Consider the following 72,089-nt stretch of genomic DNA (forward strand, 5'->3'; position numbering starts at 1 on the left):
TTTTTATATTAGGTCCGTACCCGTCCCATGGCCGACCTGGTTCATGAAGGTTTCTGAATTTAAAAATGATTACATAAAGGATAACGTTGCATTGATTCACTTCCATCTTATTAAATCAATTCTAAAAATTAGCCATTTTATTTATTTTTTTAAGATCGTAAATTTTAAAATAATAAATGATATGATTAACTCCTGCCTGCTACTTTCAAATATAAATATCCTATTATTTGTGTAGTAAATTGGAATGATTAAAAGTATATTTAATTTTAATATTTAACGGTTTCAGTTAAAAGTTGCTAACGCTAGCAACAGAAATACGATTATAAAATGGTGGTTTCAAAAATGCAGGTGTCCTCTCATCATAGCTAAGATAGCAATAGTTTGATCTCATCTTCTTAAAGGTGGATTATTATATAGTTCCTAAAATCTCTAGTATGGGACTATTTACCGACCATGCTTACCCTATAATAACAATAGACATAAAATTGCAAAAAAAACTTTTTCTAAGATCATTTGCGTCATTAAGATTCAGTAATCCGAATTGTAGAAGTTTTCTGGATATTTCTCTTTTCTTGTATCTAAAATTGAGTGCTTCACATATCATATCTACAGTTTCTGAAATGTCATATATTAAAAAAAAAATCATGTCTCATTGAGATATATATAACTAAAGGTTACTAATTTAAAAAAAGTTCGTTTTTTAACCCATCAAGGATGGACATTTGCTTATATGAAATGGCAGCTCCTTAAACAGGATATTAAGATATAACTGGTTATTTTAAAAAAATCCTCAAATTTTATTAATTTAAGGGTATTAAAAAAATCAAGTAATAATTTTTAAATCTTTCCTGAATTATTCTTAAATATTAATTTAGAAAATCAAATTAGAAATTTGCTAATTTGACATAATATTGGTCTATGTTACATTAAAACAACTGCCATTTTTTTTAAAGACCTATGATTTTTTTTTGTCATTTCGTGATAAAATATAAATGGATGGTAATGAATACTAATTGACCCTATTATTTTGATGCCTATATATCCTATTCTTAATAGTTTAATAATTAATAATACAAAACAAAATGAGCAATAGTAACGATATTTTTTGTTCCTAGTTTTTGTAAAGTAACGCTTTCAAACATTCCAAGTATAATTAAAATCGATATAAAATGATCGGGACGCTTGTCCCAGTAATTTAGGTTATCAAAAAAAAGTTTACCAAAATTTAAGATTTTTCTTTAAATGACTACTTATATATTTTCTTTACTTATTCGTTCTTTTTTAAAAAAACTCTCTTTGGACTTCTTAGCTTTCTTTTAATATTTTCTCTACAAAAAATTGGGAGATAAAATAACAAAAAATAAACAAAAATAATAATAAAAAAACATGCCAATGAAAATATATAATCGATAAAAAAAAATCCTTTAAAAATCGATACAAACATAATAAAGAAAAATATGTCACTGAAAATATAAAATAGATTTGATGATCGTTTCCATCAGCTCTGAATCAGGCCCCTCCCACCTTCCGGCCTCTGGATCTTCACGCCATTCGCGTCACGAATGTGGAATTTCCACCTCCACAGGCTCGCTTCCCTGGGTGCCGTTCCACTTTCGCTCTATTTCAAGGACACCAGCGCCGGATGTGTCCCTGCTCCCCACACCCAAAACACAGGCGGTATTCAACCCCGGATCTTCGCCTCCTTCTTAATTCAGTATTCGTTTGAGGTCGAGGCTCTCGATGCAAACGCATGCGGGGGCATTTGTCTGGGCACTATAAAGCTGTATTTCGATATCCTCGAATATACAGCTCCTGCTCGTGGGCGTCATTCTTTCGGGCTCTATCCGTCTGCGAAGCTGATCCCTGTGTCAAACTCCCTCTCTTCCGTGGGCGAACTTTACTCTATTTACTTTGCGCATATTTTCCACAATCACCCCGGACTCCCATTTTTTTAACCCTCAAATGTTTTCGCCCACAAGGTCTGTCCTACAATTCGGATTCGTTCTCTGTCTCTGTCAACTCCCTACTTTGCACTGCTGGTCTTAACGCATCCAACCAAATTCGAGTTCGTCCTAAAAATTTCTCTGCTGGAGATGGTTCCTCCCCTTTCTGGCTGTTATTGTAATACACCACTCCCACACTCAGCTGAAACGGACTGGTCAGAAAATTGGGATGATCTGATGGAGTATTTATTATCAATACAGAGAGGGAGGAGAGCGATTTTTTTTTAAGGGGGAAGCTGTTATAATCGATTTTTAAAGGATCTCTTATTTATCTATTATATATTTTCAGAGACATATTTTTCTTTATTATATTTGTATTGATAGGATTTATTATTTTTTTTATGGCATGTTTTTTATTATTATTATTTTTGTTTATTTTTTTTTATATGTAGATATATATAATAGAAGATTTTGAAAAAACGAAGAAGTAAAGAAAAAATTAAAAAACGCCAAGAAATCCAAAGAGAGTATATATTTAATATCCCCCCAGTCCAAAACGTAATAGTATTTTTTGTCTCTTTCTCTTCTGGATTTATTTCTATAAGATCATTTTCATTTATTTCTTAAAAAACCATTAATGTTACATATTTTTTATTAAAATAAACTTAACTTTTTTTTATATATTTTGTTTTCTAATTTTCAATTAAAAAAATATATATTATCCCGTCTTTTTAGAAAGTCGAGACGCTATGATTGGATGGAACAGCGCTTATTCCAGGATAAAAAGGCCCCAATTCCGGATGGATGTTATACCTTTTATACTACACACTTAAAGTTTGAAAATGATAAATTACAAATTTCAAAGGATATTTTTTTTCTTATATGCTTTCAAATCGTTCTAAATTAGTTTTCACAAAAATTGTCAAAAAAAAATAATAAGGTTACCTTGGACTGAACTATTTTTAGCTTGAGACATAACGTGAGAACTGATTAATATTTCTTCATCTTCCTCATTCCACGATGTACTTTTCAATTCTTTACATTTTTCACCGGAGTTGGAATGATCTTCTTCGATCATTTTCTCACTATCATCGCTAAATTTCCCGAGTCTTTTCAAACTCTTAGTCCTACTTTTGCTAGGTAAAATAAGGCCGAGTCTTTTAACAAAAAAAAATTGCGCAAAATATAACAGAAGAAATGTCATAGACTGGAAATGAAATAATTTATTATATAATATAATTTTTTTTAAAAAAATCTGTAAATATATTTTTTTCGTATGAATTATTTTTTCCTATAAACGAATCATTCAAACCGACTACGAATAGTAAATTATTCGATTTATAAAAACGAATACGGATATTTGACTACTCGATTTGTAGTCTTTTTTTTAAATAGGACTACCACGAAACAAGAAAAGTCATGTCGGATAAAACTTTTAAGTCAAATAATTTTTTTTCTTAGTGTGTCCAAAGCTATATTTTTTTCATCTGTATAAAGTTAAAAAAATAATAAATCTTTATGTAAATAGCTAAATTTTCAAAATGGAATTCCTGTTGTAATATAATTAAGAAAATATAATAATATAATTTGAAAAAATATTTAAAATAAGATTATAAATAATTTCATTTCCACCAAAATCCTACCTTCTGTCTCCACACGGAGTGTGAGTGACAATGTCTCCTAGTGCCAAATAGAAGTTTAAAAAGTTCCTTGTGGTATCGTCTCCTCGACGGGGTGTAAAAATCGTCAAGGGGTTTATATCATGGAGGACATCTGATTGTAAAAAAAACCCCACTCTAAAATCCCCAATGATTACAACCGAGCATGGGCGAGGTAGAGCCCAAAGTATCACATGTCTCCTCACCCACCTACGACAAAAAGAAGGATGGCAAACCTGGTAGGACCACGATCAGTGAAAATGAAACATATGGCCACAAATAACCTGAAAATATGTGGAGAAACTCTATAGGGTAAGAGTAGCGACTTGGAGTAGGGGATATGATGACAGGGATAGCGGGAGATGTGGTTAGTGCACTGTATAGAAGACATATATATGTGCTGCATACAAGAGATCAGATGGAAATGTATTGGTGCAATAATGATTGGTAATACAACTGAAAAGTATAAATTTTTCTGGCAAGGATGTAATGATTGCAAAGATGACATTGACCTATTTGTTGCGTACAAATGGATGGAAAAAGTAATGTAAGTAAGAAGACTAGAAAGCAGGATAATAATTATCAAAATGATCATAGGTAGAAGGCTATGCAATACTATCTCGGCATATGCTCCTCAGGTTTGCAGAAGTGAAGAAGAAAAGGCGTTTGACAGGAGGGCGAGTGAGACTACTAGACGTGTTTTGAGAAAATCAGGCGTAGACGAATGGCTGGTTATGGCAATGATGATAATGAATGTGGGAGCATAAACTGCGGTATGGAAGGATGATGGAGATGGAGATAGTGAAAGCTTTGAATTGAAGGTAGGACTTCACCAGAGATCCATGACGAGTTCATTATTATTTATCTTGGTAATGGATGTGGTGGTTAGAGATACGTGAAAAACTTCGAGATATTATATGCAGATGACCTTGTATTAATGGCTAACAGCAAATTGAGGGATTAAATTGTTAGAGGAAGATGGCATAATATAAATTTACCATTATTTCGGGAAATACGCCTAGAAAATCGCTTTGTAAAAACGTTGTCTGGAAATGGCCTTATAAATAAAAATCGTGAAAAAAAAATAATCGCTCTTTACAAAAAAACAAATAAATAATATTGACGAATATAAATAAATTAAGATATTTTTTTATTGAAAATATGCAATTTATAATTAGGATGTTGTTATGGCGCCCGCCTAGGTAAATTCTCTACCGCTAAACGTTGAAGTAGAAATTAAGTTTTAACCTATATTTTCAAAAATAAGTATTAGTTAAAAATAGGTGATCTGTCTTTACACTATATATGTTAGAGCTTAGACTTCCTCTCCTTAAAAATCAAGGTTCAGTTGCTAGTCTTTATAAGAATTCGTATATATAATTGAATTGAAGATTGTTATCAAAAAATGAATCAGATGGGATAGTGCCTGAGAAATTTTCAATTGGGGCAGGGCAAGGCTAAAAGATTAACAGGCCAGAGGGGCTAATATTAGATATGCCCTCCGGCTTAAAATATGTGATATAAAAAAATATTCTTATAAAGCCTAATTTTGTTTAAAATAATATTTTTTTAATTTCGTTTATAACTTTGATGATTCTATAATCATTCATTCATAAAAACGATATATTTTTTTTCTACCTTGTGTGTTAATTGATTTAATAAGAAAATCGTGAAATCTAAATTTTCATCATTATTGGTTATTTGACATTATAATCTACATTATTATTAGGTTTTTTTTAAATCATAATCTCGAATTTTAATTTGATCTTAAAACATGTTTAAATCATCATTGACAGGAATAGTATATATTAAGTAATGTATTTATGACCTATCGATGATTTCTGATATTTGACAGAAATTATATTCCATAAGTAAAGTAAAATTTAAACCCCCCCCCCCTAATACTATGAATAAAAGAGTGAATTTCTAATGGGTTAGTTATACCAATTATAAATTTTGACTGCATTCATAAAAAAAAAATTTTTTTAATTGCTTTGTCGAGAATTCAAAATTTTACGATTTTTTTTGCAAGTTTTATATATATATAAAAAAAAGTCTACTTTTTACACCGCAAAATGATTTGTCTTCCAGTTTTGGTATCGTCAATTAAATTCTTCCTTATGTATTCCACTATGTCATCTTCGTAACCAATTTCGTTGTCGTTACTTACATCCCTCGCCCCAGCGTCAACCTTTTTATTATTAAATTCGTTGTAAAGGGTTTCCAGTTCGAAATCCTGTTCGTCCGTCCAGGTTTGGCGGTTTTTGGGATGTGTTAAGTCAGTACCCGTTCCGAGTTTGGTTAAATCGTCGTCGCTTTTGATTTGAGCGTAGAAAATTGTTAGGTTTAAACTTTAAAAATATATTTGACCTCAATTATACCTAGGCAGGAGTATAGTTTGAGTGATAACAATAAATCGGGTAATTTGACTCAATCTACAGGCACATGCCGAAGAAAATAGGCTAAGTATTAATGTGCCAGTTGATTTATTTATATTTTCTTCGAAGTTGAGCGATATGATAGTTCTCGGTTATAAATGAAGTTTCGTCAATTTTTTAAGCAAGGCTATAAAAAGTAGGTGCTAATGTTGAGCTGTTATTTAGCCAAGCTAAACTTATATTTAGTGATCGTCACTCAAAACGGGGATATAAATATTTTTTCTTTCTCATTTTATACAAGTGGCTATTCATAATAAATAGTTATATTTTGTCTAATGAATGAATTCGAAATTTAAAAAATTTTTTTTAACTACTTTTATTCTATTAAGTAGGGTAGAGTAGCGAAAGCTTACTTTTAAATATAAATAAAATGGCTATAATAGCACGCTATTTTTTGAAGGTAATGTTTAACAATACTGACAATTTTAACTAATTATTTTTTTAATATTTAGAACAAAAAAAGGTTAAATAATAAGAAATAGCAGGAAATTCAACAAATGGGAGGGGGGGGGAGGAAAAATGACATCACACAAATATTTTTCCTAAAAAAATTTTGTATCACCATCTTACAAGTACAAAATAACAAAAATACTAAAAATTGTGAAAAATAATCATTCCAAAAACAATCATAAAAAAAATTGTAATTACCAGTCGTGCACCCCATAACAATTGAATATTTCGATGGAATCTTTAACGTTCTTCCAAAACAATAAATCCACAAAGGCAAGTTTATTTTTCTTAGTAACCCGGACGAACAATTTGATGATATGCTTGGCGAAATCGATGAGATCCTTATAAATATTATTCAATTATTTTTGTTATGAAAGATACTTCTTTTTTCACCCTACATTCTAGGTATAGTTAAGTAATGACTAGTGTTGTTAAATTGCTTGGTTGGGTCGAATTAGCATGATTTTTGGTTAGGTTTTTGGTCGAAAAAATGAACCAAAACCAAAGCAACCAAATTGATGGACCAAATCCATAGACCCGAGCACCAACCCAAATCAACTTATAATAATTTATTGTTAATGTTTTGCTCAATTTTATGCATAGAGGACGAATATTTCAATAATATTTTCTAAAAATTGTATACTTATATTCAAAATTAAAAATTAGAGGACGAGTAATTCAATTTCATATTAATTAAATAATTGATATGGAATTCGAAATAATTACCTTCTAAGACCGGGAAAAATTTATTATAGGAATTTATCGATTTTTAGATATTTATAATTCATATATCATCGAAAAATGAGGATAATTTATATTGATTTAATTCTTGCCCTAAAGTTGTAAAAATTGGCTAAGGCAACAGATTAGATATGCTGGCTCAGGAGATGACTGGCCCGACTTTAATTTTAAGCTGAAATGCATTTATTTGTTGTTTAACTCTAATTTCGATAATGGATATTACAAATTAATGTATAGCCTAAATGCCTTCCCATCAAAATATTTTTACATTTATCCAAAATATCCCTCTAGCGAGTAGTTCTAGCTGATCTTTGCTCACATATATCGATGGAAAGATCCTTCAGTGCACTACGAAGTAACCACATTACGAAATAAATTTGACAAATATACTTTAGACGATATTTTAATCATAAAACTTAATATAAATTTGTTTAACAGCGTTATCTTTTTTGATATTCATTTTATTAATATTTGTGAATAATTTTATATTTGTCAATAGAATAAATAAAATAATTTTAATGAAATTGTTACGACTTTTGATAGTTTTGAGGGAATTTTTACGGGTCATTAAATTAAAAGTAAATAGACAAACCATGATATTTTTTAAAATTCTATATTTTGATAAATTTGCTTAGTCTATTTTTATAACACTTATTTTTTATGGATAAAAATAACCCCGGTCCGGTCTCCCGTATTAGATTGAAACAATCTAAGTTTTATATGATCAGATTAGCTTCTGCTTACAATTATTCCACACATAGCCCTTATAAAAACAAATTTCCAAACTTTTTAAATCGTCTAAAATTAATTAAAAACAGATAGGATGTACACACCATAAACTAGGTTTTGAAGATGATTTTTGAATACTTTTTATCAGAGTTGGCAAGTCGGTCAATTGACTGTTCAATTTAAGTCAATTGACGGGAGGAGTATTTGACCTGGTTAAATACGGTCAAATACTCCAAAATAATTTAAGTGATAAAATTAATTTCAAAAGTATAAACTTCATGTTTAATAGTTAATTAAGGCAGTAATTTCTATAAGAAACCATCAATTCCCACCTAAAGTTAGTGGAATAAACTATGCCCATTAAGGGACTAATAATTCCTAGTTATACTTTAAAGAAATATGTCGATTTGGGATATTTTTACGAAAACAGAAATCGATTGAAGATTTCGACATCAGGAAAGATGGAGAGGATTTGATAACTTTATCTAGATATTTTTTTGGAAAAATGTTTACCCCCACCCTCTCATGATTTAAACCACCAGAAGACATAGATTAATGATTAATTTGAAAACTCAAATAATCATGCTTCACTTAAAAATAAAAATATATAGTAAAAAATGCTGAGCTATATATTATATTTTCTAAGAAATTCAATTTTGAGAAAATTAAAATTTTTACTTCGCAACTTTTGAGAATTCAGTAAAAATTACTTTTTAAGTAGTAATTCTGAGTAATTAAGGGGAAAAAATTAATATATTTTTAAGCACTAACCTGTATGTATTACAACAACTAAGCAATATATATTGGCTTACGCTTCATAATTAATGCTTGTCCTTGTGGCTAACTTCGTGCTTAAGGCTACTTTTTAATATTAAATTCAGATTCATATCAAAATTTTTCAAAATATAACTAATATTTTATATCTAAATATAGACAGAAAAGATAAAAAAAAAATATCTATAAGGATCGCAAAATCATATGATTCAAAAATATTCTGGAATTGGGGAAATCCCTTTTAATTTAGATGTAATTGATTTTGAATCGCCATTCAAAATCCGATAAAGATGAGTAATGTTATAGTTTTTATTTTTATAATTGTTTTTGGTTAGTGATTGGCAAATGATAAATTTATAAATATTAAGTACTCATCAATTAATCTTTTTAAAATGTTTAAGAGTGAGAAAGTACAGATTAAAACGGCCTATTTTTAGTCACACTTTAGAGTTAACATTTTAAAGCGAAAATAATCAGTAATACGTAGAGTTGTTAACATTTTTCTAAAAAGAAATCTTTTAAATATTAATTTAATAAATATTTATTTCAAATTGCATAATATATTTGTTTATTAAGATTAATTTTTATATTAATAAACCATTTATCAATAAAAATATTTTAGTAAGATTTTCTGAAATTTTATTTAATTCTTCTTAATTTATAATTATTTAGCAATATAAATTATATATATTCAATTTTTCACCATAACAAATATAGTATAGTCTTATAAAATCGAGATATCTTATCTAATAAAATTCTGTATTTTTATATTAATATGCCAAGGTTCAAAATAGACCGGGGATAGTGTTGTCACATTTCATTTTCCTTCAATTTTAACTATTCTAAAGAAAAAAACTACTTAGTTATTCCACACCTAATCCCCATAAAAATAGATCTTATGCACATCATAAACTTTAATATACAATTTATTTATTAAATATTATGACAATATATTTTAAATATGATAATATAACAAATATATATTTAAATAAATATAATTATTTAAATAATTCGTCTTGTAAATTAAATATCTCGCCATCCCAAGACGATAGAGCTAAGCATTGTTTTAGCGTCTTTGACGACATCCGATTTCTTTTTTTCGTAGCGGTATCTCTAGCTCATGAGAAAACCCGCTCGCTAGGGACAGAGGTAGTTTGTTGAGCCAGAAAATCCTTCGCCATTTGAGAAAGGCATGGAAATCGTGTCTGGTTTCTTCTCCACCAATCTAAAATACTAGAATTTTCTGGACAAAGTGGTTCCCCTAAATATTCATCTATTTCGCTCACAAAAGCACTCCCACGTACATTTTTCTTTCTAGATGTCATAAAATAATTATTAGATACATTATATAATTTATATACTTTTTTAACTCCTGCAAAATGGATACAGATGTAAGATTATTAGGATTACTCTCATCATCGACATATTGATAACTTGTCCCAGAGGTTGAATAAGTTTTAAATACATTTTTAAAATCTTCAAAATAATCCTTTTGGAAATCAGTATTATTTGGAATTAAAGATTTTTTTTATTCATGGGTCTAAAAAAGACCAGGCATAATTGGCGAAATGATATATTTTCGCCAAATAGTCATCACATTTAATCAACATGGTCTAGCCCAGATTCCATAACCTACTGCGCTGTAAATATTCATTACAGTAGTGAATGGACACTAACAAATTTATTACTAACCATAGGTTTCTTTCCCACATCCCCATACAGGACACCAAATTTCCGATTTGCTGTTCAATTGTTTTAATGACTTTGAAATAACGGCTAAAATAATATCAATTACAAATGACAATGCCAAAAATATTGTTAGTGGTGTTTATATGATGAAAGAGGAGTTCAAACTTCTTTACAAAAAAAACTTGTACAACCATCGTTGTTTAGCCCATGTTATAAATTTAATTGTACAAGAAGGACTAGGGTTTTTATCTATATTTATTTAATACAGAATATCGAAGCAATTGTTGAACTAGGACAAACATCTTTGGGGAAAAATAAGTTTTTCATTAATAAGGAATTACGCCAATTATTAACCGATCTGGAAATATTTTTGTCTCCTTTTTACAAAATAACTTGTGAAATTAGTTCACAATCCCCAACTATTGGGATGGCGATCTAATTTTTAAATTTTATTCACGAAAATTTAATAAACGCTACAAAAAATAATAATGGAATAATATATAACGCAGCATCTAAAATGTTGATTAAATGTGATGACTATTTAGCGAAAATGTATCATTTCGCCAATTATGCCGGGTCTTTTTTAGACCCAAGAATAAAAAAAATCCTTAATTCCAAATAATATTGATTTCCAAAAGGATTATTTTGAAGATTTTAAAAATGTATTTAAAACTTATTCAACCTCTGGGACAAGTTATCAATATGTCGATGATGAGAGTAATCCTAATAATCTTACATCTGTATCCATTTTGCAGGAATTAAAAAAGTATATAAATTATATGATGTATCTAATAATTATTTTATGACATCTAGAAAGAAAAATGTACGTGGGAGTGCTTTTGTGAGCGAAATAGATGAATATTTAGGGGAACCACTTTGTCCAGAAAATGCTAATATTTTAGATTGGTGGAGAAGAAACCAGACACGATTTCCATGCCTTTCTCAAATGGCGAAGGATTTTCTGGCTCAACAAACTACCTCTGTCCCTAGCGAGCGGGTTTTCTCATGAGCTAGAGATACCGCTACGAAAAAAAGAAATCGGATGTCGTCAAAGACGCTAAAACAATGCTTAGCTCTATCGTCTTGGGATGGCGAGATATTTAATTTACAAGACGAATTATTTAAATAATTATATTTATTTAAATATATATTTGTTATATTATCATATTTAAAATATATTGTCATAATATTTAATAAATAAATTGTATATTAAAGTTTATGATGTGCATAAGATCTATTTTTATGGGGATTAGGTGTGGAATAACTAAGTAGTTTTTTTCTTTAGAATAGTTAAAATTGAAGGAAAATGAAATGTGATAACACTATCCCCGGTCTATTTTGAACCTTGGCATATTAATATAAAAATACAGAATTTTATTAGATAAGATATCTCGATTTTATAAGACTATACTATATTTGTTATGGTGAAAAATTGAATATATATAATTTATATTGCTAAATAATTATAAATTAAGAAGAATTAAATAAAATTTCAGAAAATCTTACTAAAATATTTTTATTGATAAATGGTTTATTAATATAAAAATTAATCTTAATAAACAAATATATTATGCAATTTGAAATAAATATTTATTAAATTAATATTTAAAAGATTTCTTTTTAGAAAAATGTTAACAACTCTACGTATTACTGATTATTTTCGCTTTAAAATGTTAACTCTAAAGTGTGACTAAAAATAGGCCGTTTTAATCTGTACTTTCTCACTCTTAAACATTTTAAAAAGATTAATTGATGAGTACTTAATATTTATAAATTTATCATTTGCCAATCACTAACCAAAAACAATTATAAAAATAAAAACTATAACATTACTCATCTTTATCGGATTTTGAATGGCGATTCAAAATCAATTACATCTAAATTAAAAGGGATTTCCCCAATTCCAGAATATTTTTGAATCATATGATTTTGCGATCCTTATAGATATTTTTTTTTTATCTTTTCTGTCTATATTTAGATATAAAATATTAGTTATATTTTGAAAAATTTTGATATGAATCTGAATTTAATATTAAAAAGTAGCCTTAAGCACGAAGTTAGCCACAAGGACAAGCATTAATTATGAAGCGTAAGCCAATATATATTGCTTAGTTGTTGTAATACATACAGGTTAGTGCTTAAAAATATATTAATTTTTTCCCCTTAATTACTCAGAATTACTACTTAAAAAGTAATTTTTACTGAATTCTCAAAAGTTGCGAAGTAAAAATTTTAATTTTCTCAAAATTGAATTTCTTAGAAAATATAATATATAGCTCAGCATTTTTTACTATATATTTTTATTTTTAAGTGAAGCATGATTATTTGAGTTTTCAAATTAATCATTAATCTATGTCTTCTGGTGGTTTAAATCATGAGAGGGTGGGGGTAAACATTTTTCCAAAAAAATATCTAGATAAAGTTATCAAATCCTCTCCATCTTTCCTGATGTCGAAATCTTCAATCGATTTCTGTTTTCGTAAAAATATCCCAAATCGACATATTTCTTTAAAGTATAACTAGGAATTATTAGTCCCTTAATGGGCATAGTTTATTCCACTAACTTTAGGTGGGAATTGATGGTTTCTTATAGAAATTACTGCCTTAATTAACTATTAAACATGAAGTTTATACTTTTGAAATTAATTTTATCACTTAAATTATTTTGGAGTATTTGACCGTATTTAACCAGGTCAAATACTCCTCCCGTCAATTGACTTAAATTGAACAGTCAATTGACCGACTTGCCAACTCTGATAAAAAGTATTCAAAAATCATCTTCAAAACCTAGTTTATGGTGTGTACATCCTATCTGTTTTTAATTAATTTTAGACGATTTAAAAAGTTTGGAAATTTGTTTTTATAAGGGCTATGTGTGGAATAATTGTAAGCAGAAGCTAATCTGATCATATAAAACTTAGATTGTTTCAATCTAATACGGGAGACCGGACCGGGGTTATTTTTATCCATAAAAAATAAGTGTTATAAAAATAGACTAAGCAAATTTATCAAAATATAGAATTTTAAAAAATATCATGGTTTGTCTATTTACTTTTAATTTAATGACCCGTAAAAATTCCCTCAAAACTATCAAAAGTCGTAACAATTTCATTAAAAGTATTTTATTTATTCTATTGACAAATATAAAATTATTCACAAATATTAATAAAATGAATATCAAAAAAGATAACGCTGTTAAACAAATTTATATTAAGTTTTATGATTAAAATATCGTCTAAAGTATATTTGTCAAATTTATTTCGTAATGTGGTTACTTCGTAGTGCACTGAAGGATCTTTCCATCGATATATGTGAGCAAAGATCAGCTAGAACTACTCGCTAGAGGGATATTTTGGATAAATGTAAAAATATTTTGATGGGAAGGCATTTAGGCTATACATTAATTTGTAATATCCATTATCGAATTAGAGTTAAACAACAAATAAATGCATTTCAGCTTAAAATTAAAGTCGGGCCAGTCATCTCCTGAGCCAGCATATCTAATCTGTTGCCTTAGCCAATTTTTACAACTTTAGGGCAAGAATTAAATCAATATAAATTATCCTCATTTTTCGATGATATATGAATTATAAATATCTAAAAATCGATAAATTCCTATAATAAATTTTTCCCGGTCTTAGAAGGTAATTATTTCGAATTCCATATCAATTATTTAATTAATATGAAATTGAATTACTCGTCCTCTAATTTTTAATTTAAAAGACTATTATTGAAATATTCGTCCTCTATGCATAAAATTGAGAAAAACATTAACAATAAATTATTATAAGTTGATTTGGGTTGGTGCTCGGGTCTATGGATTTGGTCCACCAATTTGGTTGCTTTGGTTTTGGTTCATTTTTTAACCAAAAACCAGAGTCGTGGTCGTGTAAAACTAGCTAATTAACCACACTAGATGACTAAATGTCGGCTTTAATTTAAATTAGTTTTTTTTCAAATTTGAGCTGATATCTTTTCAATAAATACTCCGAGACCAAAGTGATAATTTTAGGCTAAAAACTTAGTTTAGTCATTGTCGTAAATGGCTAAATAGATATAGTAATTACCTAATTATAATCCTAAGCTATTTTTTTAAAAATTTTTTTACTGTCTTAAGTAATTTGTTCGGCAGTTACCATCAAAAATAGACTAGAACCTGCGAACTAAGTATAATAATATTTAACTAGTTTTTACGATCTGTGATCAGTCAGGGAGCCAACGAGTCATGATTCAAATTCGGTTCGTAAAAATTTACTATTGGCTCGGTTTAAATTTTTATAAGGAATTATGTAAATAGAAGTACTTTTTTTTAAAAAAAAATCTTATATTCCATAAATAAAAAATGATATTGAGGCCGTAAACAATTAAAATATTTAGAAAAATTCTATTCTGCCAAATTATGTCTATGGGAGGGAGGCTAAATAAATTTTGTAGCTAAGGATCAATTCTTCATATATATATATATGAATATTTTTCTTTAAAATATAGAGGTTTAGAGTCGATGAATGAATGTTCAGAGTTTGCATCTAAACAAGATACTTTTTTTAATTTAAACCGATATATTTGTATCTATTTGGGTTACATCTCTATTATTGATTTGCCTTGGCTTTCTAAACTCGTCTTAACAATCACTATATTGACTCGAATAATAGCCAAAAAATAACATGTTTTATCAACCTGAAATCTATTCGTTCCCTTCGTGATGCTAGAATTAACGGCGGTTGTATCGAATTTCAATATTTGGGCGAATATTCTGAAAACCGCGATTTGGAAAAACATGCCAGGAATTTTCATATCGACGGCCACTTTATACAACATCTTAACGACGCAGTGATTAGTAAAATCGGTGTTTTCCTCAAAATTTTTTAAGATGAGAACATAACACTTCATGATGTTAGGATTGACGAAGCTAAATAAGAGTTCATTATTTATATATAATAATTATTATCAGGGCAGTCAATATATAAGGCTACTACGTTCTAAAAGAATTGTTTATATTTTAAAGTAAACACTAAACTTAAGATAATGTAATAAAGATAAAAAAATATGCCTTAATATTATTGTATTTAACAATATTGGGTTATGTCTGAAACTTAGCACTCTTTATTCTGAAATTCCTTCCAACCAAGGCAAAGAATAATTGAGTCAATAAATTTTCTTTTAAATATAATAATTTCATTGGTCTACCAGTGTAGATCTCAGAAATGGGCTAATAACCAAGCATTTCCGTCTTTTTCAAGATAAAAAATCAACCTCTCCCCCTTCTTTAGCGTTATACCTGGGACTGGATGGGTCTAAGTAAGGATTCTTTTAACATTCGCTAATGAGAGTCTCATTAGAAAAATTTTTTTATAAATTTAGATATCGCCATTTTTATTTTAAAGTAAGTGAATATATTCTTTTAAAAAATTAAACTTGTATAAGAATCGATTAAAATCAAATTGTTCCTCAACGTCTACATATAAATCCTCGTCCTCTTCATCCCCTTCCCCGGAGTAATTTTCATTTTCTTTATTTATTAAGTATTTTTTTAAAAAAAATATATATAAATGTAAATCAAATTTATAAGTGATTATTCCTCCTTTGTTCTCTTTCCAACTCTACTGAAGTAATAGTTTCATGTAACAAGTGATTATTTAAAATATTCGATATGAAACTCTCTAAAGTGGGCATGTCATTCTCCTGACCCCGGTTACATTGGTTGCTATACCTCCTTTATCAAAATTTGATTAATTGAAAAAATTATATCCATTAAAAATAGTGTAATATTCGGAGGTCCTCTGGGTGTAGGTTGACATAAAATAGGTTAGGGTTAGGGGCCGCCAACTCTTTTTTTAAAAAAGTTACCGCCCGCCCATGATGTCTCAAAAAATTATTTGATTGGTTGGCTCCTTATTTATTTCGTTTAATGTAAATATTTAGGAATAATTAATTTTTGATACATTTTATGCAGATCCTGTTCATCTTGCAAAAAATCAAACCCACCCTACCTAGTGAACATTAACGAGTTCAAACCTCTCTACAAACCGAAAAAATTTCAAAAAATGAGTCAGTCGCATTGGGTCAAGTTTTTAAAAAAAAATATCTAGTAATGAAAATTTTTTCGATTAACTGCCAATTATTAAATTTCTCGCCCGACAAAGACCCACACTAAGACACAAATGAGTGCTCGTTATCTTCTTATTATAGCATGTCAATATATCGATAAATAATAACCCGAATTATCTAATTGATCCTGTTCGTTATCGATAATGTCATTATCCTCTATTACCACGATTTCGGGTTGTTTCGAAGCTGGATAGTTATTGGGTTCTTAATATATATTTTTTTGTTTTAAATGGTATCAATCTTTAAAAGAAAAAAAATGTGACACTTAAAGTTAGGCAAACCGGAAAAAAGAATATTGTAGGTTCCTGTTCATCCCGTTCTGGCAAAAAAATAATGACGTATTCCATTTCAGATTTTAGAAAGGTTTCGTGAAAAAAATTTTTTTTTTGTTTTTTGTTAAATTACAAATTTTAATCACATTTTATTTTTTAATCTTTGATAAAATAAATCAAAATTATAGATCTAATAAATATATTATTTGAAAGATCGCCTATTTATATTGGTTGAGGTCAATGCTGTTAATATTAATTTGAGTTTCGAAAAAAAAATATATATCAATTTGGTAACACAAATAATAAAATTCAATTGAAATATGCAACTTTAATTGTAATAACTGAACAGTTTAGAAAAATTGAAATAATCTGGAATTAATCGAGCCAATTACGCCCATATAAAATTTTGAAAACAATATTAAGATAAATTTAAGAAATAAAAGTAAATTAGCTATGAAAATAGGATTTAAAAAAAACAAACTTTTAATATCTGACAGATAAATTTCTTTCAATATGCTGATTTCCTCGTGGATAGTCATATTGTTATTTCCGAATAAGGCATCCTCTGGCCATACATTCCTTTAAATAAAATTTTTATAAATTATATTTTCATTATTTTTATATTATAACTATAATTCCATTTTTTTCGGAAATAAAATTCATTTTTTTTAAAAATGGATTCATATTTGATAAGTAACATTTTCTTGAGGAACAAAATTTAGCTATAAAAATTAGTAGATCATAATTAAGAATATCATACAGTTACTATCATATATCCTAAATTAAAAATTACCAGACGGTATATAGATCAGAAACTTACATTAGAGTCTTTAATTTTCACGCCCGACCCGGAGTTTTCTACTATTTCTACACTGGGTAGGTAATTTATATTTTTCTTTTACTTTATATTTAAAATTTAGTTTACTTAAATAATTTAATATGATCCATCATGTGATTTTGCGGGTGATAAAATTTGTTTATTTCTCATTCCATTAGGGCCTAAGTTAGTTGAAAAAAAAATTAATATCATTCTATGGGTCAGGCGGGCCTAAAATATGAATAAATAAATATTCTAATATTTTTTTACCTAGAAATTCGAAATATATCTACGACCTCTTCCAAATTTGATTTGAGCAAATGTTCGTATACTTGGTACAGAGCATTAATCCTAAACAGTAATTTAACTATAATCATTCCAAAAGATAACGAAAAAAATTAATTGTAATAGTTTTTTTTAAAAATAAATCTGTCTAACGCCTCATTTATAAAGAAACGCATATATTGTTCAAGCGGAGTGGTGTTTAACGCTGCGTTATTTTTACAAAATCAAGCCAATAAACAGGTATAATTTCTAATTATGGAGAGAAACGATGAAAACGAATGCAATGATAAAATTTGGGGAAAAAAATATATGTTGCAAGATGTATATTTCAAAAATTATTATCGAATGTGAAGATCAGCTGTGATTTTGATAGCGTTAAATACCGCAACGTTTAAATAAAACGCGTGGCTTAAAGCTGACATTTTAAAAAATATATATTCAGTTTTGTAAAGGAATGGATAGATAATATATTAAAATGCAAGTACGTCACAAATTTTTCCTTACTACAAAAGATAAATAGTATCGAGTATCGTTCTTTTATATATTATCGTTTTGCTAAGATTGCAAGTTTTTAAAAAAAACCTTAATTAATTTTTCGATCACGAAAATAATCTATATATGAATATAATCCCGGTAATCAAGAAATTAACGTTTTCGTATAATCTTAATGTTAATCTTATTTTTTTCTATCATCTTTCCTTATCATCTGAATGTTACATAAATCGAGAGACTTATATACCTCTAATGTTAAATTTTCAAACTATCCGCCCGGCCGACTCGGCCGTTCAAAAGGCAAAGAAATTTTTTTACATCAACCAGATTCGATCCCCAGGCTTAACGTTCCAATGGTAAACGTTTTTTTCCTATTCAGCCCCCTTCTATCTTAAATTTGTCGTCAATTTCCTATTATCCCAGCTTTTGTAATTATTATTAATAAAAGAAATGGTCAAACCTTCGATCATGTAGATTTATATCTACCAAAACCTGTTTTTTCTCATGGCCAACTTTATATGTCGCTCTAGAGATAATTTTTTTTCGCTGGTATATTTTGGGGTGGTAATTTGAGATAAATAATTATTTTAATTTTTCAATTGACTAAATATAATTTAAATTTATTTATAGAATCTAAATTTTACTAATTACTTAAGATTAGTGATTTAGGTTAATTTCCTGGCATAGTTCGGCATGGCTATTTGAGTTTTGTGCAGATGTCTTTATCCATGCACGGAGATTGAGGATTTATAATGCCACAGGGTTCATGTATACAGCATATAACAATATTGAATAATTATGGATTTGTAAGTTTATTAGGTATAAGCACAACCATATTTATCTATTTCCTCAGACGTTTCAACTTTATTGTTCTTACTCAATATAAATAACAAATGGGCATGGTAGGCTTCTTTTTTGAAATTCAATAGTAAACACATTGGCCAAACATCTTCCAAATATTTTATTATTAAGGATATCCGATAGTAATGCATTTACTCGACCAATTAAATCTGGCCTATCAGCTGGTGATTGACCGGCATAAAGATTATATTACTTATATCAGGCTTGCCATATTTTAAAACAATAGTCATAGCATCATGATATCGTTCTTGCATATTCCTATGAGAGCCTTGAAATGAAGAAGGTAGAATAATCGGGTGGCCTATTGGAGATTCTATTAAAGTGGAACATGCAGATACTAAATAATCCATTAATCCTGAATATTCTTCTACAGGAAGCTTAGTCTGTTTATATTTTATATAATTTAGGTTATTAGTCTCAACTTGTAAATATGAATCAACTATATATTATTGCGTTAGGCGCCCTGCATTAAGAAGAGGATTAAAAAATTTTTGACGTTTGGCTAAACGGGCAATCTTAAATTAGTAACATAGATTATTTAGACCTAGACGAATGTTCGAAACTTTCAGCAATCATATTAGGTGACCAACCAGGTTCACCATGGAGAAATAGTATGGGATATATCATGGGGTCTAAATTTTGACTAGCAAATATCGGAGCTTTCAGGTAGTGGCCTTTATTGCTTCAAAGTGCATGAGCAAATGTATCACCGTACTTCTCACTTATATCCACTCTAATACTCCACCTACTTATGCACAGTTATATGTGTTAGATACTACACAGTCTATAGCCAATAGTATTCAACATCTGGCAAATATTAAATGCAATAGAGATATTATGAAACATTTAGATCAGTTATAATTACGGCAAATTTATCTCTGTGCTCTTAGTTTTAAAACCTATTGCGAGGTCCAACAATCTGCATTAGAATTTGCAACCACTTCCAATATAAAAATACTATCATCATTAATATGAATTTTTAAGGGAGACGTTCTAGCAATCGGCGCCGTTATAATTTACCATCTATTTATGATGTAGCCATGATTTTCAACAATGCAGATGGCGAGCTTCTTTTTAAAAGAGATATCATGGTCTATCCAATATCTAATTATTCTCAACGTATTGAGTCCAAATTTAGATCCCATGGTATATCCCATACTATTATTCCACATGGTGAACCTAGTTGGTCTCCTAATATGATAGCTGAAGGTTTTGAATATTCATCTAGATCTAAAATTTCAATGTTACAATTTAAAATTGCACGATTAGCAATACGCCAAAATATTTTTAATCCTCTTCTTAATGTTGAGCGTCTAACGCAACAATATATAGTTGATTCCTATTTACAGGTTGAGGCTAATAACATTAACTTTATGCGATTTGATCAATCTGAGCTTCGTGTAGAAGAATGTTCTAGCATGATGGATCTCTTTAGTTTCAACATGGTCCAATTCAAACGAATCCCCGACAGGGGCCCATTTGTGTCTTACATGCGTCATTTCAGGCCATCTCTCAGGAATACGCAAGAATGATATCATGATGCCATGACTATTGTTCTAAAATATGGCAAACCCTGTTTTAATTGATAGACTTTTATCTACTATAATACTTGAACCGATAGCAACCAATATTGGCTTTACGATGGTTCTAAAGACCTACTCATTGTTCATGGGTATCAATTTGTAAAGATTTTAAAATAAAACTAAATGCCTTTCTGATCCGATATCCCAAAAAATAACATATTTGGAAAGTGTATAGCTTATGTATACCATGTGATTTCAAAAAAGAGGTCTACCGCATGCCACATTTGTAACTTATATTGAGCAATGACAACTAATTTTTTACACCTGAGGAAACATAGCTATGTATGATCAGGATTATCCAGGCATATTGGTACAGATACCAAAATTATTTACTACTAGATATAAGTTTTATGATAGATGGTCCCGGTGGCATCAGGCAAAACATCATCTTTACTATACATGGCTAATGGCATTATCTTCGAGGACAATTTCACTAAGAATTTTCGTTAAACCACTTCGTCTAACACTACCGATTATTTCTTATAGGTGAAAGAAGCTATCCATAGTACGGTTTTAATATCTAATAAATCGGTACCTAATAGATTTAGATACATCTTGTAATTCGTATCTACTACTGAGACCTAATACTCACATATGAGTGCGTCGAATCATTCTGTACTTCAATTGAGTCAGTTAAGAATACATATAAGATATGTATACAAAGGTAAAGATAGTATTACATTTAGCTTTAAATGTAAATACTGCTTATACTAACCATGCCAAACTACCAGAAAATTAACCTAAATGCACGCTAATCCTAAGTAATTATGTAAAATTAAATTATATTTAGCCAAATTGAAAATACTAAAAATAAACATTTATGCTCAAATCGTAAAACCCCAAAATATGCCATGCAAAAATTAGTTTGTTTTATCTCAACAACATTATGGGAGCTCTGGAAATGACATAATCTACCTATTTTTCAACATCCTCCCTTCATTTTTTGATTAAAAAATTCATAAATTTGACGCTAAATTTAATAAAGTGAATAAATATATCACTGAAATTTGGCGTTTATTTTATATAAGAAAATAAAAGTAAGTATTTTTTAAAAAAAAATCCATATAAGAGTAAAAGAATTTATATTTCCCGTCATTCTTGACGGGCTATCAGCAGTAATTTATCTAAAAAAATAATAATGTTAAATGATATACTAATTACAAAGCTAGAGTGTTTGTAAAATTCATCATTTGGTAGCCATTATTTAAAAAAGAATATAAAACTGTCTTTTTAAATTATTGTAAAAGGTTTATGAAAATCGTTATCCTTTTTTTTTATATAATTTTAAAAATAAAAAGTTCAAGATATTAAAAATTATAATCTTGAATGTATAAAAATTAAGACTGGAAAATTATATATATATATTATTTTTAAAAAGTATAAGGTTTAAAAAAAGCCTTAAAAACATATAGTTATCAGGGCAGTTGTAAATATATTATATAAATACACCTATTACTCTAAAATACAGAAATTATTAGGATTCAGAATTAATACAAATTAGATAGTACGATAAAAAAAAAATTGAAAATCAAAAGCTCGAAATGTGCAAATTTTCGAAATAAAAATGTGCAATCCACAATTTTTGATTTGCCCTCTTCTAACCTTATATACTCTCGAACGTTATGGCAAGGCCTTTAGCCCTACTATTATTAGATAATAATACTAAAAAAATTAACTTTTGTTCCTCTATCGTTATAGGAGATATGGGATCAAAGACTTTGCTATGTTTATCTAAATTGATAGATTCTTCTATGTCCGAATAGGATTTTATAATCTCCGATAAACCAATTTCTATTTGTTCGTTCCAATTCTTAGAAATTTCTTCTAGATTAATATCTTCTATTTTTTTAAAAAAAATCAAATTATTATAAGTCACTATAAACCCAAAATTCGGTTTCCAATTCATATTAAATATGTATATTAATAAAAATTTTATCTCGTTTTTTATGTTTAATTACTTTCCTTTAAGGCGCTATCCTTGGATTCGCGAATTTTAGTCGTTTTCTTAGAAATTTTTCTGCTTTTTTTCCGTTTTTTCACCGTTAAATTTTTGTATTCCTGACAATAACCTTTCAGCATTTTGATGAACACGTGTGTAGTCTCGATTAAATCTTTCAAGTAATCCCTTTTTTTATAAAATAGAATATAATAATATATAAGGCCAAGGAATATTATTAGAAAATTTTTCGTTTCAATTTATAAATTTTGAAACGAACTTACAATGAATAATAAATAGGATTGAACGATTTGAACAATTGGATTAAAACATCTCTGTATTCTGGAACGTAGAACACGTTAGCTAGAATAAGGAGAAAATAAATGTAAATATGATGATATTTTATAATTAGAATAAAAATTCAGAGTTACTAAACCCTCAAAAGATGGTCTCTACATTATATTGACCCCCTCTTTAAAATGGTATGTGTCCCAACCCACACACCCCCAATGTGATTGATCATAATAATCAAGGCTTATTTTTTTGTAGGAGCCACCATTAATTTGATTCGAACATGTTTTCGATTAAATAATTAAATCTTTATGCTATTCTTTTTTTTTGAGTTTTCAAATGCACAAAAAACAAGGGACAGCACCGATATTAATATTGTTTATAAAATTAGCGCTGATATTTGTAATTTTAAGAAAAGACGGATCTGCTAACATTTACCCAATATCAGATACCGGTTTTTAAAACTGATTCGATACCGGTTTTTAACATTCATTTTAATATTTTAATTATTTTTTTAAAAATGATATTATAACTTTGCAAAATTTTACCTTTGATAATCTTGACACCTTCCCTGACCTCTTCGATTTCAGAATAACTTAAACGATTCAAATTAAATATTATTTGCTTGTATGCCATCAGAGCTTGGTGAGTTCTGTTTATAAAAAAAAACATTACAATAAAAGACACGTGTTGAATCTTTATTATCTAAGATTTTTTTGCGAGAGGTGAAGGCCTTTGGGTAATTTTTACTTAATTAGGCACCCTTTCTGAAGGCCACTGGCCAGTTTTTGGTTAAAATTTTCTCTGAGTTTATACTCCTCCTAAATCGTAATTTTTAGTATTTTCTTATATATTTATAACATCATATACACATTTTTAGTTTTTTGATAGGGGTAAATTCTTTATTTTTTTAAATAATATTTACCAAATCAGACACATTTGATAAAAGGGGTGGCGATTTTTACTTACCCCCCCCCCCACTCCTTATTTATACGTTGTAAGATAAATTACTAATTTATTTTACGTCTATATTTTATGTTTAAAATACATTTCTACCCCATATAATTAACAGAAATCTCGTAACAAGCGTTCCCTAAAAGATCTTGCAAGATTTTATCTCTTGACAATAGGAAAAACAATATTGGCAAATCATTTTTTTATTTTAAAATATTCATTTATTTTGGCATATATTATTTGCAGAATGACAATGAGAATTGAAAGACACGTTAGATGCCTTGCATATGCATCTATTAGTCGTACACTTCTCTTTGCAGTGACAGATTACACATATATTATTTCTGACCTTGATTCATGGGCTACTTCATCGATGCCAGCTAAAATAAATAAAAATATTTTAAACATTTTATCATAAAAACATTTTTTTAAAAAATGAATATATAATAATCGCCCCTGATGTATTTTCTTTTATATATAAGTAAGTTATAATTTATGAATTTAGAAAGGATGATAACTTAATGGACGGAAATTGTGTTTCAACATTGGGCCGATGGGATAACCGAAAGGAAAATATTCATGAAATTTTATATATTTGTCTAAATACCGTCATTATCCAATTCATTCGAATATACCAGGTGTTATGCGCGCTTTCTATGAATTAAGATTTATTATTTTGCAGATTATTGAATATAGAAAGTGGATAAATTGACAAAATCGGTGATGGATAATCTCTAAGTGGACTAGTCGCTGTAAAATATTATATGATAACTTATGCATCTTTAAACCAGACTTCAGTGATCGGTAATTTTCTCGGATAGAATTGGTATTGTTTTAAAAATCATCTCCAAAATATTATATTTCTATGCGATCATAAATTTACTTAAACCACAAAAATCGGAAGATCCAGGAGAGGATACTGGTATATTCTTTTATTATTATTATACGATCAATTCGTTATAATATATTACAGCTAATTTGGATGATGATATGAGCCTTTGCCAAAATCTGGTAGATTATACAGATTCGAAAGATCCTGGCAATATATTTTTCTTTAATTATAATATAATATTTTGTAGATGATTTTGAAAACAGTAACAAATCTATCTGAGAAGATTATCTATCACCGGATCCTGAGATATATTTTTAAGATGCATATTTTACAGTTATTACTAGTTTACTTAATCAATATTGCCCCTCTCCTGATCTTGGTATACATTCTTTGTTTGATAAGATGCATTAATTAATATATAACATTTTACAGCAAAATTTGAAAATAATTCCAATTCATTTCAAGAATGTGTATATACCTTATTTAGCAAAATAATTTGTCTAATTTATTAGATAATTTGGGTGATCAAGAGATAAAACCCTTAATTAATGAGGATCAACTAAAGGGGGCTCATAGTCATTTTGCCAAATTATCCGCTTTCTATATTCAATAATTTGCAAAATAATAAATCTTAATTTATAGAAAGTGCGCGTCAAATGAATTGGATAATGACGGTATTTAGAAAAATATAATAAAATTTCATGAATATTTTCCTTTAGGTTATCCAATTGGCCTAATGTTGAAAAACAATTTCCATCCATTAAGTTATTATCCTTTCTAAATTGATAAATTATAACTTACTTATATAAAAAAAGGTAAATGCATCAGGGGCGATTATTATAAATTCATTTTTTTATAAATGTTTTTTAATGATAAAATGTTTATAATATTTTAAATTTTTAGGTGACATCAATGGGGATAGGTTCTAAATCGCTAAAAATTGGGAACATGGCTTATATCTCCTAGAAAATTTTTAAAGTAAATTTGAAATTAATTTGGGAATTTGGATGATATTTCTTCCATTTTAGCGATTTTTTTTCAAATTTTCAATTTAAATACAAGTATTTAATCTCCTAGTATCTATTAATATTAATTTCAAATTTACTTTAAAAATTTTCTAGGAGATATAAGCCATGTTCCCAATTTTTAGCGATTTTTGTTTTAGCGATTTAGAACGGGAACCCATCTATGATGTCACAAATTAATCAACGTCAGACAAAATATATGGAGTTTGTCACTGCAAACAAAATTGTAGGACGAATAGATGAAATGCAAGGTATCTAATGTGTCTTGCAATTCACATTGTCATTATACAAATATTATGTCAAAATAAATGATTATATTATATTTATATTGAAAATAAAAAAATGAGTTGTAAATATTGTTTTCCCTATTGTGAAGATATAAAATCTTGCAAGATCTTATAGGGAAGGTTTGCTACCAGATTTCCGTTAATAATATAGCGTAATAATGTATTTTAACATAATATTAAGAAGCATATAAATATAGGGGGGGGGGGGAAGAATAAATTCCCACCAATTTTACCAATGTAGATTACCCTACCCTAAAAATATTTCAAATAATTTATAGCAAATGAACATTTGCCTATTTTTAAATTTATATGAAAAAGTTATATAAATTATGAAGTTTTCAATAGTTCTAGACAAAATTGTCTAAAATTTACAGTGTGGGTAACTCTATACATGTAGAAATACATCGGTTAAATAAGATTTTTTTTAGATTTAAAAATCGTTCTCAGTAAACCATTTAAAATGAGATCCCCGAATCACAATTAATTCTATAGAACAATTTTCGAAAGCACTATCTTAGATATAATTGAAAAAGCATCTGCATTCGAATATAATTCCAATTATATATTTTAATCAAAAGATTTATTCTGATGGTTACAAAATATTTGAAATGTCAATACCTCGCACCCCTCCCCACCCCCAATAAATCTGTCAACGTTTAGATCTCACTGTGTATGGTGACAATGATCTTAGATATTGGTATTGGCAGCCAATACTAATTTTAAAAAAAATAAGTATAAAGTAACATCCAGTCCACATCCACCTAATTAGATCAAGCGGGTCAGAACATTTTTTCTAAATAGTTATCCGCCAAGTTTCACAGAAGGAATAACATCAAATTGGTTTTGGGTCCATTGACTGACACATGTCAAAAACCTCCGAGCTAAGTTTACCACTTAAAAAACACTTATATAAACATTGTCGGTGACTATCATAATTCGTTCAACATAGTAAACAAATTTAGAAATAATCCTAAAAATATATAAAAATAGCATTCGCCGATCTCTTTTTAAGGATGAAATAAAAATTAGCTACCCCAGTTAAAATGGATGCTTAAATTATTATAAACCACATTGGTGAATGAAAAATTAAAACCTTTTCCCCCATATAACGCCATCTACTTTGTCCATCATCAAGCTGTCGATATATTTGTGCATGTTGTTTATCAAATAATGAACGATATCCTTGTTTAATGTTTGACTAAAGATGGAGATAAAAAAATTTTTTTTAAAAAAAAGAATTAAAATCATTATGATTTTGTATTCTTAATTTAATGTTTTAAATCATATAAATGTAATTTATTCATATCGTATGGTTGTAATATATAACAATATCTAAATTACAGCTAGATCTTTAAGACCACTTCCCAACCTTGAGCTTGACCCATTAAGGTCATATTATCAAAATGTTTTATATTTTCACCGCTTCTATCTGTTCATCAAAAACACAAACATATTAAGTGGTCATAAAATAAAATGATAGCTAGAAAAGTATTTACAAATCTTTTTTCAAGTATAGTGATATATATACCTATAATATTTGACATCAAGATCTGTTTCTCTAGAAAATTCCATGAAAAAGGAAATGGCCCATAAATAACGCGTCTCATCCGATTCCAGTGAGGAGTTGAAACGCGCCAATTTATTCTTTTAGGGAAAATACAAATAATAATATTAATTAATTATTTCTTAGTTAGTTAAAATACACGTATTTTTGTATTCTCCACCGTAATTCGTGCTATAAATGAGGAGTTATTGACAGTTAACACGAATTCGAGATGAACTACAAAATACTGTATTTTTATATACTTCGCTGCGAATTTGTACCAACTGTGAATGCAGGGTTATACTGATTGATATATATGTTAAAAATGTACATACTCTTAAAGTAGGCTGTAGTCAATGTCATTGGCTGTCGTAAGGCAATGAAAGGCATTTCATTTAAATGCCTTTTACAATGACAAACTTCAATGACAGGTACACTTATAATGCGTTATAATGAATTGTTAGTCAGTCTAGGTTATTGGTGTAGTTTTATTAAAAAATCTTTCTATCTTTGATCTTTTAAAAATTATATGTTCGACCAATCATACACGTGATCGTTTGTAATTAAAATTTACATTTTTTTTCAATATGGATATTTTCAGAAAGGTCTCCGTTTAAATATAGTAACAAAAACATTTTAAACAGTAAAATCTATTTAATAGTATACTTTGACGTTGGCCATGAAAGGATTATAGCAATATTTTATAAATTTGGTGGCAAAATTTCTCAGAAATGTGTGAAGGGATTTGAATTTGATTGTTCTCTTGATGGTTGAACCAATGGGTAGCCTATTTTTAGGTTTGGTCAGTGATTTTCGGCCATCGCTTTTTGACAACAAATCCTTAATGTTGTTGGATATGGAATGGGTTATGAGATCTTTTTCTGAGATGGATTTCAGGCCTTGAACGCAATAGGTACCACGAAATCGGGTATTGTTAATGTTACTATAATTTAAAAATTTTGGAGTTTAACAACAATTGTTCAAAATTAAATTATTTAACCCTCTGGATCATGAGATCTATTAGATATTTCGATCCTAGTTTTTCAGTAACTTAATAATTTTATGGTTAAGTATGTTTGCAAAATTAATTTTTGTCCTGCCCGGCAGTTTATGAGTTATGAACGTTTTTAATGTCATGGGTCAATATTGACTCCACCTAGTAATTGACATAATTAATTTTTTTTTTATTATTAAAAATTTCCCCATATTATTATATCTAAATTATTACACCTCATAGAGTAAAAACAATTTTTTTAAAAAATCTAATAGTTTACTATATAATAATGCAAATGGATATCGAAATTGATTATCCTTGTGTAACTTAAATGTTACAAATGTGAAAAATATTCCCCTTCTTTTGGGGATTAAATAAAGAAAATAGAAAGCTACAATCCTTTATTAAGAACTGCCTAAGAATAATCAACGGGACCTTTCCCCGATTAAAGAAAATATCACAGCAGCCCCCATGTGATTTCTAAAGAAAAGGCGGATTCAACTTCAGGCTCATATTATAAAGACCAGCCAAAATTTGGCTCATGATTCGATCACTTAGCTATATTCTTTCAATAGAAAAGCATCTGGTACATTATATAATTTAATTTTAGTAGATTGTTGTGTAAGCTACGTCACCTCTTTTTTCAATGAACAACTACTTAGAACGAATCTTTCTTCCCAAAAATATTACTATGTCATAATTACCGTAACGTATTGAGATCATTGTCGCTCGTTTTGCTATTTTGTTTAGCTTGTAAAACATTTGGTAATTATTCCCTTATTTTGGAGTTTTCATTAAAATAAAACGCTGGGTTACCAAGGCTATTAGTAACCAGATTTTATTTTTAAAAAATCTGATAAATCAAGGTTTTTTTACAATACCTTACACAAAAATAACATTTTAGAAATTTGATTGGTCAAATATGCTTTCAGTCAATGATTGACTTGCCAGCCCTGGTTAATAATAAACAAAAATGTATTTTAAAATAAAACGTATTTCGGGAAAAAAATTATAATTTAAAACTTTTTAATCGATGCTTGTTGCTTGATTCGTTCCTCCGACTTCAATTGTACCAGTTCGCTATATCATTTATATAAAAACAAATATATAAATTATTTAGTTTTTTTTTCTCCTTCACATATATTGTTCAGGATTTTAAGAAATATCTTTTAAAGACTATAAATTAAGTCCTTGAAAAATAAAGACTTTATATATGTAATGGTCAAAATATTATCGGATGTTTATGGGTCTCTCCTTATTATTATTCGTAAAAACCCAAAACTTGATTGAGTCAAAAATTAAATATCATTTATTTCTACTCACCTAAAACTTATAGTTAAAGAGCCAATTTTTCTTTGAGAGACTGAAGCTTCATACAATACAGAGATTAAGCCTATCTAATATATCTTAAATAAAACTATCAAAAGATTTGATTTTAGTCCTATACGATTTTCAAAGTCTTCATAAGAAAAAAAAAATTAAAAGTTTCCAAAGAGAATCCACCATCCAGCAAGTTATACGGTGGTCTCAGCATTGATGAAATACCTATCGGTCTTCACATTCATTGTGATAAAACAGAGTTCCTGTGGATTTAAGCAAGAGTGTCAGAATCTCTCCTAGTAGCAACAGCAACTTTTATTTATAAAAAACTTGTATCAATAGGTCCAGGAATATTCCACTTGGATTCTAATGTGAAATCCGAATCATTAAAAAAAAATTAATTATGAATGCTCTCTACCACATATATGAAACTGGAGTTATTTGTAAATTAATATGTGATGGATTAGCTGCTAACAAGTGAATGTTGAAATAACTTGGTGCTGCTTAAATCCTAAAAATCCAATTCCATATTTCAGCCACACCATCAATAGTGTCGTATGGGTCTATATATGATACTAGATGTAAGTGACGTGATGAAACTTTTAAGAAATTTTCTAGCCAGTGCCAAATTACTCGTCAAAGATGGAAACGTAACTTTTAAAAGAATTTATCATGTTACTTTTAAAATTAATATATAAGTTACATCCATTTTATAAGCAAGATAAAGGTAAAATTGTATATATAAGGTGAAATTAGCAGTACAAGTATTTAGTGCTTCTGTGGCCATAATTCTAGTCTTTGCAAAATATCTCATTTCTGAATTTAAGCACTGTGGAACCATTGAATTCATTACCATGGAACTCTGTTTCATTCCAATGAACGTGATGTCTGATAGATATTTCATCAATGCTGAGGAGAGCATAGTATAATTTAACTAGTTGAGGATTCAAATTGAAGAGTTTTAATGTGTTTTCTAATGAAGACTTTCAAAATTCCTAAAGGAATAAAATAAAACATTTCCAAAAAGTTATATTTATTTTTAAATGAAATCAATCGAAATTTTTTGCGGGGGGTAAAAAATATCTAAAAAAATAAAAAAATATATATATTATTTATTTTAATATTTTACTTTTCGCCCAAATCAAATGCTTTCGATATTTTTGAAACATCCTAAGAAATAATATATTTAATTTTTTTAATATAACTATGCACGAGGAACGAAAAAAGGCAAATATATATCTCATTTAAAATGAACGAACAATTTTATTAATGGTTTGCACCTTTTGGGGTATCGTCATAATTTAGGTCTACCATAATAGTTTAACTATAATATCGCTTTTTTAAAAAAAAGGTCTCCATATTTTATTAGAAATTTGCCAGTATTTTTAAAAAATATGTATACATTATTATTAGCATATACTCCCAATAAATATTTATTTTTTTTTCTTCCGTATTTCAAATAATAGTTAAGTAAACATATTTTTGCACCATTTTAATAATATATTATTAGTATAAAAATTAAATTAATTTAACTAGTAAAATAATTAAATTTAGCCCATGTCAGATAAATACAAATTCCAACTTATTTTATTTAAAGTATTGATGATCGTATTAATAAATTAGCTAGTGATCCCGGCCTGACACTTTTTGGTTTTATTTATTTTTTTTAATCTAATATTTAAACACGATGGTAAATATTTTATCAAAATAAAAGTGAGGATCGGAAAAATTTTCAGAAAATCATATCGGATACAGGTAGATATTTCGAAATTTTACATCTAAGATATAAGATACTTTGGAAGCTTTTAATAAGATATAATATAAAACTTTAAATAGGTAAGATCAAAATATGTCAAACTTTTTTTAAAAATAATATATAATAACATGATATGTAAATATTATATAAATAAATTGGGGTATAAAAATGGGAAATTTTGTATAAAATATAAATAAATATTTTTTAAAAATTGTATATTATAATGAAAAATTGCAGAAAAAATAAATCAAATTGGTAAATATATTTAAGCAAATAATTTAACATCATAAATCTCATTGTTTTTTTTTAAATTTTAAATTTTTTCAAACACTTTGTCATTCAACCTTATGACGATTTGGTCTATTCGCCAAATGGTGTTAATTTAAATTATTTCTATTATATTATTTAACATATCTAAATCAATTTTGTGATTCTTAATATAATTTAAAATATCAAAGTTAATATCACTTGCCGCATTGCCAGTAGCGCCCTTGGGGTGAAGGAAGGAGGCAGGAGCTTGAGCACCATCAAAATTTTAATTTTTTTTAATATACTATTATAAAAAAAATAGGTAAGTTAGCTTTAAAAAAAGGGTAGTTTTAGATAATATTAGAAAAAAAGGTAATTTTGAATAATGTTAGCTTAAAAAAATGGTAATTATGATAATAATTTTTTTATGAGCCCCCTGAGATTGTAAAAGAAAGGTTAGAGACGCCCTGCGCATTGCCCCTGCATTCATAGTTAGCGCGAAGAATTTGGGCGAACTATGAATGCAGAGTAACTTCTCATTCACAGTCAGCGCGAATTCGAGGCCGAGGATACAATAATAGAGCTTATTTTTTTATATTTCGCCGCGAATTCTCGCTAACTATGATTGATGTTTCCACAAGAAATCGCCAAGATCAAAATAGCCAAATATTGTAATAACGTATTATTTAAAACACCACAAGTAATATAATATAATTATGAATATAATACAATACTAATATAATATATATATAATAATAATATAAAAAAATAAAATAATGATATAATATTAATATATTATAAAATTTAATAATAAAATACAATATAGTTATTCAGGCGTCTTCGAGAATATGTTAAATGTAGTGGATGGTGGTCTTTATTAATTTCAGAGACCTGCAGGCCCGGCCCTAATCCCGGGCAGGGCCGAGCCGTATTTTAAATTTTTTAAATATACCTGGGCCGGGCCGGGCCTAAAAAAATTTTTTTTAACATATCCGGGCCGGGCCTAAAAAATTTTTTTTTAAATATATCCGGGCCGGGCTTAAGATTGTTAAACCCGGGCCGGGCCTTAATATTTTTTATAAAAATTTTTACATTATGAGTTAATGGTTATAAGATTATATTATATTATAGTTATGATTAATATAATATTGGGTGATGGTTAAACTACCTAACAACCCACAGATCGATCTAATTATTAATTTCCTGCAAATTTATTCAAAGTATTAATATATTTTTTTATAATTTATATCTAAATTTTTACAACATATTTTACCAAAACAATCAAATAAAGGAATATCTTAAATAAGCCCCAATATTCAAGTATTATATTTTTTTATAATTCGTATCTAAATTTTTAGAATATATTTTACCAAAACAATCTAATGATTATCACTTCTTAAAGTTTGTAATTGATTTTACTTAATATAAAGCATTTTTTAATTGAAAAATTTGTTTTACACAAGTATCATTTTATTTCTCTTTTTCTCTGTCCCAAATTCAAGAAATTATGTATGTAGTCAGGGACAGATCGCAAAATGACGGAAAACTATATAAAAGATTATATTAAATTACAAGAGGCTCAGGAAGTAAATGAAATACCATCGACCAGTCAAATTACGACTGTTGTTAAACAAACTGAATCGTTTTATGACAAATGGGGCGATGGTAATTCTGGTAAAATGTCAATACCCGATGATGAATATTATAATTACATAAATAATATATAAAACATTTAAGGTGGATAATTTGTTAGAGTGGTGGGCGGCTCATCAAAGCGAATTTCCAATTTTAGCAAAATTGGCAATTCCTGCTTTAAGTGCAAGCTGTGAGGGGAATTTTTTCACTACTGGGAGAATTCTTGAAGAAAGAAGAAGTAATCTTCAACCTGAAAAGGTAGATATGCTTCTCTTTCTTAATGATAATTTGTGAATTTTTAATATCTTTCTTGAGTATAGGGTTTCGTCAATCATGCTGGTTTTTTACTTTGCAAACTGTCAAATATTTATTGCATTTATTATATTTTACCTTGAGTCATGAAAGTTTTTAATCCAACATTTTTCATTATTTTTTTTTACAATATTATAGTTAAAAATATATTTTATAAAATAAATTATATTAATATTGTGCAATTAGATTATATTTTCAAAATACTATTTATTAAACATGCATTTTTTTAAATAGCGATTTATTTTTATTTTATAAATTAAATAGTAAATTAAATACAATATATTATATTCTCAAAATATTTCCCATTTTTATAAATTAAATATTAGTTTTATTTCTTTTTAATGAAATATAAAATATAGTATATGCTCAAAATATTATTACCATTTTTATGAATATTAGTTTTATTTTTATAAATGCAATATAAAATATAGTATATGCTCAAAATATCCATTTTTATAAATAACAGTTTTATAATTTTTATAAATTCAATATAATATTCTCAAAATATTAGCTTTTTACATGCATTTTTTAAATAATATGCGATAATACTCGCTGAAAAATATTATAAAATACCTCATATAGGTGAATTTTTGTATATACCAGGTCGAATATAATTTTAAAAAATTCCGAGCCGGACCTGAAATTTTTAAATCCGGGCCGGGCCGTAAAAAATTTTTTTAAAAAATATCCGGACCGGGCCTTAAATTTTTAAATCCGGGCCGGGCCGTAAAAATTTTTTTTTAAAATATCCGGGCCGGGCCTAAACAATTTAAAACCGAGCCGGGCCGTGCAAATGGTACCTCTGCAGGTCTCTGATTAATTTCAAGCTTTGGTTTTAGTCAGAGACTACCTGAACGACTCCCATGTCCATTTAGTAGTTAGGCGGATGACAACTTTACCATTTTGCAAGGAGGAACATATGGCAGAAGTTTGTTTATCTTGCTACTAAATGGCAACTCGTAATCCATTCCTACTTCGTTTTATGGAGTATATGCACCATGGGTGGCTTTGTAAAACTGCGTTATTCCCCTCATACTATGTGGAGAAGTTTTAAAAAATTGAAATAATTATATTCAATCATTCTCCACCTCGAGGGGTTCCATCCTGCGCATAAAAGAAAAACTAGCTGTGTACGTCCTTATCAAAATATTTATCGTAAATCAAAATTCGAACGATATTAAGCTTATACAAATTCATAATGGATCGATTCTTTGGTGAAAATCGGACTTATGAAAGATTAAATCATAAAATAGACAATTTAATGTCAATATACGATAGAACAACTTAGATTTGTTTCCATTTTTAAATAAAATCTTATTTTTAGTTAATTCTCTATAGTTATTCTGATTAAATTATAACAATTATACACAAATATTAAATTGTATATTATTACTTTTTTTTTGTTATATTTATTTATTCAGAATAATAAATATTACTACTTTTTATATTTTTCTAAATTGTATATTAAAAATGTAATCAAAATATAAAATTTAAAAATATTCTGGAAGGGTTAAACAAATTAAACGTTAAGATAATTACGATCAAAAATTTATTCAAGAAGTTTCAAGTAAGACGATTGACTAACATATCCCTAGTAATCATTAGAAACCTTGGAAAAAAATATTAGGAAATTAGATATATATAGGAGTAAAGACCACCATCCACTACATTTAAAATATTCTCGAAGATGCCTGAATAATTATATTGTATTTTATTATCACTATATTATATTATAGAATTTATTAGTACTATATTATATTTCCTTTATTAAATTTATATTAGTATTATTATATATTAATATTGTATTATATAAGAATTATATTATATTACTTGTCGTGTTTTTAATTATGTATATAAATATTTGGCTATTTTGATCTTGACGATTTCGTGTATAACCTTATTGTATGGACCGTTTTTTTAATTTTAGCGGCTATTTTTGAGGATATTATTGGATGTTTTGGCTATTTTGAACTCGGCGATTTAGTGGTTATACATTGATGGAAAGGTTAATGGGATTAAATGTGTTACCATAAATTAGTTTTCATCTTCTTCATTTGATAAATTTGTTGGCACATTTCACTTCCACCTTTTTCCTAAAATAATCTAAGGCTTTATGAATAAATTTTGAAGGTGTTTTTATTTCTTTGGCATTATCACTTGGCAAAAGTGCAGAACAGCATGAAATTATATTTTTCTTTAAAATTGGTTGCTGATTCCAAAAGCAGTCCATACACTGTATTTTGTCAATGGTTATGGCTAAAGGGAGATAATATTTTGCAATTTTCTACTCAATCCTATATTTCAATATCCTTTTAGCTTTGGAAAATTTAATTATTTTCGTATAATTTCGTTAGTTCGTTTTTTAAATTTTAATAAACTATTTAAGCTATCAAACATACTGTTCTATCTTGTTATAACGTTGAATAAGCTTATTATTTTCATATAACTGTTTTGATCACCTCTACAATTTTTGACTTATTAACTAGCCTTCCATATCTTAATACTTTGCTATAATGGAATGATGAATTCTGGAAATCGTAGGTAAATCCTTGATTTCATATTCTAGACATTGGTAGTAGTAATAAGGTTGGAGCGTATGATATACACTCATTTTTATTGATGTCAAAATCGATCTCTTGGCCTTTTCCCATTGGATATTCAAGCTTTTTAAACGGTTTGTGGATAATGAATCTGCAGATTTATAAATTTCTGGCATTCTTTACGATTTGAAGTTATTTTGTTATTTAAAGGTTGGGTAATTTAAAAAAAATGTTACATTTTATATGCAACTTATATTTGTATTCTATTTGCGCCATTTGTTTATATCTAATTGACTTTCTTCAAATTCTATCAACTTCTCTTTACATCAATATCCTCTATAATTATGGCGGTATATAAAATTGAGCGGAATAATAATATTAATTAAAAACTCGGATTAAATTATTAATTTAAATTTTAAAAATACTTATCAAATTAAATTTTTAGATGCTATTATATTAAATTTTTAAAGCTATTAAAATAAATTAACTAACATAAGTATTTTTATGATTAAAATTACAGTTATGTTTTAAAAAAATTGTATCTTAGATACAAGATCTTTTCCAAAAATTTATAGATGCAAATATTCATGAAACTGCTCAACTCTAATAATGGTAGTTTTAACCTCGTCTTTTTTAATAATGTATCCCCTAACCATATCAGTTTAACCCTACCTCTTACTCCGTTTCCCAAATTACAAGTAAGTTAAAAAAAATTGCCTAAAGCCAAGAAAAACGTAATTGTTATTTCTTTACTTATGCCTGGTCTTAGCTTATAAATTAGTTACGAAATTAGTCTACTACTAATTTTGACATAAATATTATTGAACGCAATGTCCAAGTTGCATAGCTAAAAGTTATAACTAATTTCCGTAAATAAAATTTCGGAACCATGTTTTTCGTACATTAATTTAATGAATACAATTGAGTTTAACAATATATTTATAATGGGGCCCAAAAAAAAGCACATAATAGGATAAAATATATGATAGTGGTTATCCTCTTCGACTTAATTTTTATTCTTCTAAAATAAGGCCAATTGAAAATTTTTAGATAATTCCATCAAAAAGCAATTAATTTGTTAAATTAATGTTATAGATGCTTCCAACCAATTAATCCGTTCAGTAAATTCATAACTTATTTAGTGAAACTCGGACGGAGTATGAGTAAATTATTTTTTTAATTATCAAATCCTATTTTTAAATTTATTAAAATTTGATTTTTTAATGATCCAAAAAATAATAATAATCAACAATTTGTTATTGAATACTGGTATTCTATTATTTATATCTGACTAAATATACTCATCGAAAAATGCAAAATATTTTGATTATTCTCGTTAAGACGGCTTAAATAATTTTACAAAAGAGCGTTTCATGTGTCATAAATATTGAAAAAAAATATAAATAAATTTGTTAATCTTCGAAAAATGATTTAGAACACTATTTTATTTTTACGTTTAAAAATAGGTTACGTTATTTTTTTCTTCTTCCAAATTGATAAATTTATATTTTTTATACATTTAGGACACAAGTCTAATAAAAATTAAATTGAAACAAAATAATAAATAAATAATATTTAAACCTACATAATAAGCGAATATAGAATAAATGATTTCCAATATGTGCAAATTGAATGAATGATGATCATCGCTCATCGCCATGTAAATTAGTAAAGTGTAAAATTTTGATTTTTCGATGGCCCTAAATAAAATTAAAAATTATTAATAATTTTTAATTGAGAAGAAGGAGGGGAAGGAATTCTCGAGTCTTTGGTTTATATTTTCTAACTATTACACCTTACCCAAATAATTCTGGTTCTCGTAAAATCTATTTCTTTTCGGATCAAATCCCAGCACGAATCCGTTGGTTAAAGAAAAATCTCGGGTCAAAGCTCGGCCCGTCTCGAATTCCATAATATAAATTAAAATTAGGAAATAAATCTCTACCCCAAAAAATACTCTACGTCAAATTATGAGAGAAGGGGGCAAAACCAACCCCCGGTCCTCAAGACCACCTCTAGATTATTATAAAATATAAAGTTATTCAATTATAAAATGGATACTCACTATGAATTTTTTACTGCAACCGCCCCTTATGATTTCAATGATGCAAATGCATCGCCACCCCCCCCCCCCCACCGTGTTAGAGGAACTTGAGAGGTTTACTAATTTTATATAGGAAAAAATATAATTATTTCTTTTCGAGGTCACATTAATATTTTTATTGACAGGATCGGGCCAGCCTTGGTGGAACTCGTAATGTAGTGTTGTTAATCGACTAAATTTAGTCGACTAACAGACGACTAACTAATAGTTTTAGTCGACAAACATTCGACTAACTAATAGCTTTAGTCGACTAAAAACGACTAATTTAATCGACTAAAAACAACTAATTAGTCGACTAAAACCTAATTAGTCGACTAAAAACGACTAATCAGAAGATAAAAAAATAGAAGTAAAGTGAGAATTTGTCATTAAAATAACTATATGAGTCATATATAAGTTATTTTTAATATTTTTTTAATTTCTTTTTCTTTGAAGGAACAGGTTAAAATTATAAATTGTAAACAAAATTTCAGTGAAAAGTGAAAATTGTCATAATTGTTATTTTTAAACTTTTTTAAAATTATTTTAAAGCAAGGTATAAATATATATTGTAAACATGTTAAATCAAAATTTCAGTGAAGATGTACCATAGAAAAGTGACAATTGTCATAATCGTCATTTTAAAAGTTTTTGAATTTTTTTAACACTAAACATGTTAAAATAAAATTTAGGCGAAGATGTACCATAGGAAAGTGACAATTGTCATAATCGTCATTTTTAAGTTTTTTTGAAACTTTTTGAAGCAAATTGGTAAAAATATATATTGTAAACATGTTAAATTAAAATTTCAGTGAAGATGTACCATAGAAAAGTGACAATTGTCATAATCGTCATTTTTGAAATTTTTTAAAGCAAATGGGTAGAAATATATATTATAACAGGTTATATTAAAATTTCAATGAAGATGTACCATAGAAAAGTAACAATTGTCAAAATCGTCATTCTTAAGTTTTTTTGAAATTTTTTGAATCAAATTGGTAAAAATATTTATTGTAAAGATGGTATATTAAAATTTCAGTGAAGATGTACCATAGAAAAGTGACAATTGCCATAATCGTCATTTTTAAGTTTTTTTGAAAATTTTTAAAGCAAATTGGTAAAAATATATATTGTAAACATGTTATATTAAAATTTCAGTGAAGATGTACTAAATAAAAGTGACAATTGTCATAATCGTCATTTTTAAGCTTTTTTAAAATTTTTTGAAACAAATTGGTAAAAATATATATTGTAAACATGTTAAATTAAAATTTTAGTGAAGATGTACCATAGAAAAGTGACAATTGTCATAATCATCATTTTTAAGTATTTTTGAAATTTTTTGAAGCAAATTGGTAAAAATATATATTGTAAACATGTTAAATTAAAATTTCAGTGAAGATGTACCGTAGAAAAGTGACAATTGTCATAATCGTCATTTTTAAGTTTTTTTGAAGCAAATGGTTAAAAATATATATTTTAAACATGTTATATTAAAATTTCAATGAAGACCGTAGAAAAGTGACAATCGTCATAATCGTCATTCTTAAGTTTTTTTTAAAAATTTTTTGAAGTTAATGGGTAAAAATATAAATTGTAAACATGTTATATTGAAATTTCAGTGAAGATGTACCATAGATAAGTGACAATTGTCATAATTGTTATTTTTGAACTTTTTTTAAAACAAATAGGTAAAAATATTTATAGTATATATATGTTAAATAAAATTTTCATACAATTGAAAAGTGACAATTGTCATAATAATTATTTTTTTTAACTTTTTTGAAGTAACAAACAGAGTAAAATAAATTGTAAACATGTTAATTTAAAATTTAAATGAGAATGTGCCATATGACAATTATGGCTCGTTAATTTTAAGATCTAATTAGAATAATTGCTGAAACGAGCTGGGTTTTAGCCTACACCCTTCCATCTAATTTTAAAAATGCTAACGGACCGATTTAAAAATTTAAACTCTTATTAGTTATTTAAAATTTATTAGGTAAACATTAAAAAATATATGCTTCATTTTTAACAATTTTAATACTAAAGTACCGATTACTGTTTTAGATATTATTGTTGAGAGAAGGTAATTAGATTAAAAATACTTTTTGGATTTTTTTGTGTAACTAACATCGACGTGGATAAAAATTTAATTTTATCCTTTTTCCCAAAAGCAAAGAAAATTCAATTATAAATGATATTTTTGAAATAGATAGCATCCACGTCAAGATTATATCACAAAAGAAGGGTGTAAATTACAATTTATTTAAGGAATCAATATGATAAATATTTTTTTAATTATCAATTGATTTTTTTAAAACTTATAAATGTTTAAAATAAGTAAAACATCTTTGAAAACTTAAAAAATAAATTATACAAAAATATCTTTTTCAATATTGATATTGAATGAGGTTCAAAATCAAAACTAGATAGTGATTATGATCGATCATCTGATTTATCTGATGATCGCAACTGCTAATTCATTTTTTTGTTTTTAATCCGATATCTGGTTCCATGTGAGAATTGATATCTATGACTTAATTCAATAAATAACCATACCATACCTTAATTTTACAAAAATGATTACTTTTTCAATTATTATGTTTTTAAAATCTAGATTGCAATGTAATATTTTTTTTTAAAAAAAAAATTTATAAAAAATAGTATATTCTGAAATTTCCATATATTTTCCTTTATTTTTATAAATTGTTTTGTTTATTTGTTTACCTAAATTTAATAATTCATCACATTTTGAGATTTTATTTCTTATTTTAAATAATTTTAGCGCCTATCTGGCACCATTAATTTTTTGTATATTTTGAATATTAATTCAATATTATTAAATAACCAATATCTCCCCCGACTCATTCTCTCCCATATTATTATTTTCAATTTTTTTTTCAATTTTTTTTTACTTTATCAATATTAATTTCACAATATAAGGGTAGGTGAGGTTAATAGTGAGGAGAGGTCTGAGGAGAGTACACTATTTATATAACAAAACATTTAAATTTTAAAGGAGATTGATTTATATAATTTAGAAAGGATTCATGCTACTTAGTTTATTTTAAATTTATAAACAATATATTTAAATTTAGCATCATTTCTCTTTAAATATAAATTTATTTATATAAAATCTCAGTTTAGGAAAAGGTATTGTGGACGACATTTTATTTCTCTTTTTGGTTATACGTTCCACTGCCTTGCTATAGATTCTTTCGCTAGCAACACTCGTAGTTTGTTGAGCTAAGAAATCTTTAGCCATTAAAGATAAATTAGGATATGAATTGTTATTATTCGACCACCATTCTAATACATTTGTTGTTAGACTTGCTACATCTTCTTTTAAATAAAGCGATATTTCGTCCTTCAATGGATAATTTAATTGTAACGCACCCCTAAATAATAAATATATAATATATATATATATGTATGTATTCATATATTTACTTTCTTAGACTGTTATGCATGCTTACAGAAAATGGTAATGCCTCAATATCCAATATATCATTTTCAGAGGCTGATGACTTTGATAATGTGTTGTTATATTTCGTATATAAAGTTTTAAATTGATTAAAAAATTCCGATTTATTTATAAATTTAGGTAAAAATTTCTGCTTTGTTTTAGGGTCCAATATACTTGATATAAAATTGGATGTCATATGTTTAATATATTTTTGACATTTTGTTAACATCACCTCCGCTGTATTTTTCAATACGGTATCACCAGTAATATAATGATTTAAAATATTTTCAATGCAGTTTATGAATAATACAGATGAGCCAATGGTTGTATTTGTAGCTGACGAAGCTTCTAAAGTAATCTTGTAAAAGTGTTTTAAAAAATCCTCTACATCTTTAAAAAAAATTGATTCTTCATTATTTATAAATAATTGGCCATCTTGGTGGCTCCCTTTTTTCCCCAATTTATTGACTGCATCTAAATTCTATAAAAAAAATATTAAACATAAAAAGTAAACATTATTACTTTGTTAATAGAGGATATCATCAAAAATTTAGAATTCCATCTAGTCACGACATCAAGTGGTATGCGTATACCGCCAGTTATGTCTAAAAATTCTTTCATGTATTTTGGTGATGTGTGCAATTTCTTGACAAATTTATTTATTTTTTGTAATTTATCATTCAAAACAATCATTCCCTCATCAACAATAATATTTATTATGTGAGCAAGACACCTATGGTTATACAAAGATAAACCATATAATTCTGTGTAAGTTTGACTCAATATGCGCAATGCTGCTATCATGTTTTTAGAATTATCATGAGTAACCGCCATAACTTTATCATGAATTTTGAAAGATTCGAGAGAAGCTTGGATAGATTCTGATATTCCTGCCCCCGTATGTGGGTGAGGTAATTCAATGAAATCAAGTATGAGATTCACAAATTTCCAATCATTATCAATATAATGTATTGTTATTGATAAATATGAGAAGGAATTTATTCCTGTACATAAGTCAGTTGTCAGGCTCTGTTTAAGGTCTTTAATAATTTTATTTTTAGATTTATGATATAAATCTTTTACATAGCAGGCAGCAGTTTGTCTGCACCAAATCTTCTCATTTTTAAATATAAATGAGAAAATATCTCGGAAAAACGGAGATTCTATTTTATTAAATGAGATGTTATTTTTTATTATATATCTTATAATCAATTTGTTTAATTGCGTGTTTTCGTGAGGAAGTAATTTCCTTATCCCTACTAAAGAATTTATTTTTTTATTATTATTTTCTATTCTTAGATGAGAATGGGATATAGAAATATGTCTTTTTAAATTTGCTAAAAATATATATGATAATTGTATATTAAATTTTAAAAATACGTATTGTGGCTGTATTTAAACTATAATGTGCATTGCAGTATATACACTTCCGACGAGATTTCGTCGGAGTCATTTTGAATATATTCGAAATATTTAACTTACTTGATGTAGATATATCAGAAATCTGTGATAAGTCACTTATACTAGCATCTTGGCTAGTTATAGGCTCTATCTATATATTATTTATATAATAAAAAATATATTTTATCTTTTAAAATTGATTCATTGTTATTATACAAAATGGTAGTGTTATATAATTTATTTCATTGACTCCAAAATAATTTACCACAGCATTTACACTTTATTTTCAATAATTGTTATGCATTAAACAAATCAAAAATTCCAACAATACATTTTTTAAAACTAAATCTTATTTAAAACAATTATGGGTTGAACATCTATAAAGAAATTTCGAGGCTTACATAATATTTTTCTGGATAAAATATTGAGTTAGCCATGTTTAAAAATTGGTTTAAAATGAGCTGTTTAACAACACTACCATTTTGTATAATAACAATGAATCAATTTTAAAAGATAAAATATATTTTTTATCATATAAATAATATATAGATAGAGCCTATAACTAGCCAAGATGATAGTATAGTGACTTATCACAGAATTCTGATATATCTACATCAAGTAAGTTAAATATTTCGAATATATTCAAAATGACTCCGACGAAATCTTGTCGGAAGTGTATATACTGCAATCCACATTATAGTATAAATACAGCCACAAGTACGTATTTTTAATAATATAGAATTATAATATATATTTTTAGCAAATTTAAAAAGACATATTTCTATATCCCATTCTCATCTAAGAATAGAAAATAATAATAAAAAAATAAATTCTTTAGTAGGGATAAGGAAATTACTTCCTCACGAAAACTCGCAATTAAACAAATTGATTATAAGATATATAATAAAAAATAACATCTCATTTAATAAAATAGAATCTCCGTTTTTCCAAGATATTTTCTCATTTATATTTAAAAATGAGAAGATTTGGTGCAGACAAACTGCTGCCTGCTATGTAAAAGATTTATATCATAAATCTAAAAATAAAATTATTAAAGACCTTAAACAGAGCCTGACAACTGACTTATGTACAGGAATAAATTCCTTCTCATATTTATCAATAACAATACATTATATTGATAATGATTGGAAATTTGTGAATCTCATACTTGATTTCATTGAATTACCTCACCCACATACGGGGGCAGAAATATCAGAATCTATCCAAGCTTCTATCGAATCTTTCAAAATTCATGATAAAGTTATGGCGGTTACTCATGATAATGCTAAAAACATGATAGCAGCATCGCGCATATTGAGTCAAACTTACACAGAATTATATGGTTCATCTTTGTATAACCATAGGTGTCTTGCTCACATAATAAATATTATTGTTGGTGAGGGAATGATTGTTTTGAATGATAAATTACAAAAAATAAATAAATTTGTCAAGAAATTGCACACATCACCAAAATACATGAAAGAATTTTTAGACATAACTGGCGGTATACGCATACCACTTGATGTCGTGACTAGATGGAATTCTAAATTTTTGATGATATCCTCTATTAACAAAGTAATAATGTTTACTTTTTATGTTTAATATTTTTTTTATAGAATTTAGATGCAGTCAATAAATTGGGGAAAAAAGGGAGCCACCAAGATGGCCAATTATTTATAAATAATGAAGAATCAATTTTTTTAAAAGATGTAGAGGATTTTTTAAAACACTTTTACAAGATTACTTTAGAAGCTTCGTCAGCTACAAATACAACAATTGGCTCATCTTTATTATTCATAAACTGCATTGAAAATATTTTAAATCATTATATTACTGGTGATACCATATTGAAAAATACAGTGGAGGTGATGTTAACAAAATGTCAAAAATATATTAAACATATGACATCAATTTCCAATTTTATATCAAGTATATTGGACCCTAAAACAAAGCAGAAATTTTTACCTAAATTTATAAAATCGGAATTTTTAAATCAATTTAAAACTTTATATACGAAATATAACAACACATTATCAAAGTCATCAGCCTCTGAAAATGATATATTGGATATTGAGGCATTACCATTTTCTGTAAGCATGCATAACAGTCTAAGAAAGTAAATATATGAATACATACATATATATATATTATATATTTATTATTTAGGGGTGCGTTACAATTAAATGATCCATTGAAGGACGAAATATCGCTTTATTTAAAAGAAGATGTAGCAAGTCCAACAACAAATGTATTAGAATGGTGGTCGAATAATAACAATTCATATCCTAATTTATCTTTAATGGCTAAAGATTTCTTAGCTCAACAAACCACGAGTGTTGCTAGTGAAAGAATCTTTAGCAAGGCAGTAGAATGTATAACCAAAAAGAGAAATAAAATGTTGTCCACAACACTCAAACATTGCATATCTCTAAATTGTTGGGAAGTTGATATTGAATAAAAATTTATTTTTTAAATATGTATATGGCAGTATTATAATGTAACTTATTAATTATATAATAATGGTTTACATAAAAAAGCGTAAATATTCTTTATATTGTTTCAATATATAAAATTTAAATATTCGTTTATTAATAAAATACCCATAAATTCATGTGTTAATTTTTGTTATTGAACTCGTCATTACCAGATAAGTCCAATTTTTTAAAATATTCTTAAATCAAAAATAATTTTAATTGAGAATTATCAGCATATGAATTAATTTACTAAAATATTTTTAATATTCATTTTTATTAAAAAAACACTGAAAAAATATTTAAAGGAGATTTATCAGCCACTTAATTATATTTTTCGTAACTTTAGTAAAGGTGATGGACAATAACCTTGAAGCAATATTTATTCATTGATTGCCCGAAATAGATGAAATGTTATAATATAAGGCATTTTCAATCATGAATGAAATTGTAAATAATTTCGACTAATTAGTCGTTTTTAGTCGACTAATTAGTCATTTTTAGTCGACTAATTAGTCGTTTTAATCAATTAGTCGCTAATAAGATTATTAGTCTTAGTCGGAAGAAATCGACTAATTAACAACACTACTTAATCAAAAGTTTAAATTATTTTTTTTAATACTCGATTAGTAAACTATGGGCATCCTTTTCATCGGAACCGTCGGAATAAATCCTAATTTTATCGTAAGGGTTATTGCTTTCGTTGGCTATCAATAAATTTCGCACTAAAATCAGAATGTACTCTATTTGTAAATTATCTTCATCGAATGTGTCTTCCCAATCCTTAAAACAAATTTTTTTTTGTTAATTTGTAAAAAAAATAAATTGTTAACTAATATAGGTATTGGCTAAATGTTGACTAATATGGCTAAAACGTTAACATTAAGGTGCTTTTATTTATATTAGACTCTTTCCAAATGTGGGCCGATATATTTTAAAGAGAAAAAAACCCCCGAGACCAAAGTGACAGTTTTCGGCTACCCCAACTATAGTTACTAATTATATTTTTTTTATATTTATAAAAAAGAATAATTTGAATAGAAAAATTATAATTTTGTATTTTATATCGTTTTTTTTATAGTAAATGTGTATAGTTTTTAACAGTTTAAATGTAAATATTCGAAATAGAAATTATCAAGCAATTTTTATCTTTTTATAAAAAATTTATACATACTTGATGGCATCTATGAACGGCTGCACCAGTCATATCATTAGGAAATGTGGTGTTTTTCGAGTTTTTGCTGACCCAAGGATTTTTCGCTCTAATAAGGTATAAAAGGATATCCCCACCAACAAAGATCATTGGGCCAGCACAAACTCATGGTTGCAAAATCTCTCCCATTGTCAGGGACCAGTGTTGTTAAACGGCTAACCCAATATTTATGCCCAAAATTTTAGGCAAGCCTGGAGATTTCAATCATAGATAGCAGAAATGTTTGAACATCTATTAACGAAATATCTTGGCTCGCGTAATATTATGTAGGCTACTGCTAAATCGAGCAGCTTAACAACACTACTCCGATTATTTTAAGAAAAATGGAATCTACCATAACGAAAAAATTCATTAATTTTAAATTTTTTCCCTGATTATCAAAAATATCACCCAGTACCTACATTTTTTTAATGCAATCCCCCCCCCCTTGAAAAAAAACCGTTAAAATTGTTCCCCTTGGTTTAAAATCTTGCCTAGTATTACCTTATCATTTCTTAGATTTCGAATTTATTAGCTTCATTCATTTACAATTATATTAACTATCATTTTGCTAAAAATGAAACCCTGATTTAACATTAATTGTATCCCATAGGTATGTAAAATAATTTTTATTTGTTTATACATCTATGAATATCAACAACATCCACCAATTGGAGAGAATATTTATCAGGGATCCAACCCAAACCTTTAACCCGATATTAACTGTCATTTTTTATCGAACCTAAACCGTTGAATCGCTTTCCTATCCGAACCTGAACCGAACCGCTAAAAATTATTGCAACCATTTTAATTTTATGCTTATAAAATGTAGTGAAATTTATTACTAGTATATTGCAAAAATTCTAATTTTTATCTGGATTGCTTTAAGCATTATTATCATTCAATTTTAATTTGTAAAATATCAGTCAAAAAATTTTAAAATTTTTGTATATTGCTATTTTGCAACATTTGTTAAATAATTTTCCTTTTAATATTTAGATTTTTTTTTAATTTATCAATGCCAATTAGAGGTCTGCATCGGGCGTGTTTTTGGACCATAAGCCCGACCACCCAATGTTTAAAAAAATTAAACCACCCGCGAGCCCGCCCATAGTATACAAAAAATATACCCGCCCGCCCATTAGTCTAAAATTCCTTACACGCCCGCCCATTAGTCTAAATTTTCGTACCCGCCCGCCCATTAGTCTAAAAATTTTCATCCGCCCACGCATTATAATTTAAAATTTTTTAACGCAAGCCCGCTATAACATTTAATTATGGCCATTCTTTCAATTTTTTAAGCATCTAATAAAAAAAATTTCACATTAGACATACAAAAAGTTATAATTTAGGAAATTACTATACTAAGCTTAAAAACTATTCTAAATTATGGATAATTTATTTCAAATAAAATATTTATAAAAAAAAATATAAATATAAAATTGATATTATATGTAATTCTAATGCAAAACATAATAATGAATCGACTTCTGGATTCAAACACGTTCTTTCTTTGTTCTAAAAACCTTCCAGAAATACTTGTTCAGAAGAAGCACTAGTTACAGGAATTGCCAATATTTTTCTTGCTAATCTTGATAGCTTTGGCAAATCCCTTGTCGTTTCCACCAAAGTAGTTTTAAATGTACAAAAAAGTTTATTTATTTTAAGAAAAAAGTTTTTGATACCAAAAAAGGACATTTTAATTTTTAATATCCAAAATAGTTCATAAGAACAACTTTTTATTAATATTTACTTAAATGATTTTAATTTTTTTAACCCGCCTGCCCGTTTATGCCAGCCCACTTAGATAGGTGAGCATGGGTGGGTGGGCCAAAACCCTGCCCAATGCAGACCTCTTATGTCAATTATGTTTATATACTACTTTGATGATTCATGCATTAAATAGGAGTCAATTGTAGCATCCATTTATGGTTTGCAAGTCGAATAAGTGATATTAATGAACATTAATAATATGACTAGATAATAATGGCGTTAATGCATTGGTATGAACACGAATATAGAATTATTCAATTTGTAAAAATACAAATAATAGAATTATTCAATTTGTAAAAATACAAATAATACAATTATTTCATTCTAAAATATGAATTATTCAAATATGAGATTTCTATTTTTATAGGTATCGTAATATACACACCATTGATTAATATATAGGAATAAATTATATATAATATATAGATTATTTACATATAGTATTATAAATGATAGAAATTAAAGTTACAAGATTGTGATATAATTATGAAAGACCATCATGGTGCAAATATTAAATGTGACTTAAAAGAAATTATCCTCTAAAATTAACAAAATATTACAATAAAAGCCAAAAAAAATAAAAATATTAAATGTAATCAAGTAAATCTTAAAACATTTAAAGAATGGACTTAGTCATAAATGATCTATTAGAAAGATCAGATAATATAAATTTTTTAGCCTAAAGAATCTTGCCTAAGTAAAGAAGTGAATATCTTATACTATTGGTAAAATCAGTATATAAATTATCTGATGTATTGGCAGTTCTTGTTTTTCAACAAATACTATTTTTTATAAAAACAATGTTCACTATTGAAGTTAATAATTGATATTATTTATTATAATTTATAAATTATATATTATTTAAAATATGTAATTAATAATAAACCTTTTGTTTTTTTTTGATGAAATTTTAAAAAAATGAGCTTTTCTATGAATAATTTTAATTTAAGTTTATATAAAAAGAGTTCAAATTAATTTTTAGAGGTTTGAGCCTGATATTAATTCTTTTTTTTACCAACAAAACCTGAACCCTGAAATCATTATTTTAATTTGAACCTGAGCCAATATTTCTTTGGTTTAGATTCCTGATATTTACAATTGTTATAATGGTAATGTCAGAAAAATATAATAATATATGTAGATGTAATAAAGAATGGAATAATATTTTGATGGTTTATTAAGTGGGTGAATACTATGCCTCAGGCAGGGAGGATATCAATGGCTTAGCCCATGGGTCAGTCCTGCAAAATACTACTGGTGGGCTTAGTTAAATAATTTTGAATTTGATAAAGTACTGGTGAAAATATGAATTGATGTATCAATTTGTATTTTTCAAATATAGTATATATATAGTATATTTAATATGATTTGAAATAATGAATATAAAAACATCAAAATCAAAACTCTTATAAACTTGATTTAGATACATATTCAAAAAGTATTTTATTTTTTAATTTTATATAAAATCTCTAAATTTTAAATATTTATAATTCAAACATATATAATATAATACCTTTTCCACTAATGTTTTTAATTTGCTTTGCAATATAGAAAAAAAAATAAGATTGGCACAATCCTAATAAATGATATTTCATCGATTATAGAAAAGTAAGAAAACCTTTTTATATGCTAACAAAATGTCATTTAATTCTACAAAACGTTTTTGACCATTTATATCATTAGGTTTTTTGTTGTTATACAATAATAATATTGGATGAGTTAAATTTGCTAATAGCCTATGATTAAAATTTAAGGAGTATAGAACTTAGTTTTATAACTGGTTACTTAATTATAATATTAAACAATTCTATGTCGTCATTGTAATAAATAATCAAAGGTAATAAATCATTTGATACAGTTGAAGATCTTCCCAAAAAATATCGTGCTTCATTTAGAGGTCCATCTATTTTTAGGTATTTTATTATTTCCTTTAAGGTTTCTAAAATATTATATATAAAATGCATATAAAGTTTAAATTTACGAAAACAATCCGGTTCTTTCTTATATATAGAACCTTCCATAAATCCTAAAGCATTGCAAGAGGCCAAAATTTCATCTTTCAAGTCGACTTTCTTGAAATTTTCCATTTTTAAAAATTGCGGGTGGGTGGATGAATATTACATCTGATTAGTGTTGTTAAACGGCTCGTATTAAGCCGATTTTTAAAAATGGCTAAAGAACATTGCATAAGCCTCGAGATTTCGCTTATAGATCGAAACTTTTGTGCTATTTATGAGAAAAATCTTCAGGCTTGCTTAATAGTTTTCTGAATAAATATTGAGTTTTTAAAAATAGGCTCAAAAAGAGCCGTTTAACGACACTACATCTGATGAATAAATCAAATAGTAAAAAAGACAAGTTATAAGATTAAAACTAAATGTTATTTTATATAATTTTAACTAATTTATAATAGTTTTATTGTTGTAATAAATTTCCTTAGTAGGAGTGTATTATGCAAGGGGTCAGTTTCTATATGACAGGATTTTCACCGGATGCAAACCCCCTTCAAAAACCTTTGCCTACCCCCTTAAAAAAATTCCACCACCTTCGGTGGCGATATTTCCCCATTTTTATTTTCACCTTTTTAATTACAATGATACTCTTTTCAGATAATTTATAAAGGAAAACTTAAATTAATCTATCTCTACTACCAACTATCGATATTTTGTGAATATAAAGGATTAATTTTTAGATAATAAATTCAATTAAATCCTATATTATTTACAATGAATTCATTAATATAACTTTATGAGCTTGCTGAAATATCTAAACCTTCATTTAAAAGGATAGCAGAAAGTTTTATTTGGAAAACAATGTGTATGATTGTTTGTAAAAAGAATGAAGGAGGTGTACCTGCGAGTATGTAAAAATATATTTTATTATTATTAACTTTATTATATATATTTTTCTCATTTTACACTTCTTATATATACTATATCAAATTAGAATATAAACAAAAAAAACAAAAAATAAGATTACGAAAAATAAAAAGTAAGGTTACGAAAAAATAAAAAGTAAAGTTACAATTAGATTATAAAAAGTTTGTATGCAAAAAAACAAAAGTAATAGTAAGGTTAAAAATTAGACTATAATATTAATTCCTATAGTGTAACAGTTTGCGATAAATAGATTTGGTCGTTGAATTGTATTATAATAGTTCTATAATAAAAGTATTAATTTTTACAGCAATAAATTTTATCCTATTTCATCCGAGAATTTAATAGATAACCCCCCAAAAAAATTTATCCCACCCCATTAAAGCCGCCTACCCCCCTCAAAATAATAAGATGTAAACTGTTCCTACCCCTCCCCCTCATTTTAAGGCTTTTAAATTTTGAAGAGTAGCTGAGACTCTCCCCTCAAATTTTTTTTAGTTTTTTCCAAACTGTTAAATTTGAATTTCTTAATTAAAAAATTACAAACTTTATAGTCATGAATCTTTTTCATATTATAAACGACACATAGAAGATAGAGAAGTATAAAATTTTTATATGTATCCTCTGCTTATTATTTATTTGAAGTATAAAGTGAGGTTCACCACCAAGTCGTGGTTAGTGTTGTTAAATTGTCAGGTCGGGTCGGCTTGGCCGAAAACCCAGCAAGGTTTGAACCGAAAAAACGACCCTAAACCAGAGCCGACCTATTGGTAGGCTCGGTGGGGTCGGCTCGATGGGTCGGCCTGCTGGGTTAGCTTGCTGGGTGGATTTTCTGGGTCGGCCTTCTGGGCTGGCTTGCTGGGTTGGCCTGCTGGGTCTATTTTTTGGGTCGACCAGCTGGGTTGGCTAACTGGGTCAACAAAATATATATTGAAAGTTAAACCAGTTTGTTTTAATCCGGGTTCAATTTTTTTGATATTAGAAAGATGTTCAAAAATCTTTGGTTCTAGTAATAAATTGGCACTGCTATTATATCTTACTCCACGAGGAAAAAATAAATTGTAAATTTTTTTGAAAACATATCTTAAGCCTAGTTAAAAGTTTTAGATACTAGAAAGATGTTCCTAAACCTTTTATCTTGTAATAAATGGACACTGCTGTTATATTTTACTCCACGAGGAAAGAATTAAGAATTTTTTTAAGGACTTTGTTTTAAGCCTAGATAAATGTTTTGGATATTAGGAGGATGTTCTAAAACTTTTGGGTCTAGCAATTAATTGGCACTGCCATTATATTTTGCTCCACAAGGAAAAAATAAATGATAAAAATTTTTTTTAATTTACCTTAGGCTTAGTTAAAAGGTTTTAACACTAGAAAGATGTTCTTAAACCATTGGGACTTGTAATAAATATTCATTGCTAATATATTTTACTCCTTGAGGTAAAAATATATTATAAAATTTTTTTAAAATATATATTAAGCCTAGTTAAAAGTTTTAGACAATAGAAAGATGTTCCTAAACCTTTTGGTCTTGTAATATATTAGCACTGCTGTTATATTTTACTCCACGAGGAAAAAAAATTTAAGAATTTTTTTAAGACGTTGTTTTAAATGTTTAATATAATAGGAAAATGTTCTAAAACCTTTGGGTCTAGTAATAAATTTGCACTGTCATTATATTTTGCTCCACAAGGAAAAAATAAATTGTGAAAATTTTCAAAAAATTATCTTTAACCTAGTTAAAAGTTTTTGTTACTAGAGCGATGTTCTTGAACCTCTGGGTATTGTAAGAAATTAGCACTGCTGTTATATTTTACTCCATGAGGAAAAAATTTATGATTTTTTTTAAGACGTTGTTTTAAACCTAGTTAATTGTATATGATATTAGGAAGATGTTCTAAAACCTTTGGATCTAGTATTTGCACTGCCATTATATTTTACTCCACAAGAAAAAAATAAATTGTGAAAATTTTTTAAAAATTTATCTTGTGCCTAGTTGTTTTAGAGACTAGAAAGATGTTCATAAACCTTTTGTTCTTGTAATAAATTGGCACTACTGTTATATTTTACTCCAGGAAGTATTTTTTTAAGACGTTGTTTTAAGCCTAGTTAAATGTTAATGATATTAAGAGGATGTTCTAAAACCTTTGAGTCTAGCAATTAATTTGCCTGCCATTATATTTTGCTCCATAAAGAAAAAAAAATTGTGAAAATTTTTTAATATTTATCTTAAGCCTAGCTAAAAGTTTTTGATACCAGAACGATGTTCTTATCTTGAATTTGCACTGTCATTATATTTTACCACAAGGAAAAATAAATGAGAAAATTTTTTAAAAATATATTTTAAGAGTAGCTAAAAGTTTTTGATACTATAAAGATGTTCTTAAACCTTTGGGTCTTGTAATAAATTGGGACTGCTGTTATATTTTACCCATGAGGAAAAAAATTTATGAATTTTTTAAGACGTTGTTATAAACCTTTATAAATGTTTGTGATATTAGAAAGATGTTCCAAAACCTTTGGGTATAGTAATTAATTGGCACTTCTACTATATTTTACTCCACGAGGAACTAAATTATAAATTTTTTTTAAATTTTTATCTTAAACTTAGATTATAATATATGATACTAAAAAATGTTCAAGAACTTTTGATTCTAGTAATAAATTGGCACTGCCATTTTATTTTACCCAACTAGGAAAAAAATTACGAAATCTTTTTTAAATTTTGTCTTAAGACTAGTTAAGTATTTTACAGTAAGATGTTCAAAATATTTGGATCTAGTAATAAATTGGCACCAGCATTTTAATTTACTCCACAAGGGAAAATTAATTATGAAATTTTTTTAAATTATGTTTTTCTTAGTTAAAAGTTTTTGATAGTAAAAAATGTTCAAAAACCTTTGGTTCTAGTAATAAATTGGCACTGCCATTATATTTTGTCCCACGTGAAAAAATAAATTATCAGTAGAAAAAATAAATTATATAATTTTAAAAAAATTTATTTTAAGCCTAGTTAAATGTTTTGGTACTATAAAGATGTTCTAAAACATCTGATTTCACAAAGAAATTTCTAGTGCTAATATTATTTAAAACCCGCGTAAAATATAAAATTATATATTAATGTTTTGAGTAAGGTTCATATAGTATTAAATCCACACTGCTATTCTGATTCATTTCATGAGGAAGGTTATGAGACTAGTTAAAAGTTATTTATACTATAAATTTTTTTTTAAACCTTTGATTTCATAGAGATTCCCATTGACATTCTTTTTTAAAATTCCCTACGTTAAAATTTAAAAATATTAAATAATATATATATTTATGTTTTGACTCAATAGTAAGTTTGGGTCTAATAATAAGTTGTCCTATCATTATATTTAATCCACAAGATAATTAAAAATTTTAAAAATTTTACGAACTTTGTTTTGCGCCTAATAAAAAGTTTTTGATATTAGAAAAATGTTCCAAGGCCCTAGTGTCCAGAATAAATTAATATTGCTATTATTTTTTTTTAACTTGAATTTAGTTTAAATTTTTTGGTTTTAGAAATGAGTAGTATACCATTTGAAACTTTTTAGAGGATTGGCATTGGAAAGAAAAGACTGGGGAAGTTGATCAGTCATCCCATTTTTAAATATAAGTCACTTGGATATATTAATTTCCTAAAATGATCTTTAATCGTCTATCTATATGCTAAAAAATTTTTGAAATATTTAAATATTACAATTTTTTATATCAAATTTGAAAAATGTTTGTTAGACAAATAATTTTAGCAAAATTCGAACTATCGTAATTTGTGATTTTTGCAAAAATTTATGATGAATTTTACAAACATATATGATGTCAGGAAAAGTACGACAAAAATAGTTTCCAAAAGATACCTTTTCCTTAGATTTTTATACCCCCTATATTTTTTCTATTCTCCAGAATACCCCAAAATAAATGGTCTAAAAGCATTGGAGAAATGGGTAAAAATTTTTAAAAATAACGATAAATCCACTAAAAGATATACTGTACCTATTTTAATTTTACTTACTTCCATTTTTTATTGTTAAATTTTTTCGTACTACCCGTCCACTTATTTATTTTGTTCGCATGTTATGCAATAATATCATTTATAGTTATACTCCATTAACTTAATCTTTATTTTATGTCCTACCCGCCCACTTAATTCTTTTGTTCTCATGTTATGCAATAATATCATTTAAAGTTATACGCCATCAACTAAATCTTTATTTTATTATTATTATTCTTAAATTTTTAAATCCCCCCCCCCTCTCTAATCTTGTTTTCTTGTTCTTAATAATACCCCTTATTCTTTATGCATCTAATTTTTATTATTTTAAATTTACCAACCCCCCCCCCCTAATTTCGATTGTTTATAATAATACTTCTGACAATTCTTGAATCTTTCTTTTTTTTTCTTCAATTTTTGATTTTTTCTTTCCCTTATTTTTCTTGTTTATACCTTTTGTCAAGTATGCTTAAAAATAATTTCGCTTAAATTAAATGGCGTGTTTAGGAAACATATTTCATCCGCTTGCCCCAATTCTGGAAAATTTCCGCTCTCCTCCGGCCCAGATCTTTTTACTAACGCTCCTCATTCGTATGACGTCCGGCTTGTTGTTCCTCAAGCTCTGTTGATTTATTCCTTAACTCGCATAAGTCCTTAGTTCTTTCTAGGATCCCTATAGCCGCTCGAAAGTCTATCATTGGGTTCCTTACGTCTCTTATGAATAATTTAAACTCAGATTTCTCCTCAATACCCTTGTGGTTAGATTTAATTAGTTTCTGCTTTCGAGTTTTAGTTAAGCCCAAGAATAGAATTGTCCAATTTTGGAAATACGATTATCGATGAATTTTCTCCATCTAACTCTTTAAATCCTAACTCTTTCCGTTGTAAATTGATCTCTGAAAAATTAGATCTTGGAGATATTATCGGTGCTACCCAAATATTGACTTCCGATGATACTATTTCACCTATCAACGTTACTCTCTTTCATTCTTGAGAAACATCCACTAGCTTCCCCTTTTAACATTCACCCGCATGCCTCTTTACCTATTCTTTTTACCTGTGATGAAGTACTTAAATGCTTAAAGTCCTTTAAAAAAGGGACGACAAGTGGGTTAGACGGTTTCAGACCTGGTTTTTTTGTGGATTTAATTCAATGCTCTGATAGTGGTTTTATTGACCCTTTGCTGAAATCATTAACTGAACTTTGCAATAATATCCTCTTATGCGAAGTTCCTATTTGTATTCGTCCTATTCTTTTTGATGCCGTCTTGTTTCTTTAACCAAACCGGATGGTGGCATTAGACCCATAGCCATAGGGTCATTCTTTCGTTGTTTAGTCGCCAAGGCTATTGTAAATAGGATCCGGCCTAAGGCCAGTTTCCTCTTATTTCCCTCATAGTTAGGATTTGGAGTGAGAGGTGGGTGTGAAGTGGCCTCACATGTTGCATGTATTTTTATAAATACTGAGGCCGATAAGGTTTTCTGCAAGTTAGACTTCAGAAATACCTTCAACACCATCCATAGGAGAGCATTCTTAGCATCTTTTTTACATCATTTCCCAAAATACTGGAATTTCCTTAATTCCTGTTATTGATTCCCTTCGTTACTCAAATTCGGGAAATTTTCCATATCCTCTGGAGATAGGATTCAGCAAGGTGATCCACTAGGTCCCTTGCTCTTTACCTTACTATAGGGATTCAGGATTTGATCAAAAATTTAAAGTCTGATTTCAAATTAGACTTTAATTTATGGTATCTCGACGATGGCTCTTTTGGCGGTTCTTTATCCAATGTTATGTCGGCCATATAGTACGTTGAAATAAAAGCTATAAAATTGGTCTTTCTCTAAATAGGAAAAAGTGTGAAATTTCCTCCACAATAAGGATTTTATCCCTCCTTTAGATTTTACAATCATTCCGCACGAGGAACTCTGTCTTTTATGTTCCGCTATCGGTTTTTCAACTTCCTGTTGTCAAAAAACTTTTGACAATTTGATCCACTCCCTTTCCAATTCACTCAAGAATCTTCCTCATCTCCCCAAGCATCATTTCTTCTTTCTCACCAAAAAATGTCTTTTACTACCGAAATTCTTACATTTATTTAAATCTTCCCGCGCTTTCCAGTACAATACCCTCCTTAAGGCCTTCGAATTAAAATTTAAACATTTTATCGAATCCCTTTTAGGCTCAAATTTTTCCGATTTCAATTGGTCTCTCGCCTCTATACTCGCTTACCGGGGTGGACTTAAATTTTCACCCCCCCCCCTTTCCTAATGGCAATTGCGTGCTTTCTTTCATCTCGAATATCCTTTAACGATTCTATCTCCTCGCTTATCGAGTTGGACGATCCCTTTCTATCTTCAGCTAAACAAGAGTGGCTTACTTTAGCTATCCAAGGCTCCGAGCAGCCAGTTTCCAGTCATCTAAAGAGCTTCCTTACCCTATGCTTTAATGCGCGTTTAAAAAACTTTGTATGTGTCCCGATCTAACTAACCTTCAACTGCTCAGAAAAGCAAAAAAAACTCTAACGGCCATGAATGGCTAGACGCGATTCCGAGTGGTAAAAAGGAAATACTCACAGACGATGAGTTTCAAACTGCCATTGGCCATAGGCTTGATTGCCTTCTTCTGTGGACACCTGTGCTGCCTGTCACAAACAGGTTGATCCTTCTCTAGACATTGTTTTTCGTGTTTCAAAGTCAGTGGCCGTTTCCTGAGGCACGACAATCTTAATAGGCTAGCAAAGCCTTGATTTCGGCTTATTTCCCCAATAGTTTGGAGCCATTAGATAAAATAAAATGTTTTTATATTTAAGAAACTATGAGTTTAATTAATATTGGAAATGACTAAGGGATCCTAATTTGATTTAGCATATGCTATAAAAAATCACTTTTAACTGCATGGGTTTATTTATTAAATGCTTTATCGTTCCTATTCTATATAATTGTGATCAGGAATAAAAAATAATTTTAAAAATGTGAGAGATATTAACACTTTCTAACTTATTATCTCTATTTTTCTTCTTTTTCTCTTACTGCACTTCTAAGTTCAACACTTTTTTTTTACAATACTATCTTATTTTTCAAATTAAATATATAATTTTTTTCTTACTTGATATATTTTTTTACCTTTTTTTTTCTTCTTTATCTTATTCTTCTTTTTAACACACTATTGAACATAAACTTAAATTTTACCAAAAAATAAATAAAAATTTTTTTTTCCTACTTTTTATAATGTCGTGAAAAAATACAAAAAAAAATAATCTACAAAAATAACAATAATAATAATATACTTCTTCTTTTCTTAAACAACACAATACTTAAAAAATATCAATAAACATTATTTATTAAAAAAAACTATTAAAATTATAATTAAATACACTTATATTTTTTTTAAATATTAGACCAATTATATCAAACACTATGTCTGTAAATTAAATATAGCAAAATAATATAAATTAACATTATAGAATTATATTTTTACTCATGATATTATATTTTATAATTCAGATTTAATTTAATTTTCATAATATAACGATTGTTAAAGGTTTAAGTAAATTCTAGAATGTAATTATATTAGTAAAATAAGAAATAATTGCTTATATATATTATTAATTACTTGTGAAAAGATACATTCTTATTTTTTTTGAACAAAAAAACTTTTATATGAATTTTAAATTTATGTCATTATATATTATAATATTCATATTCTTTTGTAATGTCATATAAAAAATATACATATCAATTAAATTTTTAAATAATTCATCTTGCTTAAATTTTTTTGTTACTTTATTTACTTATATATTATTATTATAAAAATTGTTATATTTATATATATTTAATTTTCCACTTTCATTAAAATATGAATTAAAAATGATTAATTATTTTGATTATGTATTTTTTTGAAAAATGTTATATCTTGCAATTTATTTTTATATTGTAAACACAAGGTGATAAGTTTACATGAAACAAACAATTTTATTACCTATGCCTATAAATATAACAGGCAAAGATAATTGTTTACTTTTTACTAATTTATAAAATTAAATAAAATTATCCTTGCTGTAACCTCACGGACCACGCCTTTGTATTTGTATATCCTGGAGCTTTTACACATTAAAATTTTAAATAACCTAATAAATCCTCCAAAACAGTCTCCACCAGATCTCAGAAAATGGCGGAAAACGCATCCAAGGGTGACATCGAAAAAATTCGTAATTCAGTTAATGAGAGACTAAGGAATACAGTGGAGAAATAACGAATATTAATTCTAAACTATACTAGGTCTACAAAAAAACGAATCGAATCGAATAATACTATTATTGCGCTATTCGTATTCGTACGAATAATAAAATCATTATTCGTTTCGATTCGATTCGAAAATTTTTCTAAAGCTTATAAAATATTTTGCAAAAAATTTTTTACATGTTTAAAGATGACACTTTTAATATAAAAATTTATAGAAAATAAACGAAATAAAACCCAATGATTTCATATAACGTTAACCAAACAAATTGACCAAAATATCCGACTTTTAGAATTAGAATTGCTTATAAAAAAATATTTAAACTATTTCTTCAATCTAATATTCAAATTTTATTAAAATTTTTTAAAAATGTTCAATAATCTCATTTTATAAAAATAGAAAATAATACACAAAAATATAAAATTATAGTAAATCCGAATTTGATAATATCCAATTTTTTAAGCATAAAGTCATTCTAATAGTTTCCTCCTTCAAAGACATTCTATTTTTCATTATCATATTTGTTCCTATTGAGAACAACCGCTCACATGAAGCCGAAGATCCCTGAATTGACAATATATCAGTTGCCATTTTCGACAACACAGGAAAACGATCCCCATGCACCACAGGGACTCTTATTTGAACTGATTCTTATTTCGTTAAGATAGGTCTCCACCTCACATAATGATGCGATGTTATTTTGTTTATAAATTCTATTCATGTTCGACTGTACTATTGGGTTAACTGATGTTGATTTGATATTATATTTTATTTTGTAAACATTATATACATCTTTAAATTTTTCTAATAGATTTGTCGTGTCTATGTTATATGTAGTTGGTAGTTGCTCAAAAAATTCCATTTTTAGTCTAGGATCCAGTATTGTTGATATTATAGTGTGAATATTTGTTAAGTTATAATAAGTTTCTATTTTCTCAATCGCACTGATAGAGTTTATGAAATCTAAATCAAATGAATTCAAATGTTCGATTAAAGAAACATAGAAAGGGATTACAAGATTTAGGATAGGATATGTGTCACCACATATATCTTCGGTAAAATAAAAAAAAGTCTTCATTTGATTTGTATGTTTATTAAAGTAGTCCAATCATCCTGATAAAAAATAATAATTAGTAAATAAAATTAAATTACTTCGCTCAGTTTTCTTTCTTCGATATCAGATATATCATCATATATCTGAGTCACAACTTCATCAATAGCCCTTCTCATTTTAATAGCTCTTTCGACCATTAAATAAGAGCTATTCCATCTGATGGATGTGTCTAATTTTAATTTTAAATATTTCATAGGGGGAAGTAGGGAGGAACACACATTTTGCATAATATTTCTCTTTGTAAAAGAATTGCGAATAATCTTTATGATTGTTCTTAATTTTGATACTTGCCTGTCTACTTTCTTAAATATTTTCTGTACTACTAAATTGAGTATATGTGCAAAACATCGCACATGTAAAATTTCACAATTTGGGTGTTTTATACGAAGAATTTTTATGAAAGTAGAATTAGAGCTAGGATTATCGCAAGTAATTGCTATCTTACTTATGTCGATATTTTTTATAATTTGAGAAAACTCTCTATAAATATTTTCACCAGAATGCGAATCAGTAAATGGAACTATATCCAATAACAATGATTTCATCTCCCATTTTTCATCAATAAAGTGGCAGGTCAACCAATGGTACATTAGTAGGGCTTGACCATATATCAGTTGTAAAGTTAATTTGGCATTTAAAATTATTTATAATTATTTTAACTTTATTGAATTCTTTATTAAAAATTTCATTTATATATAGTTTAATTGACGGTATTGAGCATATTTTTATTTCAGGATTTAAACCTCTAACGAAGGTCATGAATTCCTGAGTGGCGAGATTTTTAAAAGGTATATTTGACTTTAGCAAAAATTTTAATAAATAATGCTTAACATCATCAGCATTTGTTTTGGGTATATCATTTAAATAGTTTTTAATAGTATTATTTTGTTTTTGATGAAATCTTTTGTTATGATTAATTAATGCTGACGTAGTTTTTTTCTTGCACATTATCTCCACATTGCATATTTTACATTTAGCTGTTTCTTTTTTAGCATCATGGAGATAATGATTCCATATTAAAGAATTTTTCCGCCTAGCATTAAAAGGTTCAGTTTGATCAGAGATTGATGTAGATCTTGAACTATTTGAGGATTGACTATGTCCTTCACCACATCTTCTTCCATCAAGATTTTCTAATTGATCTTTGAATATATTTTAACATTATATCATATAAAATCCAAGTTTACCATCCTTCCTGAAATTCCAGATTAATGACACATTAGAAGCTGAAAGAAAAAAACAGTAAATTAATTAAACAGTGGTATAGGCATGGGGGGGGGGTGTCTTTTTTTAAAAAATAAAATTATTTTAATTTACTATTTTTATTCCTATTATGAATTAGCAAAACCTTAGAGAAAATTAGACCTATCTTTATAAATTCAAATCAAAAATAGCAATATGATAATATTAGTTTTAAATAATATTTATTTTTGTAAAATAAATTCTTAGTTATAACATTTATATAATTTTTGTATTAATTCTTAAAATTTATGGAAATACTATTTTAATCAAAGTACAGTGTATTATTTTTATATTTTTTTAAAATTTATATTTTATGTAATTGTTAAATTACATTTTTTTAAATAGTTTTTCTACAATAAAAATTTTAAAATAATCTATATAAAATATCTACATTTTAAAATTTATTTTAAATATTTGCATAATATATAACAAATTTTAGAAAATATTTCATTATAGTTTTATTTATTAAAAATACTTTAGTAGCATAAATTTACTTTATTTAATAATGTATTGATTTTTATTATTAATATCATTTTATTAGAGGTGAGATTATGACAAAATAAAATTTTTAAAATTATAATCTATATAAAATATCTACATTTTAAATATTTGCATATAAAATATAACAAAATTTTAGAAGGTATTTCATTATAGATTTTATTTATTAAAAATACTTTAGTAGCATAAATTTCCTTTATTTAATCATGTATTTAATTTTATTATTAAAATCATTTTATTAGAGGTGAAGGTGATTATGACAAAATAAAATTTTTTAAATTATTATCTATTTAAAATATCTACATTATAAATATTTGCATAATATATAACAAATTTTAGAAAATATTTCATTATAGTTTTATTTATTAAAAATACTTTAGTAGCATAAATTTCCTTTATTTAATCATGTATTTATTTTTATTATTAATATCATTTTATTAGTTAGAGGTGAAGGTGATTATGACAAAATAAAATTTTTTAAATTTTATCTATTTAAAATATACTACATTTTAAATATTTGCATATAAAATATAACAAAATTTTAGAAAGTATTTCATTATAGATTTTATTTATTAAAAATACTTTAGTAGCATAAATTTCTCTTATTTAATTATAAATATAATTCTTAGAGGTGATTATGACAATGTAATAGAGGATGAAGATATTTTAATGCACTATCTGAATTAGATTGTCTTTCCAAAAATAAAGTTACTAAATGGGAAAAGGATTTTCCTAATCAAATAATAAGAACTAGTCAAAAAATTTTAGTTATTTATCTGCCAGGAGCTCGAGAATATGGGAAAGAGGCACACTCTATAAAAATGTTTTGACTTGTTCATAACATCAAAAATGATTAAAGAGAAACAATCAAAATAAAATAATTATATTTTACTTTGAAGCTTTTCCTTTTCTTCCATTAAACTTTTTCAGCAAATATAACTTGTTATGATTTGATATTTGATAATAGGAAATAAAATAAAACGAAATGATATTCACTAGGAAAATTTAATTACTTCTTTTTATTTTACTTGCAATAAAATATTTGCGAATAATTACGAATATTTATATATAAATAATTACGAATAATTTAGAATAATACGAATAATTTTCCTCATTATTCATATTCGTATTCGTAAAATACGAATCGAATATCAAATAACAAATAATTCGTTTTAGGCCTACTATACATCACGGCTTCCCAATTAGCAGAATTAATTGCCCTCGCACAAATAGATAAAGAGGCAGCGTCTACATGAGCGGGGGGGGGGGGTAGGAACAGTTTGCATCCTATTTTTTTGAGGAGTATGGGGTAAGCTGCTTTAATGGGGGTAGGATAAATTTTTTGGGGGGTTATATTTTGAAATGAAATAGGACAAAATTTATTGCTGTAAAAATTATACTTTTATTATAGTATTATTATAATACAATTCATCGACTAAATCTATATATTGCAAACAATCATACACATTGTTTTTAAAAGGTTTAGATATTTTAGCAAGCTCATAATGCCATAATAATTAATTCATTGTAAATAATGGTGGTTTTAATTGAATTTATTATCTAAAATATAAATTCTTTATATTCACAAAATATAGATAGTTGTTAGTAGAAATAGATTAATTTAAGTTATCCTTTATAAATTCTTTGAAAAGAGTATCAATAAATAAATAGGTGAAAATAATGAGAAAGAGACACCGCGGCCGAAGGCTGCGTTTTTTTAGGGGGATAGGCAAAGGTTTTTGAAGGGGGTTTGCATCCAGTGAAAATCCTGACATGTAGGCGCTGTAAAGAGGACGAGAAATTACCAAGTCTCAATATCTCTCCATCTCTGCAACCACCAAGAAATATTCCAGCGGACAATCCCTTTATCGGAGGTAACTTACAATATGATTTGAATATGAATAACAAAATTATATAAGTTAATAAAATATTAATGAATGTTTAAATGTATTGATAAACTTATCAAATGACCTAATTTAATTTAAATAATATTTTGAGTTATTTTATAAATCAAATATTTTAACAGTGATTATATGCGATTTAAATAAAAAATAACAATAGTTTTAAATAACGTTTAATTTATTATAATCATAGACTTATTTAAAGAAAGGCAGCTATTTTGAAAATGGCAAATGCAAGATTATTTTATAATATTACAGAATTAAACAATTTATTTTTGCTTATTATTCTTTTAAGTTAACAGTTATAGAGATATTTACACATTTGGAAGAGTGGGAATTTGATCAGTTAATTTGCTAAGTATTCTATTAATATACTCATGTTCAAGATATTTTATTAGTAACATATTGGACTTCCTCACCTTATGACATAGATGCGAAAATCTATCGTGATGAATAAAGCATTTAAGATATATATTCTTGAATATTTAAAATAACTGACCACCAAAATAAATTAGCCTATAAAATCGGTGTCTACATGTCAATATTTTCAATAGATACAACCCCTCCCCCCTCTCAAATATCTATGCCTACCACACTGAAAAATCATTAATGTCAGTATTACTAAAGAGAGTTAATTTAAATATAAGTTAAAATATCACGTTACACCGGTACTGCTCAATTCTAGGGCGTGACTATACTTTCATGGTAATCTTAAACTCACTAATAATATATCTCCACCTGTCATCGAAAAAATATATTTATTAGATTTATTAAAAATAGATATGTCATAGATTTTACTTGATACATGATTGCAGCGCTAAGCCAACTAGTGTTGACAAGCAACAGAGCTACGCTAGGGTTTCCTCTAATTCATAAAACTGGATATTTAATTTAGGGAAAAAATGAGGAGCTCTTCACATCTTCGTGAGTAAGCCACACTTATTTGTATGCGCAATAGTTCTAAGCTATTGCTTAGCTAAGATCAAAAGAATTAAGCAAATCAACGCATATAATTAAATTCTAATGGTGTTTATGTAGTATTATAAATAAATTGATAGTCTTACTGTCACTTTGACCATCTAAAACATATTTAATAAAATAAATTTTTAATCTTTCTATTCCATTATGAATTTTATAATAAAATTAATATAATCTGGATTGTATTTTGGTAACATTTCTTAAAAATTAACTGACCGTTTAATGCTGAGATGCGTTTTTTTTAATATAAATATTTTAAGATTTAATGTATTATATCGAATTTGGATTTAACCTAAAGGAAAATTTTTTTAATATATATGTTATTAAACTTCTAGGTTCCTTCACGCGTACAAACAAAATTGAATTTACTTTGCAATTAATCAAATTCAATATCTATTTCAACCGAATCTTCCAGTCCCAATCATAGAGTTTAAAAATAATATTTTATTTGATAAGATGTATAACAAAAAATGAAGAATAATACATATTAATTTATTTTAACATATTCCTAAAATTTAATGATTGACATATCAGTCATCGGTAAACTGATATTTTTGAAGTCAGTCATGTTTGATAGGCCATCCTCAACAACTTTTAGTATAATCTAAACATGTTCAATAATGTACAATATCTAAATATTGATTTGGTATATATTCAATATATTCAAGGAACTTTCAATGTCCCAATCATCACTCTATGAGCACTATGAACACAGATGAGGATGTCATAGACGAATTGAATAATGAACATCCTTACTCTACTTCAGAAAAGGATCTTGAGCCAATTCATAATGGGGAAAAATTAAAATGGGATCATCCTGTAAGCTTTAATAATTATAATTGTGTACTTAATTTTTTTCCACATTTCTCACCTCTATTTTATTTTTCAATATAATTATTATATAGGCTGGTATTGTTGGGAAAAAAATAGGTTCTCCAGCAATCTATTCATGTGAATTATGTCATTTGCCAATAATTATATATGGAAGATTAGTAATCTTAAATTTTATAAAATTTATGTAAATTTATTTAACCAGATGCCATGTAAACATACATTTTGTTTTTCTTGTTCATTCAATTTAGAGAATGTATATTGTATAAGGTAATATAATAAAAAAATTAACTTTTATCAAACCAATTATAGATGCAATACAAAAGTTGATACTATTGAAAAAATTTCATTAGGTATGGTATTTTTATGCAAAGAAATGACTTCTCAAGCTAAAATTTGTAATACATCATATTTATCATCACAAGAATTGCTTAATCATTCTAAAAATCATAAAATTGAGTCTACTACACCTATTTCAAATATATCATCAGATTTAAAATCAAAAAATAATATTTTAGACAATTTGTTTTCAACACTTACTTCACAATCATTAATTAATAATGAGCTTTTAATAAAAAATAAAAAAGTTACCTCTAGTAGTCTTATTTTATCTAATCTAAAGTGTTCAATTCAAAATGAATACCAATACAAAAATAAACTCCCAGATCATAATGACAATAAACAAAATAATTTAAATTTATCCACTTATAAAAATGACTATATTTATGAAAAATCAAAATCCAATAGCTTAAGATCAAAAAATTTATATGCACCTTCAGAATCTACATTATTTTATGTGTCATCTGCTCTTAATAACAATAATAATCAACAACTCAGTAAAAGGAAAAGAAACTCCTTTTCAATTTCTCAACAAGAATCCGGATTTAAAAAACCTTCTAACATTAGTTATAAAAATAAAATACCCACCACTTTGATTAACAGTTCTGAAGGTTATTACGAGTATAACACCAAAGCTAAAACTTATGATTTAAACATATCTACTATAAAACCTCATTCCTCCCAAATGTTGGTTACTAATGTATATGAAACTCCTAAAGTATTATCTTTTAATTCACCCTTGATTAAAAAAAACTGTTCTATATCTCAATCAACATCTCATTTTAAAACAACGCAAAAATGTTCTGGAAATTTGACAAATTTAAATAAAATTGTTAAACACTCAAATCCATTATTACACGATATATTTAATAATATGGTTCCTCCCCCTCCCCCTCCTATTTTTCCTAATATGAAAAATTGCGAAAGTAATCTTATGGTCTCAAATCAAATTGAACCAACAATTTACACTGATTATAATATAAATTTAATTTATAATAAATCTTATCCTGATATAAATCATTCTGGAGACATTTCACCTTCAGTGAAATATTCTTCTAACCACAATTTAAATATCCAATCTTGCATAAATACATCAACTAAAAATGATCAATCTTTCAATACAAACTCCATGTTTCACCAGATACTATGTGCACCCCCACCACCACCGCCAGAACCATCCTATTCATCTTGCGATTACAATAGGATTCCGAAATCGTTATACAAAAATGTTGATCCAGCTGCCTTATTGTTACTTAATCTCTCAGCATCAGGTCATTTGGATGAAGAAATATCTAATATGGATTTTATGAGGATATCCGGTAATGATAAAGAATCCCTTGAATCAATTAACATGATCATGTCGCCTGTCCCTCACTCGGTTTTTGAGTATATTGATGATCACCATGGTAATTTAAATTTATGTTTGCCTCACTCATCCAACAATACATTTACACATGTTATCAATAATCAAAATACAAATATATATAATTCAACATCTAGTTGTATCCCTTACAATGTTTTAAATTCCCAGCCATATTTTCCTATTAACATATCTAACAATGGTCGAAATAAATCTAATAGTATTGATATCAGTGATAGATTAAATTCAAACACTTTAATAGCGTCCAATTTAAAAGAGAATTCGCTGTTTTATTCCCATTATCCTGGCATGTATTCGCCAAAAAGCAATACATATTTACACAATTTTAGTTCTCAATCGAATATAAATATCAGCAGCCAAAATTGTAATACTGATAGCTTCAAAAACCTGCCATCTTGTGATTATACAAACAAGCAAAATTACCATGAAAAACTGACAGGCTCCTTATCCAATTTTGAAGTGGCCATGAATTCCGTTGATGGAATTCGACGCATGGCATCTGACATGTTCAATTCTATGAACTCGACCAATAAAAATGCCAAAGACATTGATCAATGTAATATTCTCCCACCCAGCGATAATCCGGGCCCGTCCAATATAAATTATGCAAATCAGCTAATACCGCCACCCATGTTCGATCAGATCACCCAGAATTCCAATAATTACATGAATTCTTTCGTGAATCAACACTCGCAAATGGATAATTCTATCGGAAACGCCTCTTCGATTTCGCCCAACGCCTTTCCTTATGTTCCTTTTCCCTATTCCTCTCTCGTCAACAAATTGACTCACAACCCCGAATTAAATTTAACGACGGACCCGTCAGTTCCTTTTCATTATCCTTACAAAATACTTCCACCTGGAATTTCGGCCAAACATTATTCTCCTTTCAACGCAATGTCACCGCATCATTTTCCTCCCCCCTCTCCCTTTTCCCCTCCTTCGTCCGCAAATATGACTCATAACTCGAACCATTACTCCCAACATTTGCATAAAATTCCTCATTACTCTATGCTTACGCCATTTATGAGCAGTCAAACATCTCTACCATTATCCCAAATTACTCCTCTACCCGTACATAGTTTTACTGATCACTCGAAATATCTTAATAATAATAATCCCAATTCTTGAATTTGTTGTATTATATATTTTTTTTCCATTCAACCATAATCATGTGTTGTATATAATAAATAATATATATTGTTTTATATATAAAAAAAGACTAATAAAATTTCGATTCTTAGAAAACCTAATTGATTGATTTATGAATCGATAATTGAGTTAGTAAAATAACTAGTTCTTCGATGATCTGTTTCTGATTTCCAAAATGATCCTGACGAACTTAATTTTATCAAAAAAGGCCGGACATTTTTAACCAGAGTTTCAAAAAAAAGAGCTATTTTTTTTGATGATAAAAATTTGAAGATTTTTATTTTTATATCAATTTTATTTAATTTGTGATTTCTTTAAAGACCTTTTATATAGTTTTAGCGAGAAAAATATTGCCTAAACCTCGAGCTTTGTTTAATATATGTCTAGATCTTTGTTCCTACTATGAGCAAATTCTTCAGGCTTGCGTAGTATTTTTCTGGATCAAATTTTGATTTAGCCGTTTTTAAAAATAGGCTCAAAACGAGACGTTTAGCAACACTAGTTTATATATAAAAATCACCAGATTTACTTATAAAAGATTTTTGCAAAAATTATTAGGAATTTAAGGTACAAAAATTTGATTAAAAAAAATTTTTTTTTTAAGCATAATAAAAAGCAATCATACTCTTTTAGAGAATCATTTTGAAGAGCATTTCAAACTATGAGGGACTCTTATTTCAAAAATTTTATTTGATCTTAGACTTATCTTTTTTTTTAAATCTTCGCAATTTTTTTTTCTTATAGAACTTTGAAACCCGTTCATCTGAAAATTAGAAAACAATTAAATTTAGGTTGTTTTTATTGTATATTTATATCTTGCATGGAAGCAACAACTTTGGGTTGAAATTAGGGCTGTGCCAATATTAAATATCGGATCGGCACCGATATTTAGCGTTTTCCAAAAATATCGGATTGGGCCGATACCTTTAAAAAACCGATTCTATATTTTTACTTTTTTTGTTATTAATTATCATTATTATAATATTTTCTAAATAATTTTTTTTAAACAATGCAAATGCACAACACCCCCTGAATTTTATTTATTTTTTTAAATAGATTTATTAGTATTTTAAAAGTTTTTTTATAAAAATAGAAGGAAACACCCAAAGTTTTATTTATTTTAAATCTTTTTAAATAATGAATGCCAATTTTATTATTTTATTGCCAGAAAATCTAGAGGCTCTCATAATTATTTTTAAAAAATCTAATATATTTTAATTTTATATATTTAGAATTTTATAATTATAAAATGGATTTATTATTAAATATATTTTTTTATCTATTATACTATAATTTTTTTTTTGATTATAGTCTTAATTGTAGAAATGAAAAATTTTAATTAAATGCATAATTCGATTTTTTGCATGAAAAATAATTATTTCCTAATTACACATGGTTTAAAGGGGGTGGTGAAAAATCAGTATAAAAATCGGATCTGTTTTGAACCAATATCGGATCGGTGAAAAATAGTGAATTGGCATAGCCCTAGTTGAAATCATTGAACCTGAATATTTCTGTTAATTTATAAATAAATTGTTTTATGCGAGAATGAGGTTGTACAATGTCACATCCCACCGAAAAAAAACAAAACTTGTCAACTCTCAATCGTTCATTCGATAAGAGATTTTTCCAACTTTTCATTGTCCTATTTTGCCGTCGCCCTGCAAAACTTGTTTCCAATTATGAATTGATTGCATTGACTCTGCCTTTAGATTCCCAAAGAATGACATGGGTTGAACTGTCTATGACAGGGTGGACTCAGTGACATGCCGCTAGAAACTTGAAAATCAGGGGCTCGCAACCACTAACATTCTTATTTGCTCGAGTCAGCCAATTTATTAACAGATTAATCCCACCAGCTTCTGGGAAAATTAATTATTTCGATTTTTATCTGCATTTCATCTTCCTCAGCCAATGCCAATAATAATACCATCATAAGAGTACCTTATGCAGAATCTAGGAAAATTAAAAAATAAATTAAATTCTTTATTCACTTCTATAAGTCATCTACTTTAGGAATTTTTTCAACTATAATTTTCAAATTTTTAAAATCTTTAAGTTCAAAAAGAAGGACCTATTTAATGATCCCAGGGAATTTTTTTCTGAGATAAATCATTCAGATCAGAATTTTTTAATTTAATTATAATTCCTTTTTAACTCCATTATAATTTTTAAAAATATTAAATTTTGTTATTTTTTAACATAAATTTATATATTTTTGTATTCGGTAGTTTTTATAATTTTTAAAGATTGTTGCAAATAAATTATTTTTTAAGCCGTTTTTATTTCATAAATTTTGTTGTAGTTGTTTCATAAATAAGTTTGAATTATAAGGCTTTTTATGATGTTCACCAAAGTAAATTGCTCAAATAAATTTGAAAAAAAAACTTAAAAACTTAACACATGCTCCTCATCTAATTAATATTGTAAAAGGGCAGTTTTTTTTAGAAAAGTAATATTTCTTAAAATGACCCTGTTAAATAATAAATCTACTATCAGTTTCTATAAACAACTTAAAATTTTTCAAAACACTATATAGAGCAGTTCAGTGATGTAACCAGGATTTTCCAATGGAGAGGGGGGGGGTGCGCTAGTGTTTAATGCCTTAACAAGTAC

At 27.3% G+C, this 72,089-nt stretch overlaps 3 protein-coding genes and 1 long non-coding RNA gene across 4 annotated transcripts; 2 read left to right on the forward strand and 2 right to left on the reverse strand.

The window, feature by feature from the left end:
• Positions 1-23,687: 23,687 nt before the first annotated feature.
• Positions 23,688-27,782, reverse strand: LOC135931289 (uncharacterized). Its single transcript, XR_010573001.1, has 3 exons — positions 27,694-27,782; positions 27,259-27,363; positions 23,688-23,719 (listed from the first exon to the last, which is right to left on the reverse strand). It is a non-coding gene; the product is annotated as an uncharacterized LOC135931289 (long non-coding RNA).
• Positions 27,783-41,700: 13,918 nt separating this feature from the next.
• On the reverse strand, positions 41,701-43,904 carry LOC135930970 (uncharacterized). The gene is made up of 6 exons (XM_065467790.1): positions 43,869-43,904; positions 43,549-43,618; positions 42,589-43,106; positions 42,299-42,547; positions 42,051-42,127; positions 41,701-41,998 (listed from the first exon to the last, which is right to left on the reverse strand). Exons 1-6 carry the CDS (start codon positions 43,902-43,904, stop codon positions 41,701-41,703), a joined length of 1,248 nt encoding a protein of 415 aa, XP_065323862.1.
• Positions 43,905-44,114: 210 nt separating this feature from the next.
• LOC135930976 (uncharacterized) lies at positions 44,115-45,925 on the forward strand. Its single transcript, XM_065467803.1, has 5 exons — positions 44,115-44,184; positions 44,525-45,042; positions 45,084-45,332; positions 45,507-45,583; positions 45,634-45,925. The coding sequence occupies exons 1-5, from the start codon at positions 44,115-44,117 to the stop codon at positions 45,923-45,925; spliced, it is 1,206 nt and encodes a 401-aa protein (XP_065323875.1).
• Positions 45,926-66,329: 20,404 nt separating this feature from the next.
• Positions 66,330-69,513, forward strand: LOC135931236 (homeobox-like protein HDP1). The gene is made up of 5 exons (XM_065468207.1): positions 66,330-66,392; positions 66,439-66,589; positions 66,676-66,762; positions 66,807-66,871; positions 66,914-69,513. Coding segments are annotated over exons 1-5 (2,844 nt in total). The 5' UTR covers positions 66,330-66,390; the 3' UTR covers positions 69,453-69,513.
• Positions 69,514-72,089: the final 2,576 nt, after the last annotated feature.

This window comes from Gordionus sp. m RMFG-2023, chromosome 1 (assembly GCF_954871325.1).
Source record: "Gordionus sp. m RMFG-2023 chromosome 1, tfGorSpeb1-WG-v2, whole genome shotgun sequence".
NCBI lineage: Eukaryota > Metazoa > Nematomorpha > Gordioida > Chordodea > Parachordodidae > Gordionus > Gordionus sp. m RMFG-2023.

What these genes read in the sequence shown, in the direction of transcription:
- LOC135930970 (XM_065467790.1), bottom strand. Translation starts at nt 43,904, where the DNA reads ATGGCTAACTCAATATTTTATCCAGAAAAATATTAT. An exon ending in TTTATCCAGAAAAATATTAT is followed by an intron (nt 43,619 to 43,868) that starts GTAAGCCTCGAA and finishes AATAATATATAG; the next exon opens with ATAGAGCCTATAACTAGCCA. An exon ending in TTCTGATATATCTACATCAA is followed by an intron (nt 43,107 to 43,548) that starts GTAAGTTAAATA and finishes AAATTATTAAAG; the next exon opens with ACCTTAAACAGAGCCTGACA.
- LOC135930976 (XM_065467803.1), top strand. Translation starts at nt 44,115, where the DNA reads ATGACTCCGACGAAATCTTGTCGGAAGTGTATATACTGCAATCCACAT. An exon ending in TGATATCCTCTATTAACAAA is followed by an intron (nt 45,043 to 45,083) that starts GTAATAATGTTT and finishes TTTTTTTTATAG; the next exon opens with AATTTAGATGCAGTCAATAA. An exon ending in TATTGAAAAATACAGTGGAG is followed by an intron (nt 45,333 to 45,506) that starts GTGATGTTAACA and finishes ACATTATCAAAG; the next exon opens with TCATCAGCCTCTGAAAATGA.
- LOC135931236 (XM_065468207.1), top strand. An exon ending in TAATTATATATGGAAGATTA is followed by an intron (nt 66,763 to 66,806) that starts GTAATCTTAAAT and finishes TTATTTAACCAG; the next exon opens with ATGCCATGTAAACATACATT. An exon ending in GAGAATGTATATTGTATAAG is followed by an intron (nt 66,872 to 66,913) that starts GTAATATAATAA and finishes AACCAATTATAG; the next exon opens with ATGCAATACAAAAGTTGATA.